At 44.4% G+C, this 72,089-nt stretch overlaps 2 protein-coding genes across 2 annotated transcripts; both read left to right on the top strand.

The window, feature by feature from the left end:
* The first annotated feature begins 42,515 nt into the window (after window positions 1–42,515).
* On the top strand, window positions 42,516–48,144 carry LOC123426965 (protection of telomeres protein 1b-like). The gene is made up of 10 exons (XM_045110889.1): window positions 42,516–42,754; window positions 44,915–45,048; window positions 45,223–45,406; window positions 46,036–46,103; window positions 46,176–46,264; window positions 46,538–46,816; window positions 46,901–46,977; window positions 47,071–47,129; window positions 47,344–47,499; window positions 47,650–48,144. Exons 1-10 carry the CDS (start codon window positions 42,520–42,522, stop codon window positions 47,863–47,865), a joined length of 1,497 nt encoding a protein of 498 aa, XP_044966824.1. The 5' UTR covers window positions 42,516–42,519; the 3' UTR covers window positions 47,866–48,144.
* A 14,448-nt stretch (window positions 48,145–62,592) lies between these two features.
* Window positions 62,593–66,328, top strand: LOC123426964 (indole-3-glycerol phosphate synthase, chloroplastic-like). The gene is made up of 10 exons (XM_045110888.1): window positions 62,593–62,857; window positions 62,942–63,211; window positions 63,319–63,495; window positions 63,763–63,837; window positions 63,935–63,979; window positions 64,085–64,249; window positions 64,410–64,488; window positions 65,109–65,191; window positions 65,844–65,912; window positions 66,008–66,328. Exons 1-10 carry the CDS (start codon window positions 62,684–62,686, stop codon window positions 66,104–66,106), a joined length of 1,236 nt encoding a protein of 411 aa, XP_044966823.1. The 5' UTR covers window positions 62,593–62,683; the 3' UTR covers window positions 66,107–66,328.
* The last annotated feature ends 5,761 nt before the right edge of the window (window positions 66,329–72,089 follow it).

Here is a 72,089-nt window from a genome sequence, read left to right as displayed (position 1 = left end):
GTTTGCTTGAATTATTATTGTTTCCGCGTCAATAGTAAACTATTGTTTTGAATCTAATGGATCTGAACATTCACGTCACATAAGAGGAGTTACAAAGGACATCTATGCTAGGTAGCATGAAAGCATCAAAAATTCATTCTTTATCACTTTCCTACTCGAGGACGAGCAGGAGTTAAGCTTGGGGATGCTTGATACGTCTCAAACGCATCTATAATTTTTGATGGTGTCATGCTGATAACTTGTCATCTTTGATTGTTTTGTGTACCTTTTATATCTTTTTTGGGACTAACTTATTAATTCAGTGCCAAGTGCCAGTTCCCGTTTTTTTTGTGTTTTTGGCTCTTTTCAGATCTGATTTTGGAACAGAGTCCAAATGGAATAAAATACCCGAAATGGTTTTTTCCCGAACGGAAGAAGATCAGGGGCTTGAGGGCCCAGCCAGGAGGGCTACAGGGGGCCCACAAGCCCCCTATCCGCCACTAGGGGGCGGCGGCTAGCAGGCTTGTGGCCTCCCTGGCGCCCCCCTGACCTAACTCCTTCGCCTATATATTCCCTAAAATATAGAAAAAAATCAAGGGATCCACAAAAATACTTTTCCACCGTCGCAAGCTTCCGTTTCCGTGAGATCTCATCTGGAGACCCTTCCCGGTGCCCTGCCGGAGGGGACTTTGGAGTTGGAGGGCTTCTTCATCATCATCATCGCCCCTCCAATGACTCGTGAGTAGTTCACTTCAGACCTACGGGTCCGTAGTTAGTAGCTAGATGGCTTCTTCTCTCTCTTGGATCTTCAATACAAAGTTCTCCATGATCTTCATGGAGATCTATCCGATGTAATCCTCTTTGGAGGTGTGTTTGTCGAGATCCGATGAATTGTGGATTTGTGATCAGATTATCTATGATATATATTTGAGTCTTTGTTGATTTCTTATATGCATGATTGGATATCCTTGTAAGTCTCTCCGAGTCTTGGGTTTTGTTTGGCCAACTAGATCTATGATTCTTGCAATGGGAGAAGTGCTTGGTTTTGGGTTATTACCGTGTGGTGACCTTTCCCAGTGATAGTAGGGGCAGCAAGGCACACATTGTGTAGTTGCCATCAAGGGTAACAAGATGGGCTTTGTCGTTGATATGAGATTGTCCATCTACATCATGTCATCTTGCTTAAGGCGTTACTCTGTTCTTTTGGACTTAATACACTAGATGCATGTTGGATAGCGGTCGACATGTGGAGTAATAGTAGTAGATGTAGAAAGTATCGGTCTACTTGTTTTGGACGTGATGCCTATAGATATAATCATTGACATAGATGACGTCACGACTTTGCGCGGTTCTATCAATTGCTCGACAGTAATTTGTTCACCCACCGTCTACTTGCTTTCATGAGAGAAGCCACTAGTAAACACTACGGCCCCCGGGTCTATTCACGTCTATCGTTTCCACTTTCGCTTTTACTTTGCTTTGTTACTTTGTTGCTTTCAGTTCTCACTTGGCGAACAATCTATAAGGGATTGACAACCCCTTCATAGCGTTGGGAGCGGGTTGTTTGTGTTTGTGCAGGCACTTGTGATACTCCTTCACTGGATCGATACCTTGGTTCTCAAACTGAGGGAAATACTTACCACCGCTGCGCTACATCACCCTTTCCGCTTTGGGGGAACACCAACACAAGGCTCCAAGGCCACGGGGGAAATCCTTTGCATATTTTCCTAGGAAGTCCCTTAAGGCGTAGTCGTAGCAGAAGGATTCCTGGTGCCGTAGCACGTTTCTGGCGCCGTTGGAAGGTCTTTTGTTGCAGTAGCAACGTGCTGCCAAAGTTTGTTGCCAATCTGGCGGGTCCTCCAACGGTCCTATGGCATTTCCCGCCAACGGAAGTCCGAGCAACATTGAGACATCTTCCAGAGTAGGAGCCATCTCACCCCATCGGAAGTCGAACATGTGGGTCTCGGGCCTCCATCGGTCCACTAAGCAAGTGAGCAAACAAGAGTCAATGGTGAGGTGCCTCGATGTCCCAGTGGCCTCAACTAGACGTGTGAACAGTAAAAGCCCGGCCCATTTGAGTCTGCATATCCACCAATGATAAAATTTATGTTACTTACAATGCATATTTAATACAATGATTAAATTTTAAGATAAAAACATTTACCTTTCAACCCACATCGGATGTATACTCCGGTCCACCTTAGCAGTACGAGTGACTAGTGGTACGAGCTTCTGCTCAGTTAATAGCAAAGCACAATGCTTACTATCAACATCCGGATTAAGAAGATACATTCCCTTCATTGCTATACAATACAAAACGAGTGCAACACATAGTATAAAATTAAAACATAGTGTTAATACAAACTAAAAACATAGTGGTAGTCCAAACTTAAACCATAGTGATAGTCCAAACTTAAAACATAGTGATAGTCCAAACTTAAAATATAGTGCTAGTCCAAACTTAAAACATAGTGCTAGTACAAGCTTAAAACATAGTGCTAGTACAAACTTAAATGTAGTGCTATTACATAAATTTTAAACTCTTCCTCCTCCTCTTGACCTCCCTCTTCCTCCTCTTCTTCCTCGGATGCCTCATCCACGCCAAGTGCCCCTTGCAGTGACGAAGGTGGGACAATCAGGATCCCTATGCCGAAATTCATTACATAGAATGCATTGCACGGTGCGCCCGCCGGCCTCAGATTTATCCATGTCCTTCCGGATGCGCTGACTCTGCCACCTCCCTCTACTTGTACGCATATGCGCAGGATGTGGAATGTATCGCCTTTGAGCAGGCTCAACAGTGTCGAAGTTACCCATTGATCGGAAACCCATCAACTCACCTATCCAGGTATTGAGGACAGCCTCTTTCAGAAAATACGGAGACACAAAAGAGATTACGTCAAGACCTATGAGCACGCAAGCAGCAAGTTGCTTAGCAGTCCCCGGCAATGACACTAGAAGAATGTTGTTGACGAGTCCGTGACTTGATGCCTTCGCGACAACAGAGCCAGAACTGCTCCCAGTTGCTCAACAATTAGCAATTGTCTTGCAATGGCCCACCAGCGTGTGGGTTCGCGGCAGTTTTCGAGGGTAGAGTATTCAACCCAAATTTGATGATTCGCCAGGCAGGAGGTGAGAGGATACTCTCAAGTATTAGCAGCTGAATGTATCAGATTCAACCACACCTGAAAGATTAGTATCTGCAATCAAAGTATCAGCAGCAAAGTAGTATGATAACAACGGTGTCAGAAACGATATGTTGACGACAGACTATTCCTAACTGTTGTATCAATGGCGCCAGAAGTTTCCCGTTGACGGAAATTGTCTTTTCCTGTCAACACCGAGCGTACCAGAATTGTAGCGGGTAGCAGCAGTGTAACGAGTAACAGCAGTGGCAAGGAACAGCAGTAGTGACAGCGGTAGCAAGTAGCAACAGTAGCAAGCGGCAGTAGTAGCAGCAGTAGCAAGACAAGTAACAGCAGTAGTGGGACAAACTCGTAGGCAATGGGTCGGTGATCTGTTTGGATGATATTCATCATGCAACAGTTATAACATGGACAGATATGTGGCTAGCTCCCGTTCGTCGATGTGATGTAGGCATGCATTCCGTGTGTAGTCATACGTGCTTAGGGAAAAGAACTAGCATGACATCTATTGTCCATCCCTCCCGTGGCAGCGGGGTCCAAAAGGATACTACGGGATATTAAGGTTCTCCTTTTAATAAAGAACCGGAACAACGCATTAGCACTTGGTGAACACATGAACTCCTCAAACTATGGTCATCACCAGGAGTGGTTCCGGTTATTGTCACTCCGGGGTTGCCGGGTCATAACACATAGTAGGTAACTACAACTTGCAAGATCGGATCTAAAACACACATATATTGGTGACAACATAATAATTTCAGATCTGAAATCATGGCACTCGGGCCCTAGTGACAAGCATTAAGCATGGCATAGTAGTATCAACATCAATCCCAGAACATAGTGGATACTAGGGATCAATCCCCGTCAAAACTAACTCGATTACATGATAGATCTCATCCTACTCATCACCGCCCAGCGAGCCTGCGAATAGATTACTCATGAACAATGAAGAGCTTCGTGGAATTGGAGAGGGAATAAGGTTGATGATGACGATGGCGACGATTTCCCCTCTCTAGAGCCCAAAACGGAGTCCAGATCTGTCCTCGAGATGAAGAACACGATGTGGCGGCGCCTCCGTATTGCAAACGCGACGAAATCTCATCTTATGATTTTTTTTCTGGGCGAAAGTGAATTTATAGAGCTGCGTTTGGGGGCGACAGAGCCACGTGGGCCCCACAAGCTTGGTTGCCGCGGCCAGGGGGTGGCCGCGGCAACAGGGCTTGTGGCCCACTGTCCCATCCCCTCTGGTGGATCTTTGCGCAGGTATTTTTCATATTTTCCAAAAAAATCTCCGTAAATTTTCAGGACGTTCCGAGAACTTTCATTTCTGCACAAAAACAACACCATGGAAATGCTGCTGAAAACAGCATCGGTCCGGGTTAGTTCCATTCAAATCATGCAAATTAGAGTCCAAAACAAGGGCAAAAGAGTTTGGAAAAGTAGATACGACGGAGACGTATCAACTCCCCCAAGCTTAAAACCTTGCTTGTCCTCAAGCAATTCAGTTGACAAACTGAAAGAGAAAGGAAAACTTTGACAAACTCTGTTTGATCTTGTTGTTGCAACTATGTCTAACTCATAACCAGAATTTCAGCAAGATCACAAGTTAACCACATAAGCAAGTGACACAAAGGTCTCACGGTAAACTAATATCAATGGCATAATCAGCTAGCGAGCAAATAATAATGAGTTTCAGATACCAACAATTCAATCAAGACAAGCATGAAGCAATATGAATAGGTGGTATCTCGCTAGCTCTTTCTGAGACCGCAAAACATAAATGCACAGCACTTTCAAAGATCAAGGGTTGACTAAACATTGTAATTCATAGCAACGAAGATCCAGTCATAGTCATACTCAATATCAATCAAAAGCAAAGCATAAAAATGACAGAGGTGCTCTCTAATTGGTGCTTATAAAAGAAGAGGATGACTCAACGGGAAAATAAATAGACAGGCCCTTCGCAGAGGGAAGCATTGATTTGCAGAGGTGCGAGAGCTCAAGCTTTGAAAACAGAGATAATAATTTTGGGTGGCATGCTTTCATTGTCAACGCAATGACCAAGATTTCTCAATATCTTCCATGCTACTCATGCTATAGGCGGTTCCCAAACAGAAAAGTAAAGTTTTAACTCCCCCACCACCAATCAATCACACTCCACGGCTAGTCGAATCCTCGGGTACCGTCGATACTAACATCAATCCAGGGGGAGTCTTGTTTTACAGTTATGTTTTCGATTTAAGCGTGGAACTAGGCATTCCAATTACCGGCCCCTTTCTCGTGAATGACAGTGAATAAACACATGTCAAGGATAACACTCCTAGAAAGGAAGATACCAATAGCCCCCTGTCACCACATGAGCGGTTCGGGCATGCAAAACAGATTATTTCTTGAAGGTTTAGAGAATGGCACATGCAAATTTACTTGGAACGGCAGGTAAATACCGCAAATAGGTAGGTATGGTGGACTCTCATGGAACAACTTTTGGGTTTATGGAAGTGGATGCACAACCAGTATTCCTCTTAGTACAAGTGAAGGCTAGCAAAAGACTGGGAAGCGACCAACTAGAGAGCGACAACAGTCATCAAAGATGCAATGAGTTTGACTAACATGGAGTGCAAGCATGAACAGGATATAAATCACCATGACCACGAACATCATAGAGGCTATGTTGATTTTGTTTCAACTACATGCATGAACATGCGCCAAGTCAAGCCACTTGAATCATTCAAAGGAATATACCATCCTATCATACTACATCATAGTCATCTCAAAATCTATGTTGGCATTCAAGACAAACCATTATAAGATCCTAGCTAAATAAGCATGGCATCAGAAACTATGATCTCTAAGTTGTCATTGCAAACATGGTTCTCTCACAACAAAGTTGTATCTGGGATGAAAAGCTAGTCATATTTACAAAAAAAAAATAGATAGAGTTCATACCAGCTTTTCCAGTCTCAGTCACTTCATCATATATCATCATTATTGCCTTTCACTTGCATGATCGAACGATGTGAACAATAATAAGCGTGCTCGTGCAATGGACTAAGCTGAATCTACATGCAAATACAAAGGAGAAGACAAAGTAATATGGCTCTTTGAAAGCTAAACAGGTATGCATGCAAGAGCCACTAAACATTGTAACCAATATCTTCTACCTTGACTCAAAGAAAAAGAAAACTATTTACACGGGAAAGCTCCCAACAAGCAAAAGAAGAAAGGAAAATCTTTTTGGGTTTTCTCAAAAGGACACAAAACAAGAAAACAAGAAAACGAAAATAGACTAGCATGGATAATACAGTGGCAAAGTGTAAACACCGACGAACAAAGTGAAAGCATAAGCAAGAATGTAAGGTCGATGAAAACACGTACTCCCCCAAGCTTAGGCTTTTGGCCTAGCTTGGTCTACTCCCAAGGATGGTCCTGGCGAAACCCAAAATCATAATCGGGGTTATACGGGAGCGCTGCAGCCACTGCCTGAATAGCTGCCTCACGAAGACGAGCAGCCGTCGCCTCCTTCTCATACTCATGTGCCTCTCCTATAGTTATGTAGTATCTCCGTTTAACCTGAAAGTCAAAGAAAGCAGGAGCAGGAAGGGTAATATAGAAAACACGCTACCGGTTAAATATCAATCGGTATAGGAGGGATTCATCATCCCTCTCAAGAAAATGGTAGCGTGTCAAAGCGACGCGGTCAAGGAAAGCTGTATGGAGCGGGGGATCTCCTGCACGGATGGGTACTCCAAGAAAATTTGCTATGCGAGTGGCATAGATGTCGCCGAAGAAATCTCCCTCAATAGCGTTCTTATTCAGCCTCCTTGCTATAATAGCTCCCATGTTGAAGCTTTTGTCACCTGTAACTGTGCTTTTAAGGATACTAAGGTTGGATGCGCATAGGTGATAATGTTCAACCTTACCGTTAATGCATCTACCTATGAAGAGGGAAAAGTAGTGCAAGGCAGGGAAATGAATGCTTCCTATGGTAGCTTGCGTGATGTCTCTAGTTTCTCCAACAGATATACTAGAGAAAAATTCTCTAACCGAAGATTTAGCAGGATCCTTAAGATTACCCCCATCGGGTATTTTGCAAATCCTATTGAAATCCTCCAAATCCATGGCATAGGATTTATCATACAAGTCAAACAGTATGGATGAGTCACGGCCAACCAAAAATTTAAATCTACGCACGAAAGAGGCAGTGAGCATAGCATACTGTTCACATTTATCTGAGAGGAATTCTTCTAACCCGGCATTGCGGACAAGTGTATCAAACTCATCCTTGAAGCCTACTTCGATCATGAACTCATCAGAAGGCCATTCACATGGTTGTACCGGCGCGTCCCTTAGTTGATAAGGATCGGGCTCCCGGAAAGAAAGACGGGGACCCTTCTTACTTGAGGAACCACCATGAAACTTCCTCGTGAACATAAATTCTCTTTGCTGAAATTTTGAAGTTCAAGAGAAAAGTGAATAAAGACCAACCACACCTTGTAGCGACTACTCCTACTAGTGCCTAGAGACCGTATCACGCGCTAAAACTACTTGGGACCAGCTAAAATCAACATTTCAAGCTCAAGAACAGGGTCACCAAGGTAGCAAGAATACGCGAAGGATAAAGCACTAGAGAAAAAACTAATTGGACCAATGGAGGAGTCACTTACCAAGGAGTAATTTCCCCAAAACGGTTCAGAGAATGATGCTTTGAGCAAGGAGATCGAAAATCACATCCAAATGAGAAAGAACAAGGGTTTGAGCTGCGAAACAATTTTTTCTGGAGGAAGAAGAAGAGGATGGGAGCTGGAATGAGTGGAGGGGGGCCATGTGGGCCCCACAAGCTTGCTTGCCGCGGCTAGGGGGTGGACACGGTGACAGGGCTTGTGGCCCACTGGGGTGGCCCCCAGGCTAGCTCTATGTCCTCGTATTTTTCAAATATTCCAGAAAAAATCATACTAGATTTTCAGGACCATCGGAGAACTTTTATTTTCGAGGTATTTTTCTCTGGGGCGTTAAAACAGAAAACAGGGAAAACTAAACTAAATCTATCATTTTTCTTCTAAGCAAAAGAAAATGAAAGCTTAAAACAGAGGTATGTGACTCTTTGGTTCATCCATTTCATGGTCATTGAAAGAAATCTGTCAATGGGGCTGATCAAATCCTTATGACAAAACTTTCTCGAATCGCAAGAGAGAACGGAGAATTTTCGAATAGCCACTAAGTCACCTCAATGGGGATATGAATCTCCCCAACAAGCAAATCATACTTCATCTTGACACGAGGAATAGGGCATTCAAATCTCCCAATGAGAATCGATGAAGTTTTTTCGATAGCATTGATGCAATGTACTTGATATCGTTTCTTCGGAAGTGCACGGTATGCTCATTACCGTTCACATGGAAAGTGACATTGCTTTTGTTGCAATCTATAACAGCCCCTGAAGTGTCTAAAAAGGGTCTTCCGAGGATGACAGCCATGGCATCATCCTCAGGAATATCCAAGATAACAAAGTCTGTTAAGATAGTGGTGGTAGCAACCACAACAGGCAGATCCTCGCAAATGCCAACAGGGAAAGCAGTTGATTTGTCAGCCATTTGCAAAGAGATTTCAGTGGGTGTCAACTTATCTAGTTCAAGTCTATGATAAAGAGAGAGTGGCATAACACTAACACCGGCTCCAAGGTCACATAAGGCAGTTCTTACGTAGTTTCCTTTAATGGAGCAAGGTATAGTGGGCACTCCGGGATCACCAAGTTTCTTAGGAGTTCCACCCTTGAAAGTGTAATTGGCAAGCATGGTGGAGATCTCAAGATCTGGTATCTTCCGTTTATTAGTCACGATATCTTTCATGTACTTGGCATACGGAGACATTTTGAGCATATCAACTAACCGCATCTGCAGAAAGACGGGTCTTATCATTTCAATAAAGCGCTCAAAATCCTCATCATCCTTTTTCTTGGATGGCTTAGGAGGAAAGGGCATAGGTCTCTGAACCCATGGCTCCCTTTCTTTACCATGCTTCCTAGCAGTGAAGTCATTCTTATCGTATCTCTTAGGTTGTGGGTTATCAGAATTAACCGTAGGTTCAATCTCCACATCCTTATCATTGCTAGGTTCAGCATCATTATGAACATCGCTGTCCATATTGTCACCAGGTTCATGTTCATCACCAGATTGTGTTTCTGCATCAGACGCAGAAATATCATTTGGTTCTTCAGGTGTGACAGTATTTGGTGAACTAACATGCAGGTTTCTATCATCCTTCTTATTCTCCTTAGGATGACTGGGTGCATCTGCATTTATTCCTTGAGAATCTTGATCGATTCTCTTAGGATGACCCTCAGGATACAAAGGTTCCTGAGTCATTTTGCCTCCTCTAGTAACGACTCTAACAGAGTTGTCATTTATTTCATTGAGCACGTCATTCTGAGCTTTAAGTACTTGTTCTACCTGAGTAGTAATCATAGAGGCATGTTTACTCAAAAGCTTCAGATCATTGACATTTCTGTCTACACAAGCACTTAAATGACTGAGCATACGAGTACTTTGTTCCAAATGTCTGCTAACATAATCATTGAAACTCTGTTGTTTGGCAACAAACTTGTCAAATTCATCAAAGCATAGGCTAGCAGGTTTATCAAAAGGAATATCACTCTCATCAAACCTACGCAGAGAATTTACTTCTACTACCTGTATCAGGTTATCGAGACCATGGATCTCTTCGATAGGTGGTAGATTTTTTACATCTTCAGATCTAATGCCTTTCTCTTGCATAGATTTCTTGGCTTCTTGCATATCTTCGGGACTGAGGAATAGAATACCTCTTTTCTTTGGAGTTGGCTTAGGAGGTGGTTCGGGAATAGTCCAAGCATTATCGTTGATCAAGATGTTATTCAGTAGAGTCTCAGCTTGTTCTACAGTTCGTTCCCTAAAACACAACCGGCACAACTATCTAGGTGGTCTCTAGAAGCATCGATAAGTCCGTTATAGAAGATATCAAGTATCTCGTTCTTCTTAAGAGGGTGATCAGGCAAAGCATTTTGTAGCTGGACGAGCCTCCCCAAAGCTTGTGGGAGACTCTCTTCTTTGAGTTGAGCAAAGTTGTATATTTCCTCCAAGGCAGCTTGCTTCTTATGGGCACGGAAATATTTCTCACAGAAGTAATAGACCATATCCTGGGGACTACTCACACATCCAGGAGCAAGAGAAGCGAACCAGGCTTTAGCGTCATACTTTAGAGAGAAAGGAAACAGCTTAATGATATAGTAGTGGCGGATCTTCTCCTCACTAGTGAAAAGGGTAGCTATATCGTGTAGTTTGGTAAGATGGACTACGACCGTCTCAGACTCATAACCGTGGAAAGGATCAGATTCGACTAGAGAGATTATCTCAGGATCGACAGAGAATTCATAATCCTTATCGGTGATAAAGATAGGTGAAGTGGCAAACTTTGGGTCGTATTTCATCCTAGCTTTCAGAGTTTTTTCCTTCCACGTGAGAAGTAATTTCTCAGCGTCATAGGCATCCTTACACGCAAGAAAATCCTCAGCTATCTCTCCCTCCATAACGTAACCCTCAGGTATATCAGGCAATTCATATCTAGGAGAGCTAGATCTAGCAGGAGCAAAAGCAGGTTCTATCTCAATAGTATCGGCAGTTTCAGAAGCATCACGAGCATTGGCAGTAACTCTAGCAATATGAGCATCAAGGAATACCCCTAGTGGCACATCAGGCAAAGTAGTATCTCTAGCAGTATCAAGCATAGCATCATCGGGCAAAATAGCATCTCTAGCATCATCAGGCAAAGCAGTATCAAGCATAGCATCTCTAGCAGTATCATGCATAGCATCTCTAGCAGTATCAGGCATAACATCATAAGCATCATCAAGCACAGGCAACATATCAAGATTTCTAGCAGGAGGTGATGTCACAAACTTACTCATAACTGAAGGTGAATCAAGTGCAGAGCTAGATGGCAGTTCCTTACCTCCCCTCATAGTTGAGGGCAAGACTTTCGTTTTTGGATCCTTTAGATTCTTCATAGTGATCAGCAGATATAAATCCCAAGTGACTCAGAGAATATAGCAATTACCTCCCCGGCAACGGCGCTAGAAAAATGTTGCTTAGCAGTCCTCGGCAACGACACTAGAAGAATGTTGTTGACGAGTCCCTGATTTGATGCCTTCGCGACAACAGAGCCAGAACTGCTCCCAGTTGCTCAACAATTAGCAATTGTCTTGCAATGGCCCACCAGCGCGTGGGTTCACGGCAGTTTTCGAGGGTATAGTATTCGACCCAAATTTGTTGATTCGCCAGGCAGGAGGTGAGAGGATACTCTCGAGTATTAGCAGCTGAATGTATCAGATTCAACCACACCTGAAAGATTAGTATCTGCAATCAAAGTATCAGCAGCAAAGTAGTATGATAACAACGGTGTCAGAAACGATCTGTTGATGGAACACTATTCCTAACTGTTGTATCAATGGCGCCAGAAGTTGCCCGTTGACGGAAATTGTCTTTTCCCGTCAACGCCGAGCGTACCAGAATTGTAGCGGGTAGCAGCAGTGTAACGAGTAACAGCGGTGGCAAGGAATAGCAGTAGTGATAGCGGTAGCAAGTAGCAACAGTAGCAAGCGGCAGTAGTAGCAGCAGTAGCAAGACAAGTAACAGCAGTAGTGGGACAAACTCGTAGGCAATGGGTCGGTGATTTCTTTGGATGATATTCATCATGCAACAATTATAACACGGAGAGATATGTGGCTAGCTCCCGTTCGTTCATGTGATGTAGGCATGCATTCCGTGTGTAGTCATACGTGCTTAAGGAAAGAACTTGCATGACATCTATTGTCCATCCCTCCCGTGGCAGCGGGGTCCAAAAGGATACTACGGGATATTAAGGTTCTCCTTTTAATAAAGAACCGGAACAACGCATTAGCACTTGGTGAACACATGAACTCCTCAAACTATGGTCATCACCGGGAGTGGTTCCGGTTATTGTCACTCCGGGGTTGTCGGGTCATAACACATAGTAGGTAACTACAACTTGCAAGATCAGATCTAAAACACACATATATTGGTGACAACATAATAATTTCAGATTTGTAATCATGGCACTCGAGCCCTAGTGACAAGCATTAAGCATGGCAAAGTAGTAGCAACATCAATCCCAGAACATAGTGGATACTAGGGAACAATCCCCGTCAAAACTAACTCGATTACATGATAGATCTCATCCTACTCATCACCGCCCAGCGAGCCTGCGAATAGATTACTCACGAACGATGAAGAGCTTCATGGAATTGGAGAGGGAAGAAGGTTGATGATGACGATGGCGACGATTTCGCCTCTCCGGAGCCCAAAACGGACTCCAGATTTGTCCTCTAGATGAAGAACAAGATGTGGCGGCGCCTCCATATCGCAAACGTGATGAAATCTTCTCTTCTGATTTTTTTTCTGGGCGAAAGTGAATTTATAGAGCTGAGTTTGGGGGCGGCAGAGCCACGTGGGCCCCACAAGCTTGGTTGTCGCGGCCAGGGGGTGGCCGCGGCAAAAGGGCTTGTGGCCCACTAGCCCATCCCCTCTGGTGGATCTTTGCGCAGGTATTTTTCATATTTTCCACAAAAATTCTCCGTAAATTTTCAGGACATTCCGAGAACTTTCATTTCTGCACAAAAACAACACCATGGCAATTCTGCTGAAAATAGCGTCAGTCCGGGTTAGTTCCATTCAAATCATGCAAATTAGAGTCCAAAACAAGGGCAAAAGAGTTTGGAAAAGTAGATACGACGGAGACGTATCACAAGTACATGCGAGCAAGGTAGGTGAAGCAACTTTGGTTTGTTGCATGTGCATTCGCATGTTGGCCACAATTCATTTCCAATTTTCACCTCGTGTGTTCTCATCTCATGTGCACATCCAAATTTGTTGTTAGCTAAGCGAACCTCAAACCTTCGCTCTAGATTTCCAATGGCGACAACACTGTGTGACCGGGCTTTCTTCATCTTTTCATCCATGTACTTCATAACCCTTTCACTGTAACGTGTGTTCGGATTGTTTGTCATATGCTCCGCAGCAATTTGACGTCTTTCCCTAAAATACTTCACTGTGCCATAGAAAATGTCCTCGACGATCGCTGTAAGTGGCAAAGCTCTATTTCCTCTGAGGACAAAATTATATGTTTCAGCCAGGTTGGTAGTCATGACACCGTACCTGGCTCCATGTGTGTCATGCAACAGAGATCAGCTCTCCAATGGCTCATGCTCTATCCACTAATCAAAGATTTTAATTGTCCTCGCTAGCCTTCTCCTTGTACCAGGAGGGCCAAATACTGGCAAGTCACAAAGCCCAACCGGCTCTTCCTCCACGGTAGCAGATCGAGTTGCTAGTTGTGCAGCTACTGCTTCAACATGTGCCCTGACAGCAGCATCTCTTGCAGCTCTCCTGTCCCTAACATGTCTCTGTGTGCAAACATTTAGTCTGTTACGTATCAGCTCATATTTCCATTGTTGGTTCTGCTTGCAGAGTTTCTTGAATAGATTCATGAGGTTCTTATTTCTAAACTGCGAGAAGAAATTTGCCCCTAGATGGCGCATGCACCAACGACTCTGAATGTCCTGCCAAGGAGTTTGTGCACCGGGAGCAGGGTTTGACAATGTCTTGATCGCGCTGAGTATACCTGCATGCCTATCATGAAGGATGCACACATTCTTCTTATCTTGCACAACAACTATTTTCAACTGCCTGAAGAACCATGTCCAACTCTCGATGTTCTCGCTCTCCACAAAAGCAAATGCAAGTGGGACGACTTGATTTTGCCCATCTTGACCTATGGCTGTGAGGATCTGACCCTTGTACTTTCCAGTGAGAAATGTGCCATCAACACACATCACCGGTCGACAATGTCTGAAAGCTTCGATGCAGGTACCGGAAGATAAGAGCAACCGATGCAACACCCTAACCGTTGGGAACTCTGGCAGGTACAAGTCTTGGGTGTCAACATACGTGCTAGGATTCCGGTTCTGTAGTGTCTGCAGGAGCCGAACAACAGAGTCATATGCATCAAAATACGAACCAAATCTGGTCTCTAGTGCCTTCTGCTTAGCCCTCCAAGCCTTGCCATATGATATGTTGTACTTTAACCTGACGAAGACTTTTTTCTGGATAGCCTTCACTTCCATCGCCTTGCACCCCACAATCTCGCTATAAAGCAAGCGAGCAATCACATTGGAAGTAAGGTTGGGATGATCTTGAGGGATGCATGGAATAATACAATTATGACTAACTAAGTCACTTATGACCCAGCTTGTGTCGTACTTAGGGAGATATCGTAGAATCATGACCGTCGTTCACCAACATTGCAGATGAGAAGTCCTGATTCCATGATGCAGGAATAGGCACTTCATGTGCGTTCTCTTCTCCATCTGATTCTACGGATTCATCGGAAATATCACCCGCTATATCTTCTTCATGCATCTCGTTTTGCATGTGCCCATCTATCTCGTCGGCATCCGCCTCACCACGGAGATAATCATCTGCATCTCCCCCTTCTGCCTGACTACTATGGCCTGCTTCATAAACATCATCCCCAGCATGGGACGCATGAATTGACTATGAATCATGCATCCCTACACTGCTCTCACCATACTCATAGCTATGTTCCACTTCAGGTCCAGTCACCGGCTTTAGCACGGGGAGCAGTAAGGCCACAGGATGACATCCCCTATGCTCGGAAGATTGTAACAAGCGCACCCACTGGTCGTCTCGCTCTATATGCTTCAAATACCAGAAAATATTAGCACTAGACCGGGTCCATAATGCATGAACACCGACGGTGTGTGTTTCAGTATTGAACCCTAAACATCGCGCAAGCCATTCTGTCAATTGACTAACAGACCATGTTTTAGGGGAGGACACCTGCACCTCTGTGTACTGAAATTCACTAAGATCAGCTCCCATCTCATTTGTTTGAACGGTACCAGGACCATAGTGCAAACATAACGTCACTAAATCAGACATCTCAGCTGACCTAACATATTATTCAACAAGGAAATAATTAGAAGAAGGACAAACCGAAATATATTTTCCAAATCTATCGGAGAACCTAAAAATAATTAAACTACTTCATTCACTAAACTAAATTTATACTAATCTACCGGACCACCTAAAACTAGTTCAACAACTAAATTTTCTAAACTAAATATATCCTAATCTAAAGGAGCACCTAAAAGTTTATAAACTACTTAATACACTAATCTACAAAAAAAATACCCTTGAAGCGTGCGCAGAAACGACGAACGACGAACGACTCTTGACGAACACCGAGAATAATCACGAACGAGCAAATGCCACCACCACCTCCAACTCCACCAAAACAACCAACTTCACCCACACCACCACCACCACCACCACTACAACCTCCACCTCAACCTCCACCACCACCACCAAAAAAGCTTCAAAACAAGCACCACAAACTACCCCATCGCGAGTGAGACAGATAGTTTGGCTGCCCTCCTCCTTACACAATAAAAGTACGGTTCAAAACGTGGAAATGGAAGATTTTTTGTGTGGGGGGAGAAGGAAGGAGGAGAAAGAGAGAAAGGAGATAAGGTAGAATGGGAGAAGGGAGAAGGAAGAAAGAGGAAGGAGGAAGAAGGAAAGGAGGAAGGGGCTAGCTCGGGCTAGCTCGGGTGGCCACTAATCGGCCACGCCTAGGCCGATAGCCTTATCGGCTGCGCCCTGGCCGACAAGCAGAGCCGAGAGGCCAATCGATGTGGCTTGGTCACTGGTCGGTCGCCACGTGGCCGACAGCCACTTATCGGCCGGGCCTAGGCCGACTGCCTCCTATCCTCGCGTTTAAAAAGAAGGCTCGCTCCTATCCTCATCTTGAAGGAAAAAAACGTACAGAATCCACATGCCACATGTTAAAAACAAATTCTATGTCTCACTGATTTCTTTTCCTATCCTCGCGTTCAAAGAAGGCTCGGTCCTATCCCCACGTTCAAAAAGAAGACCCGGATAATTAAAAGAGAAAGTCTTTCCCTACTGACTACAACTACATATCATCATTGCCCAGAAATCACCTAATTGAACACAAGAAGAAAAGTATGAATAAAATGTCGCAGATTAAAAAATATCTAAGAACGCAACCTTTTCGAGTTATTTATTTCTTTATTATTCACTTTACACGTGGGTCCCAGTATAGCAATCTATAAGTACGCTAATATATATCAACGCACATGTGAGTCTCAAGGTTTAATCTGCATTTTCCGTACGGATAAGTAATAGAGCATGTATACCTCAAGCATTTGCACATACATGATCCACACATTTATCTGATGAAGTGAACGACTAAGAAGACAAACATGATGATAGAGGCAAAGTTGTCCCTGTCTTTCGATGAGATCGTGGGTATCGTTTTGGTAGAGTCGACTTTGACGATCCGACTACGAACGTGTGAGGACGTCGCGCCTTAGCAATCGCTGAACCAACTCCGAGAGGTTATTGACCACGCCGGAGCACGATCGACCTGACCACAAAGGTCTGTTTCCTGCACGCAAACAAAGAACAAGCAAGAAACTAAGATGCAATCAAGATATTGCGAATATAAGAGGAAAGCTCTATTGGTGAAGGTGGGGTTCTGTGATGCCTTTGTCTCGTCGTAGAACACAAACGAAGAACGTGAAGTTGCAGCTATGGCGAACTTGTAATCTAAACAAAACCCAAGTCTAAACGGTGGCCTAAGGGCTGTATATATGAGGGAACAGAGAGGCAAATTTGTGACCCTTGGAGGAGGGGTCCGAAAACAGCCCTAAACTCGGTTTCCCCACACATACGGACTCTAAAAATAGCCTATATTATGGTATTTCGAAATTACATGGGCCTGGCCCAAAATAAGGTGGTGCAGCACCTATAAGAGCCTATGGATGGCATTAATAAAGTGGCATCTTGAATATTTCGTCCAAGCCCTTCATGCTTTCCTTATGGTGGCTTTAGAGTACGAAAATCACCAGTGGAAACTCCATTGTTCCCTCCCGCTGTGCACCTTCTCCTCCATGCTTGATCCCGCTCCAACGGATATCCTTCTTGTCCATGCTAGGTCCTTCATTCATGAGCACAATAAAAGTATCTAACTTAGGCAGTATCATATGTTCATGAACATTAGAAGTATTCCCAAGAAACGAAAGTACCTGGTAATTCAATTGCCGTGCACGAGCTCTAGTAACTGGTCCAGTATGTATAGCAGCTGGGGTTGTGGGTGTAACAATGGTGTTGATGTCCTCATCATCCTCCCCTTCATGAACTGAAGTCGTCCTTGACGGAAGCTCATCTTCCTCACCCAAATATGGCTTCAAATCTGCAATGTTAAAAGTGGAACTAACCCCAAAATCTGCAGGCAGCTCAAGTCTATATGCATTATCATTTATTTTCTCTAACACTTCGAAAGGACCATCAGCACACGGCATTAGTTTTGACTTGCACAAATCAGGAAACCTATCCTTACGCAAATGCAACCAAACAAGACCTCCAGGTGCAAAGACAACATGTTTTTGTACCCTTATCTCCAGCAAGTTTATATTTAGCATTCATGCACTCAATGTTTTCCATAGTTAACTCATGCATCTTTAATATCAAATCAGCACGTTCTTTAGCATCAAAATTAACCTTCTCCGAACATGGAAGAGGTAACAAATCAATAGGTGCACGAGGTAGGAAACCATACACAACTTCAAAAGGACACATCTTTGTAGTAGAATGCAGCGAACGATTATAAGAAAATTCAATATGAGACAAGCATTCTTCCCACAGTTTTAGATCGTTCTTCAAAATAACACTAAGCATAGTAGACAAAGATCTATTGACTACTTCAGTTTGTCCATCAGTTTGGGGGTGACATGTAGTACTAAAAACCAATTTTGTCCCCAACTTAGCCCATAAACATCGCCAAAAGTGGCTAATAAATTTAGCATCACGATCTGAAACAATCGTATTTGGCACACCATGCAAGCGAATAATTTCACGAAAGAACAAATCAGCCACATTACCAGCATCATCACTTTTATGACATGGTATAAAGTGTGCCATTTTTGAAAATCTGTCCACGACAACAAATATGTTATTCCTCCCCTTCTTTGTTCGAGGTAACCCTAAAACCAAGTCCATAGATATATCCTCCCAAGGAACACTAGGTACAGGCAAAGGCATATATAAACCATGAGGATTGAGTCGTGACTTAGCTTTTTGACATGTCGTGCAGCGAGCAACAAAACGCTCAACATCCCGTCGCATCCTTGGCCAAAAGAAATGTGTAGCAACTACGTCCTCCGTCTTCTTTACGCCAAAGTGTCCCATCAATCCTCCTCCATGCGCCTCGTGTAACAACAAAAGACGAACGGAGCTAGCTGGAATGCATAGCTTGTTAGCATGAAACACAAATCCATTATTAATGATGAACTTATTCCATTTTCTACCTTCTTTACAATTTTCCAACACATTTTTGAAATCAGCATCATGCACATATTGATCTTTGATGGTCTCCAAACCAAATATTTTAAAGTCAAGTTGTGAAAGCATAGTATAACGACGAGACAAAACATCAGCAATAACATTTTCTTTACCCTTCTTCTGTTTAATGACGTATGGGAAAGTCTCAATGAATTCAACCCATTTAGCATGTCTGCGGTTCAGTTTTGCTTGACTTTTAATATGTTTCAAAGATTCATGATCAGAATGTATGACAAATTCTTTGGCCCATAAATAATGTTGCCATGTTTCCAAAGTCCGAACAAGAGCATATAATTCCCTATTATAAGTAGAATAATTCAGACTAGGCCCACTTAATTTTTCAGAAAAGTATGCAACACGTTTACCATCTTGTAATAACACACCTCCTAATCCAATTCCACTAGCATCACATTCAAGCTCGAAGGTCTTATTAAAATCAGGAAGTTGGAGTAAAGGAGCATGTGTTAACTTATCTTTCAAAACCGTGAAGGCTTCTTCCTATGCGGTACCCCAAGAATAAGGCACATCCTTCTTTGTAAGCTCATTGAGAGGTGCAGCAATGGTGCTGAAATCTCTCACAAAACACCTATAAAACCCGGCAAGTCCAAGGAAACTCCTCACTTGTGTGACCGTTTTGGGCTGCGACCAACTCTCAATAGCTTCAATCTTGGATTTATCAACTTTAATTCCATGTGGAGTAACAACATAGCCAAGAAAAGATACTCGGTCTGTGCAAAAGGTGCACTTGCCAAGGTTACCAAATAGACGTGCATCACGTAGAGCAGTAAAAACAACACGCAAATGATCCAAGTGTTCCTTCAAACATCTACTATAAATTAGTATATCATCAAAGTAGACTACCACAAATCGTCCAATGAAAGCACGTAAAACCTCATTCATTAATCTCATGAAAGTGCTAGGTGCATTAGTCAATCCAAAAGGCATAACTAACCACTCATATAAGCCAAACTTAGTTTTAAATGTTGTTTTCCATTCATCTCCCAATTTCATGTGAATTTGATGGTATCCACTACGCAAATCAACTTTAGAGAAAATTGTAGAGCCACCTAATTCATCAAGCATATCATCTAGCCTAGGAATAGGATGACAATAACGAATAGTAATATCATTAATGCCTCTACAATCAACACACATACGCGATGTACCATCCTTTTTCGGCACTAGAATAATAGGAACAGCACAAGGACTAAGAGATTCACGTATATAACCTTTGTCGAGCAGCTCTTGTACTTGACACATAATCTCCTTCGTATCCTCTGGATTGGTACGGTATGGTGCACGGTTGGGTAGCGATGCACCGGGAATTAAGTCAATCTGATGCTCAATCCCTCTAATAGGTGGTAAGCCCGGTGGTACGTCTTGTGGAAAGACATCAGTGAACTCCTACAAAATGTTAATGACAGCATGAGGCAAAGAGGGTGGCATGTCCTCAAATGAAAATAATACCTCTTTGCATATGAAAGCATAGCAAACAGATGTAGTAATATCCAAATCAGTAATATCAGATTTAGTGGCAAGTAAACAACCACTCTTCAGTTTGATTTCAGATGCAACACTAGATGATGATTTAGTAGGCTTATTGTGTTGCTCAAATTCCTTCGCTACAATCTGATTTTCACTCTTATGTTGGTCCTGTTTTGCTTTACTAGCTCTAGCAATGTCATCTTTCATAATATGTTCAGGAGACATAGGAAGCAAAGTTATATTTTGATCCTTATGAATAAGAGTATACTGATTTGTTCTACCATAGTGCACACGAACAGTACGTGTTACCTTAACCTTGCCACTGTTGTTGAACCACTGGATATAATAAGGATGAGGATGTGGTCTGGTGGTGAGAGACAACTTCTCCACCATCTCCATGCTAGCTAAGTTGTTGCAACTCCCTCCATCGATGATGACGCGAACAGAACGTTCCTTTACAACTCCCTTTGTATGGAACAAGTTGTGCCTCTGATTTTGCTCAACCTGTGTTACCTGCACACTTAAATCACGTTGAGCAACTAAGCTTTCATACCTGTCAGCGTAGTCAGCAACCATGTAGTGTGTCTCTTGTTCAGTATCATCGACACCCCGTTCGTCACTTGCAATAAGAGCTAAGGTCTCCTCGTCATAATCACTAGCGGAGTCATACCCACCATCCTTAGTAATAATCATCACGTGCTTGGATGGGCACTCTCTCGCATCATGACCTCCACCCTTGCAACGACGACAAATAACCTCATGTGTTTGACCAGCGGATGCCATGGATGAAGAAGAGCTCTATGCAGGCCCGGAAGGTGTGCTCTTCGCGAAGGTTGGTGCAGAGGCTTGATTCCTGGTATCTCTGGTTGAATTGGCGGTAGAAGGAGGCGGTGCTAATGCAGGAGGACTGTGGAAGTAGATGTGGTTTGTGGCGTCCATGAGGAAGTGCGACCTGCAGAAAAGTTAGTTTTTGCCAATGCATGTCTTCACATTCAGCTTTGCAAGCAAGATGGAATAAATGAGTGATATTGTTATAATCCTTATATTCTAGAATAGTCTGAATATCTCTATTTAATCCACCCATAAAACGCGCAAGCATAGCTTCATTGTCCTCAACAATACCACATCTAATCATGTCAGTTTGTAATTCCTGATAATATTCTTCTATAGACTTTTTTCCTTGTCTTAACCGCTGCAAGTTTTGAAGTAATTCACGTTGATAATATGGTGGAACCCAACGAGTACTCATAGCAGTTTTCAAAGCAGGCCAAGTAGTTGGAATATTAGCATGATGTATTCTACAATATTCAGACCACCAAACACAAGCAAAACCAGTGAAAGAACAAACAGCAACAGCAAAACGTCTATCTTCAGGAAATTGCAAGCATGTAAAACGTTGCTCTATTTCTAACTCCCAAGTAAGATATATATCAGGAACATATCGACCATCAAAAGTAGGAATATTCAATTTAAGTTTAGGGAGATGATCATGATCCCGTACCTGAGGGTGTGGTGCATCCCTATCGTTGCGATTGTATCCATGTGGACAACCGGCGGCTTGTCGGGGTGGTTGTTGTGCTTGGTGCTGAACTGGAGCAACCTCTCCCTCATCATCGTAATCACCATCATAATCATCATCATACTCCTCATTCTGCTCAGCCACAGAAACCTTGATAGTAGCAGCAGGAGGAGCAACAACACCAAAATTCTGCACTTGGCCGACAGGCACGCGTCGCGCTCGTAGCCATTGTTGTGGTTGAAGAGGGACAACAGCTGCAGTTGGTGGTGGTAAATGGGCAAGCACCTCATTGAACTTGGCGTTCATCTTGGTGTCGAATTTCTTGTCCATACCTTCGAGCTTTTTCATTGCCTCTCCAAATGTGGTCACGACATCCTGTACCTGGTCAGACATCATTTGCTGAAATTTATCATGGAGCTCCCAGTTGGTAACGTTCTCCCAGTCGATCTCCTCGTCGTGTGATCCTGGCATGGTTAGCAGCAATAGGAACACAAAGAATATGAACCTACAAACTACTAGGAAGTTGTGGTGGTGGTCTTCGTGTGTCACAAATCCGTCAAGCAAATCTCAATTTCTTACCAATTCTTACCCAGCACCAGGTGGCGATCGGCAACCGGTGTAGTCAAAACTCTCAAAGCTTGGATAGAGCGATTGCAAGTTGGTGTCAAACACATGATGTAGATGTATGTGGAGCTGGGAAGGCTTATAATATGGTAGCAAGAAGGGTCAGCAATAATCAGTTAGAGATGCAAAATTGAAAAGACGCTCAACGACGGTACCGTGCTCGTCCTAGGCTAGACCGTACTAGAGACGCGAGCCTAGAACACCAAAGAAGTCAGACGACACGTACTAATCAAGGGAAGAGCCACTCTGATTTTTTTTCTCTTTTTTTTTGTGCTCGTTTTTTCTGTTTTTCCAGAAAATCACTATAATGGCGAGTGTCTCAAAACTCTTCCCAAGCACCAAAAACAGGATATGTCATTTTTTTTTAATTTCTGGAGCAATTCGGGGTTGCGACGACCAAAAATTGCGACAAAAATCACTATGATGACGAGTGTCTCAAAACTCTCTAAAAATCCTAACAAAACGATAGGGAGAAAAAAATTCACCCCACGAAAATTTGGCCTAAAAAGTGCTCTGGAAAGCGTGCCAGACTCTTTTTTTAAAAACCTACTCAGGTAAGGAAACGCGGAACCGAAATGAAACAGAACTCGAAATTAACCTAAAACAAAAAGAATGCAGACTAGGATAGTGGTGGTATATGACAGCAAGGATAATGGTGGCGTGGTGGTGGTATATGGCAGCAGCGATGATGGTAGCGTGGTGGTGATATATGGCAGCGATGAAAGATGGTGCGGTGGCGGCATGACAAATTGTGAACAGAACACGAAACTTTAAAGGACTAGACACTAAGACCAGCAACTCGACACGACGATGTAACCGCAGTTTCAACTAAGCAAACTACTGAAAAGACTATGCAAAGGCTCAGATTGGTTCGGATATGATGATCTAACCCTAATTTTTTTATGGCTTTTTCGTGGACGATGGGTATGAAGAACAAATGCGATCTAACTATGAAAACCTGGTAGAATCTCACTGAAAAAACCTAGAAATCTGATACCACTTGATAAAGGCAAAGTTGTCCTTGTCTTTCGATGAGATTGTGGGTATCGTTTTGGTAGAGTCGACTTTGACGATCCGACTATGAACGTGTGAGAACGTCGCGACTTAGCAATCGCTAAACCAACTCCGAGAGGTTATTGGCCACGCCGGAGCATGATCAACCTGACCATGAAGGTCTGTTTCCTGCACGCAAACGAAGAACAAGCAAGAAACTAAGATGCAATCAAGATATTGCAAATATAAGAGGAAAGCCTTATTGATGAAGGTGGGGTTCTGTGATGCCTTTGTCTGGTCATAGAACACAAACGAAGAATGCGAAGTTGCAGCTATTGCGAACTTGTAATCTAAACAAAACCCAAGTCTAAACGATGCCCTAAGGGCTGTATATATGAGGGAACAGAGAGGCAAATTCGTGACCCATGGAGGAGGGGTCCGAAAACAGCCCTAAACTCGATTTCCCCACACATACAGACTTTAAAAATAGCCTATATTATGGTATTTAGAAATTACATGGGCCTAGCCCAAAAATAAGATGGTGCAACACCTATAGTAGTCTATGGACAAAGTTTATAAAGTGTCGTCTTGAATATTTCGTCCAAACACTTCATGTTCTCCTTATGGTGGCTTTAGAGTGCGAAAATCACCAGTGGAAGCTCCATTGTTCCCTCCCGCGCGTGCACCTTCTTCTCCATGCTTGATCCCGCTCCAATGGATATCCTTCTTGTCCATGTTAGGTCCTTCATTCATGAGCACAACAAAAGTATCTAACTTAGGCAGCATCATATGTTCATGGACATTAGAAGTATTCCCAAGAAACGAAAGTACCTGGTAATTCAATTGGCGTGCACGAGCTCTAGTAACTGGTCCAGTATGTATAGCAGCTGGGGTTGTAGGTGTAACAATGGTGTTGATGTCCTCATCACATGAAGCCCACAAAAAATGGAAAAAAAATACACGCTCACTCACAAATTATATTATCAACATTGGAATTGCAGAGCTAATTTTGTTGATTCTATTTATTCTAAATAGATGTGATGTTAAATATGTAAGAATAATATATATGGTATTTACGTGGTTATTTAATTATAAATAATAATAACTATTTCCTTATGATATTTAGTATACATACAAAATATCCCATACAATACTTTAAAATGTGCTTGTCGTGTAGGTGCACTCGTCAATGCATTGTGGAAACAAAAGTGGTTTATCTCAAAGGTAATATGATTATACATTTTGCATGTATAAGAGCGTTCACAAAGGAGTCCATGGGATAGGCTTGAAGACTATATTACCGAGAGTGCATTAAACATAGGTTGTGGTGGTGAAATATTAAATGTAAAAGTGCTATTGTTACATTTTTTAACTAATGCGTCTAAAAAATCAGACAAAAGAAATCAGCTTTCATAAAGACATGATAAATATATCAAAATTTAAAGGTCTATATATAGTCTTTTTTCTAATTGTATTCAACACTACTATAAAACTCAATTTGTTATGAAATGAACAAAAGTGATTACCTAAAAGGTGAAACATCTAGAAGTTTTTCCAATCACGGAACTCTCACTGCCCATAATAAGTTTGGTAATTGTATAACTGATTCCATGGAGTATTAGAATGGACTAAATTCATGTCAAAGTCATATGCACGTAGTAATAAGTTCGTTGCAAATGCATCCATGGTGCAGAGGCCGGAGGAAATAAAAGCTTCCATTGTCTAAAAAGAATATGTACTTCATGAATTCTCTAACAAAATAACATCGAAACATATATAGTTTGTATTTAGAACTTATTTGTGTTTCCATATATATTTTTATCTATATAATATTTTCATATATAACAAGCGGTATTTGGTAGTTAAGCTTAAATATATTTTACAATACCTAGGCCGTGCGGTTGCACGGGTTGATGACTAGTTATGTTAATTTGTAATAAAGCTTTATAGACCAAATCTAAATTAATTAACATTACCATAAGTGGCTCAATCACATTTATTAATATTTACATACATCATCAAATTACATTAATTTATAATGAATCTTTAAAGACCATATCTGAATTATTAACCTTACCATAAGTGGATTACTCACATTTATTAATATTTCCATACGTCATCAGATTACATTAATTTCTACTCCTAAAAGGGGAGTGCATATATCCAGGGGCGGACCTAGGATAAAAACTGACCGGGGGCATCGAGATATAGAAAACTCTCTGTTGGAAATATGCCCTAGAGGCAATAATAAAATGGTTATTATCATATTTCCTTGTTCATGATAATCGTCTATTATTCATGCTATAATTGTATTAACAGGAAACAGTAATACATGTGTGAATAAATAGATCACAATGTGTCCCTAGCAAGCCCCTAGTTGTCTAGCTCGTTGGTCAATAGATGATCATAGTTTCCTCGTCATGGGCATTAGATGTCATTGATAACGGGATCGCATCATTGGGAGAATGATGTGATGGACAAGACCCAATCCTAAGCGTAGCACTAGATCGTATTGTTCGTATGCTAAAGCTTTTCTAATGTCAAGTGTCTTTTCCTTCGACCGTGAGATTGTGCAACTCCCGTATACCGTAGGAGTGCTTTGGGTGTATCAAACGTCACAACGCAACTGGGTGACTATAAAGGTGCACTACGGGTACCTCCGAAAGTATCTGTTGGGTTGGCACGAATCGAGATCGGGATTTATCACTCCGTGTGACGGAGAGGTATCTCTCGGCCCACTCGGTAGAACATCATCATGAGCTCAATGTGACTAAGGAGTTAGTCACACGATGACGTGCTACGGAACGAGTAAAGAGACTTACCGGTAACGAGATTGAACAAGGTATAGGTATACCGACGATCGAATCTCGGGCAAGTTCTATACCGACAGACAAAGGGAATTGTATACGGGATTGATTGAATCCTTGACATCGTGGTTCATCCGATGAGATCATCGTGGAGCAAGTGGGAGCCGCCATGGGTATCCAGACCCCGCTGATGGTTATTGGCCGGAGAGGTGTCTCGGTCATGTCTGCCTGTCTCCCGAACCCGTAGGGTCTACACACTTAATGTTCGATGACGCTAGGGTTATAGGGAATTGTTATACAAGGTTATTGAAAGTTGTTAGGAGTCCCGGATGAGATCCCGGACGTCACGAGGAGCTCCGGAATGGTCCGGAGGTAAAGATTGATATATAGGACGGATGGTTTCGGACACCGGAAGTGTTTCGGGCATCACCGGTAACGTACCGGGACCACCCGAGGTGGCCGCGGGGATCCACCGAAGGGGGGCAACGACCCCGGGAGGCTAGGTGGGCCAAGTGGGGGAGGTAAACAGCCCCTAGGTGGGCTGGTGTGACCCTCACTCAGCCCAAGGCGCACGGGAGAGGGAGGGGGCAAACCCTAAGCCAGGTGGGCCTAAGGCCCACCAGGGGTGCGCCACACCCCTCCTCCCCTCTTGGCCGCCACCTCCTGGCGCAGATGGGGGCTGCCGCACCCCTTGGGGGTGGGAACCCTACGGGTTGTGCCCCCTCCCTCTTCCCCTATATATAGTTGAGGTTTGGGGCTGTTTTGAGACAGACTTTTCCCTCTCCCTCGGCGCAGCCCTGCCCTTCTTCCTCCTCCTCTCTGCCGGTGCTTGGCGAAGCCCTGTCGGGAGACCTCGTCTCTCCATCGACACCATGCCGTCGTGCTGCTGGAGTTCTTCCCCAACCTCTCCCTCCTCCTTGCTGGATCAAGGTGTGGGAGACGTCACCAGGCTGCACGTGTGTTGAACACGGAGGTGCCGTAGTTCGGCACTAGATCGGAATCACACCGTGATCTGAATCGCCGCGAGTACGACTCCATCAACCGCATTCTAGTAACGCTTCCGCTTAGCGATCTTCAAAGGTATGAAGATTCACTCACCCCTCTCTCGTTGCTGGTCTCTCCATAGGAAAATCTGAATATGCGTAGGAAAATTTTGAATTTACGCTACGTTACCCAACAGTGGCATTCGAGCCAGGTTTTCTATGCATAGATTCTATGCACGAGTAGAACACAAAAGGTTGTGGGCGATGATTTGTCAATTGCTTGCTGCTACTAGTCTTATTCTTTTCCGGAGGTATTGTGGGATGAAGCGGCCCGGACCGACATTACACGTACGCTTACATGAGACCGGTTCCACCGACAGGCATGCACACCGTGCATAAAGGTGGCTAGCGGGTGTCTGTCTCTCCTACTCTAGTCGGATTGGATTTGATGAAAAGGGTCCTTATGAAGGGTAAATAGCTTTGGCATGTCATCGTTGTGGCTGTCACGTAGGTAAGAAAGCGTTCTTGCTAGAAACACAAATCAGCCACGTAAAACTTGCAACAACAATTAAAGGACGTCTAACTTGTTTTTGCAGGGTTTGACATGTGATGTGATATGGCCAAAGTTGTGATGTTGCATGTATGATGTATGAGATGATCATGTTATTGTAATAGGTTTCACGACTTGCATGTCGATGAGTATGACAACCGACAGGAGCCATAGGAGTTGTCTTAATTTATTGTATGAGATGCAACGCCATGTGCTTACTACTTTTACTTCATTGCTAACGGTTAGCTATAGTAGTAGTGATAGTAGTAGTTGGCGTGACGACTTCACGGAGACACAATGATGGAGGTCATGATAATGGAGATCATGGTGTCACGCCGGTGACAATGATGATTATGCGATGCCTGAAGATGGAGATCGAAAGAGCAAAGATGATAATGGCCATATCATGTCACTATATGATTGCATTGTGATGTTTATCATGTTTTTCATCTTATTGCTTAGAACGACGGTAGCATAATAAGATGATCCCTCTTAAACTTTCGAGAACGTATTCCCCTAAGTGTGCACCGTTGTGAAGGATCGTTGCCTCGAAGCACCACATGATGATCGGGTGTGATAGATTCTAGCGTTCGCATACAACGGGTGTAAGCCAGATTTACACACGCGAAACACCTAGGTTGACTCGACGAGCTTAGCATGTACAGACATGACCTCGAATACAAGAGACCGAAAGATCGAACATGAGTCGTATGGTTGAATACGATCAGCATGAAGTTGCTCACCATGGTGACTAGTCCGTCTCACGTGATGATCGGACACGGGTTAGTCAACATGGATCATGTATCACTTAGATGACTAGAGGGATGTCGATTTAAGTGGGAGTTCATACTTAATTTGATTAAATGAACTTAATTGTCATGAACTTAGTCTAAAAGTTGTCTTTATAAATATTGTAGATGGCCAACGTCAACCTCAATTTCAACGCACTCCTAGAGAAAAACAAGCTGAAAGATGATGGTAGCAACTATGCGGATTGGGTTCGCAACTTGAAGCTCATCCTTGAAGCGGCTAAAAAGGCTTATGTCCTTGATGCGCCGCTAGGTGACATTCCCACTCCCGCAGCAGCCCAGGACATTCTGAACGTCTCACAAACGCGGAGTGATGACTACTCTCTGGTTAGGTGTGGCATGTTATACAGTTTAGAAACGGGGCTCCAAAGGCGTTTTGAGCAACACGGTGCATATGAGATGTTCCAAGAGCTGAAGCTATTTTTTCAAGCTCATGCCCGTGTCGAGAGATATGAAGTCTCCGACAAGTTCTTTACTTGTAAGATGGAGGAGAACAGTACTGTCAGTGAGCACATACTCAAAATGTCTGGGTTACACGGTCGTCTGACTTCACTTGGAGTCGAACTTCCGGATGATGCTATAATTGACAGAATCCTCCAGTCTCTCCCACCAAGCTACAAAGGCTTTGTACTTAACTACAACATGCAATGGATGGAGAAGACCATTCCCGAGTTGTACTCGATGCTCAAGTCTGCAGAAGTAGAAATCAAGAAAGAGCATCAAGTGTTGACGGTCAACAAGACCACTAGTTTCAAGAAGGGCAAGGGTAAGAAGAACTTCAAGAAAGACGGCAAAGCCGTTGCCGCGCCGGGTAAGCCAGATGCCGGGAAGAAGAAAAAGAATGGACCCAAGCCTGAGACTGAGTGCTTCTATTGCAAGGGAAAGGGTCACTTGAAGCGGAACTGCCCCAAATACTTAGCAGACAAGAAGGCCGGCAACGTTAAAGGTATATCTGATATACATGTTATTGATGTGTACCTTACCAGCGCTCGTAGTAGCTCCTGGGTATTTGATACCGGTGTTGTTGCTCACATTTGCAACTCAAAGCAGGAACTGCGGAATAAGCGGAGACTGGCAAAGGACGAGGTGACGGTGCGCGTCGGTAATGGCTCCAAGGTCGATGTGATCGCCGTCGGCACGTTACCTCTACATCTACCGTCGGGATTAGTTTTAAGTCTTAATAATTGTTATTTAGTACCAGCTTTAAGAATGAACATTGTATCAGGGTCTTGCTTAATGCGAGACGGCTACTCATTTAAGTCAGAGAATAATGGTTGTTCAATTTATATGAGTGATATGTTTTATGGTCATGCTCCGCTGGTGAATGGTTTCTTCTTGATGAATCTCGATCGTGATGTTACGCATATTCATAGTGTGAGTATCAAAAGATGTAAAGTTGATAATGATAGTCCCACATACTTGTGGCACTGCCGCCTTGGTCATATCGGCGTTAAGCGCATGAAGAAGCTCCATACTGATGGACTATTAGAGTCTCTTGACTTTGAATCATTTGACACATGCGAACCGTGCCTCATGGGCAAGATGACTAAGACTCCATTCTCAGGAATAATGGAGAGAGCAACCGACTTATTGGAAATAATACATCCTGATGTGTGTGGTCCAATGAACGTTGAAGCTCGTGGTGGCTATCGTTATGTTCTCACTCTCACCGATGATTTGAGTAGGTATGGGTATATCTACTTGATGAAGCACAAATCTGAGACATTTGAAAAGTTCAAGGAATTTCAGAGTGAGGTCGAGAATCAACGTGACAGAAAAATTAAGTGTCTACGATCTGATCGTGGAGGAGAATATTTGAGTCACGAGTTTGGCAAACACCTAAGGAAGTGTGGAATCGTTTCACAACTAACGCCGCCTGGCACACCGCAACGCAACGGAGTGTCCGAACGTCGTAATCGTACTTTATTAGATATGGTACGATCTATGATGTCTCTTACCGACTTACCACTATCATTTTGGGGATACGCATTAGAAACTGCAGCATTCACTTTAAATAGGGCACCGTCTACATCCGTCGAGACGACACCGTATGAACTATGGTTTGGCAAGAAACCTAAGTTGTCGTTTCTTAAAGTTTGGGGCTGCGATGCTTATGTGAAGAAACTTCAACCAGAAAAGCTCGTACCCAAAGCGGAGAAATGTGTATTCATATGATACCCTAAGGAAACTATTGGGTATACCTTCTATCTTAGATCCGAAGGTAAAACCTTTGTTGCCAAGAACGGATCCTTTCTAGAGAAAGAGTTTCTCTCGAAAGAAGTAAGTGGGAGGAAGGTAGAACTTGATGAGGTAATTAACCCCCTCTCGAATAGGATAGTAGCGCAGCGCGGGAAGTTGTTCTTGTGGCGCCTACACCAACTGAAGAGGAAGCTAATGATAATGATCATGAAGCTTCGGATCAAGTTACTACTGAACCGCGAAGGTCCACGAGGGCACGCTCCGCACCAGAGTGGTACGGTAACCCTGTGATGGAAATCATGTTGTTAGACAATGGTGAACCTTCGAACTATGAAGAAGCGATGGCGGGCCCGGATTCCAACAAATGGCTTGAAGCTATGAAATCCGAGATAGGATCCATGGATGAGAACAAAGTATGGACTTTGGTCGACTTGCCCGATGACCGACGAGCCATAGAAAATAAATGGATCTTCAAGAAGAAGACTGATGCAAACGGTAATGTAACCGTTTATAAAGCTCGACTTGTCGCAAAGGGTTTTCGACAAATTTAAGGAGTTGACTACGAAGAGACTTTCTCTCCCGTAGCAAAGCTGAAATCAGTCCGGATCATGTTAGCGATTGCCGCCTTTTATGATTATGAAATTTGGCAAATGGGCGTCAAAACAGCGTTCCTTAACGGGAACCTTAAGGAAGAGTTGTATATGATGCAACCAGAAGGTTTTGTCGACCCTAAGGGTGCTAACAAAGTGTGCAAGCTCCAGCGCTCCATCTATGGGCTGGTGCAAGCATCTCGGAGTTGGAACATTTGCTTTAATGAGGTGATTAAAGCGTTTGGGTTCATACAGGTTTACGGAGAAGCTTGTCTGTACAAGAAAGTGAGTGGGAGCTCTGTAGCTTTCCTCATACTGTATGTGGATGACATATTATTGATGGGGAACAATACAGAAATGTTGGAGAGCATAAAGGCCTATTTGAACAAGAGTTTTTCAATGAAGGACCTTGGAGAAGCTGCATACATATTAGGCATCAAGATCTATAGAGATAGATTGAGACGCCTCATAGGTCTTTCGCAAAGTACATACCTTGACAAGATATTGAAGAAGTTCAATATGGAAAACTCAAAGAAAGGGTTCTTGCCAGTTTTGCAAGGTATGAGATTGAGTAAGACTCAGTCGTCGACCACAGCAGCAGATAGAGAGAAGATGAGTTATGTCCCCTACGCTTCAGCCGTGGGCTCTCTTATGTATGCCATGCTGTGTACCAGACCTGATATAAACCTTGCCCTAAGTTTGGTAGGGAGGTACCAAAGTGATCCCGGTATGGAACACTGGACAGCGGTCAAGAATATCCTTAAGTACCTGAAAAGGACTAAGGAAATGCTTCTCGTTTATGGAGGTGACGAAGAGCTCGTCGTAAAGGGTTACGCCGACGCCATCTTCGACACAAATCCGGATGACTTTAAGTCACAGACCGGATACGTATATGTTTTGAATGGTGGGGCAGTGAGCTGGTGCAGCAGAAAGCAAGAAGTCGTGGCAGCATCTACATGTGAAGCGGAGTACATAGCTGCTTCAGAAGCGGCTCATGAAGGAATTTGGATGAAGGAGCTCATCACCGACCTTGGAGTGGTTCCAAGTGTGTCGGGTCCAATGACACTCTTCTGCGATAACACTGGGGCATTGCCACAGCCAAGGAGCCCAGGTTTCACCGGAAGACGAAGCACATCAAACGCCGCTACAACTCCATCCAGGACCATGTCCAGAGTGGAGTGATAGATATTTGTAAAGTACACACGGATCTGAATATTGCAGACCCGTTGACTAAACCTCTTCCACGAGCAAAACATGATCAACACCATAATGCTATTGGTGTTTGATACATCACAATGTAACTAGATTATTGACTCTAGTGCAAGTGGGAGACTATTGGAAATATGCCCTAGAGGCAATAATAAAATGGTTATTATCATATTTCCTTGTTCATGATAATCGTCTATTGTTCATGCTATAATTGTATTAACAGGAAACGGTAATACATGTGTGAATAAAAAGATCACAATGTGTCCCTAGAAAGCCTCTAGTTGTCTAGCTCGTTGGTCAATAGATGATCAAGGTTTCCTGGTCATGGGCATTAGATGTCATTGATAACGGGATCACATCATTGGTAGAATGATGTGATGGACAAGACCCAATCCTAAGCGTAGCACTAGATCATATTGTTCGTATGCTAAAGCTTTTCTAATGTCAAGTGTCTTTTCCTTCGACCGTGAGATTGTGCAACTCCCGGATACCATAGGAGTGCTTTGGGTGTATCAAATGTCACAACATAACTAGGTGACTATAAAGGTGCACTACGGGTAGCTCTAGAAGTATCTGTTGGGTTGGCACGAATCGAGATCGGGATTTGTCACTCCGTGTGACGGAGAGGTATCTCTGGGCCCACTCGGTAGAACATCATCATGAGCTCAATGTGACTAAGGATTTAGTCACACGATGACGTGCTACGGAACGAGTAAAGAGACTTACCGGTAACGAGATTGAACAAGGTATAGGTATACCGACGATCGAATCTCGGGCAAGTTCTATACCGACAGACAAAGAGAATTGTATACGGGATTAATTGAATCCTTGACATCGTGGTTCATCCGATGAGATCATCATGGAGCAAGTGGGAGCCACCGTGGGTATCCAGACCCTGCTGATGGTTATTGGCCGGAGAGGTGTCTCGGTCATGTCTGCGTGTCTCCCAAACCCGTAGGGTCTACACACTTAAGGTTCGATGACGCTAGGGTTATAGGGAATTGTTATACGAGGTTATCGAAAGTTGTTCGGAGTCCCAGATGAGATCCCGGACATCACGAGGAGCTCCGGAATGGACCGGAGGTAAAGATTGATATATAGGACGGATGGTTTCGGACACCGGAAGTGTTTCGGGCATCACCGGTAACGTACCGGGACCACCGGGACCACCGGAGGGGTCGTACCGGGACCACCGGAGGTGGCCCCGGGGGTCCACCGAAGGGGGGCAACGACCCCGGGAGGCTAGATGGGCCAAGTGGGGAGAGGGAACCAGCCCCTAGGAGGGTTGGTGCGCCTCTCCCCCCCCCCCCACTTAGCCCAAGGCGCACGGGAGAGGGAAGGGGGCAAACCCTAAGCCAGATGGGCCTAAGGCCCACTAGGGGTGCGCCACACCCCTCCTCCCCTCCTGGCCGCCACCTCCTCGCACAGATGGGGGCTGCCGCACCCCTTGGGGGTGGGAACCCTAAGGGCTGCGCCCCCTCCCTCTTCCCTGTATATAGTTGAGGTTTGGGGCTGTTTTGAGACAGACTTTTCCCTCTCCCTCGGCGCAGCCCTGCCCTTTTTCCTCCTCCTCTTTGCCGGTGCTTGGCGAAGCCCTGCCGGGAGACCTCGTCTCTCCATCGACACCACGCCGTCGTGCTGCTGGAGTTCTTCCCCAACCTCTCCCTCCTCCTTGCTGGATCAAGGTTCGGGAGACGTCACCGGGCTGCACGTGTGTTGAACGCGGAGGTGCCGTAGTTCCGCACTAGATCGGAATCACACCGCGATCTGAATCGCCGCGAGTACGACTCCATCAACCGCGTTCTAGTAACGCTTCCGCTTAGCGATCTTCAAAGGTATGAAGATGCACTCACCCCCCTCTCGTTGCTGGTCTCTTCATAGGAAGATCTGAATATGTGTAGGAATTTTTTTAAATTTACGCTACGTTACCCAACACTCTCAACCATATTTACACATAGGCTTATGAATGTTACAGTCCCTATTCCTAATGGAGCAGTTGGTAGCGTATATGGGTTTATTCTGGTACTCTGATTTTATTTTCGTCGCACCTCCCACCACCCCTTTCAATTAGTTTTCTTATCCATCGATTTATTTTATTTCCATTCCTTTCTTTCAAATCAACACTTTCCTAACATACAAAAGATCACATATCTAACTTACCTAAGTGATCTATCTAATTAATGCAAAAGAAAGAAAAGTATCTCTCTCACGATTGCATGTATCACTTTTTATTAAAAAAAAAGTAGAGAATCTCTCCACTCCTTTCTTTCAAATAAACACTTTCCTAATGTACAAAAGACCACATATCTAATTTTCCTAATTGATCTCTCTAATTAATGCAAAAGAAAGTAAATTATCTCTCTCACAATTGCGTGGATCTCTTTTTATAGAAAAATAAGAGAATCTCTATGTCGATTGTGTGTATCTCTTCCTTTATTTTTCCTAATTGTTTTACTTGCCACTAACAAGCAAATTACACAAGGATAATTTTATCCAAAATTACCTATAATGTTGTGCCTTGGTCACCGTGCCAAAAATAATCTCTACTCCTAAAGTCTTAGTACCTAGGTCGTCGTTCGTTTCGTTCGTTTCCACTCCCTACACATCCCCCTCCCACCAATCACTAGTTATTTTCGGTCCCACAAAAAACCGATTGATGAACATAATATCCAAAAAACGTACATTGAAACCTAATGTACTCCTCCCTCTCAATCTCCTACCGCAACCTCTGCAAGCCCCTTTCCTTCCCACCTTCCTACCTCATCGGCTCCTCCCCTGTCGTCGCTATTTCACTCTAGCCTTGACCCTCCACGCGTGCTGCTGGTCCACGCTGTCGCGTACCGGGTCATTTGATTCCTATACGCCACTCCCTACGCCCCAGCCATCTGCTCGGTACGTGAGGGGCATACATCCAAGGCATCAGTGCAGGGAGTGCAATTGGATCGGCTATGTCGTCGTGGACACTAACAAGGGAAAGCCCGCGCTTGGGCGTCGGGACGTGGTCATCGCATGGTGCAGCCCGATCCAGGCTCTAGAGCTTCAGAGATACTTGCTGCAACGCGGCTGGATCTCCATCTACACCCTCGCAGACCTGAATTCCACCAAGAATGAGGACACGACAGAGATGAGGCAATCTTGTGAATACGATGAAGGTACTCTCACGTACATGGTACACACGATTCAGTGTTGAGCTCATTTGCAGCTACATGCTCGTGCAACCATGGGTGTCAGGTGCACGCTGAGGTAATACATTATAAGCAAGGTAACATACAACTCTCCTAGAAGATCTTCGTATTTCTTTTTTTGGAAAGATCGAGCGTCTGAACCCAGGATCGAATATGCAAGGACCAATGAGGGAATTGTGGACCTTCATATTAAATATTCATTACCTTTTTTTCTTCTTCAATTTTCTACAAATTACATTAACTAGGTTTCTTCAAGTATCTACATACTACAAGAAGTAAGTTTCTTACATCGTATTGGAAGTGTCTACTTACCGTGTCATATTGTGTCTTACGTATAGGTGTTCGTGGACGCAGTCATACACAGATCCAGGCATGCTACCTTCTCAAATCAAATGTATTCATTCAAAATGTTAAGAAATTCGTTAACAAAATATGCCCTACAATACTTAATCGTCGTCATCGTCGTTCATAGCAGTCATTCATACGAAAATATTTTAGAAATCAAGCACTATATCAATTTGAAAATCAAACCTTCAATGCAATTTATAAGCTAGAAATTTAATTATATGTGCAATTAATTAGGTCCATTTATATAGGAATGAGAAAGAAGAAGATGGGACGTTGATGGCGTCCACACTAATGTTTATGTGGTGCTCGTTGGCGCCAAATGAAACGGGTTAATGAATAGGCTAGTAGTAGAAGATGTAGGGAAGGATGACTAATAAAAGAATGATAATTATTCCTTCTAGCAGTGAATGATATGTGTGATGGAGGTGAAACTTATTGGTGATTATATGAATACATTCACGTTGCCACTCACTTCCAATGTTGATGTGTGTTTCCAATGCCGGTGATGGTAATTATTTGTTGTTGTCAATATTATGTGTTATTTTAATCCACTATATTATATTGTTAACATGAAAAAATTTAGCGTTATTGCAGTACACGACGAAGATAAGGTGGGCGTCTTTTGATTTTAAAGGAGGTGCCTCTAGCGAAAAAATGCAGGGAAAAAACAAGCGAGAGAGGAAAATTCTGACAAAAAAAAGGATCGCGATAACGCCCACACGTGTGGTGGGAGAAACATTCGTCCACACGCCTATAACATACAGGTTGCGTCATGTCACCGCATGCATGCATGTGGGGATCTTTTTTGATTTCCAGCTTTTAAAATATTTTATCTCTTAAATAAAAAAATTGATTGAAGATCTGATTTTATCATTAAATCCATCGCGACGAGATCTTCGAAACTAGATCTCATATCAATATGTTTTAACGACTTTTTTGGGGGTTAAAAGTTGTCATGTCTATTGCACATGAATTGTCATGGTGTTTAAACTAAAGTTGTCATGATATGTTTTAGGTATTTTTTCTTCTACCTTTAAAAGTAAATTTTGATGGGTTACTAAAAATTAACATGATTCATGCATTTGTCGTAGTTAATTACTAAAAAATGCATGATCAATTAATAAAAAATGTTGTAAGAAGTAGTTGAAATAGATAAAACATGGCATGTCAACTATAGTGTAAACATCATGGCAACTTTTGGGATTTTTTTTTATTGAAATGTATCAACATGGGATCCAGTTTTGAAGATCTCGTCGAGACGGATGATGAAAATAGATTTTTATTTGGATTTTTAATTAGGAGATAAAACATTTTTAAGCCAAAAAACAAAAAAGATTTCCGCTGATGTCATCTGCTTTGACATGGCAAAATGAATGATAATGAAGGTGTTTGGGCGAGTTGCAAAACGCCCACATGTGTGGACGTTAGCTTTTTCAAAAATAATTCCCATTGATGTCATCTGTTTTGACGTGGCAAAATGAATGATAATGAAGACGTTTGGCCGAGTTGCAAAACGCCCACACGCGTGGGCGTTGGCTTTTAAAAAAATATTATGGGTGTAACACCCTGTGTTTAACTTTTCTGACTAATTAACTTATTACAAAAATTAGGACCAATTTTTTTTTGTGAATGCTTGTCATGCCTGAAGTGACTCTTGTTTGATTGCTTGCGGGAAATGCTTGTGTTTGATTTTCAATAATTCCTGTTACTCTCCACACTCAAATCCTTGACCCAAACTCCTGCCTAATTATCATTCCATGTGTTTAGGACCAGAAACTATTTTTACCAAATATTATTTTCACCAAAAGGCATTTCTTTGAATTAAGCTTTCAAAACCCCTAAGATGGGATTTGTACTACAAGTCCTCAAATTAGGGAATTTATTTTGCACCAATTATTTTATTTAAAACCCATTATCAGAATGACTTCCCAAAACCACAATATTATTATTTTAAAAGTTATTTTACTATTTTATTTAAATGCCTTCCCGTGAGCCCAAAAATGGTCTCTTATGAAGGAAAGTTATTTTTATTGCTTTAAAAATATTTGAGAAAATTTAGGGAAATTCAATGGACATATATATTCCATATATATGAGTTTCAGTGCATGGTCATGTTCAAAATATTGGTCAAAACCCTTCAAAACTTTTTCTGCCTATTTCAAGCTTTTGGAATATTTCTATAAGAAATATTCTCAATAAATTCCAGTAAAATTCCAGCATGTCACCTATGCTATGTTTGATGATCTTGCCAAGTTTAATCGCAATCCAAGGTGATTTGTCTCCCTGATTATTTTAAAACCCTATCTGTCAAGATCCAAATTTGAGCAACTCTACATTGCCTAGTGTCTCCAATTGTGCTCAAATTTGATGGGCATGTTCTGATACTCCAATAGTGCATCCACACCAAGTGGTGCATCAAGGAGAATAGAAGAACTTGTCCCAAGCCCCTCAAAACCCTCTTTGGTGTTTTTTGACTTTGGGAAACCTTACATTATAAAGTTCCTCCAATTGACCTGAAACTTTTTGGGCATGTCTTAATGCTCAAATAATGCCCCCACACCAAATATTGGATTTGTGGGAATTGATTTGAATAGATTTATAAGCAGAAAGCCATTTTTGCCCATTTCATGGGTTTTCCAAGTATACATTGGAAACCTTCTCCACCAAATCCCAAATTTAGTGTCCAAGCTTATTTTCATCTATTATTTGATCCTGTTAAGTTTCACCATTGAATTTCATCTGGTTGCTCTGACACTCATCAAACACCTTGTGTGCACTCACTAAAGTGGTTGCTTTGGCCCTTCCACTCTTACCCTTGAGCTCAACCTTCTACCACAGTTACATATAGTTACATTTTACCTCCAGTAGCATTTGCATGACCCCTGGTCAATTATTGGAAAGAGGCTCCATGTAACTACTTCTCATTTTACCCTTGGAATTACCATGTTTACCCCTCCTGCCCCACTTCGGCTTAAGCCAAAGCCCTCACCTCTTTCCAAAGGGTCCCTAGCATCCCTAGGAATCATTTAAAACCAAGATATGGCATGCTCATGTGAGGAAAATGAGCAGCACATATACAAGTTGATTTCTGGCTTAAAAGTAGCTTTGTAGAGCAAGTACTAGCTACCCTCCTTTGCTTGATCTCAAACTTGGCAGTGTTGTAGTCCTTGCATAGATAACATTGCCAAACATAATGTTTCCCCAAGACTCTACATTTGAGACCCAATTTCCTTAACTCTAAGTTTGTTGTTGCAAACTTAACAACAGTCAAGCCCAGTCTAAACTGGTCCTCTTGGGTTCAAACTCCAACAGTACTTCGTGGCACGCATGCCTTGCATTCTTGACACCTTGGCCTGGCCAAGGGGTGGCCTAGGACACCAAGTGGGGTGGTGACCACCTCCCTCGAGTGCAGAAACGGTGCTCTGCACCTTCTTTGTTTCCTTCAGGCCGTTTCTAGCCGAACCAACTTGTCTAAGCATGTCTCAGCATTTTCTTTTGGCCGTTCCAAACACTCCCCATCACCAGCTAGCTTCCAATCTTCCTCAGGCACGCGTGGCCGCCATGCCCAGAGTCCACAGAGAGCTCCCGAATCTTCCTTGAGTCGCCCCTCTCCATTTGACCGTGCCCCGAGCCCTCCTGCACCCCTACCCTTCTCCCCTCCTCCCAGGAGCCCCTGGATGGAGCCATTTGAGCTCTCGAGCTCCCCATGCCTCTCATGACCGCAAGGGTGCTGCCTCAGCCTCGGGCAAAATCCGAGCACCCTGGGCGCTCCTCTCTCCTTTGAGATTTTCTTCAGCCACCCAGGAACCCCCGGTCCTCCCCTGAACCTTCCTCCCTCCTCTTCCTTCCCTCGGCAGAAGGCTGCAGTCAGGGCCACCGTCGGCCGGCCGTTGCGGCCAGGGCCCTGCTCACCCTCGTTCCGCCAGCAGGAATGGGCCCCCAGGCTGACGCGACACTTTCCCCCGAGTGCATCGGTGGCCGGAGCGGCGCCAGCAACGGCCTGAGCCGTCGGAGCTTCGGCCTCGCCCCCGGTCGTCCTCTACCCGTGTGGGAGGTAGGGGATGGACCTCGCAAGGGGGGCCCTCTTGTAAGAGAGACAGGGCCGAGGCCCACCTGTTAAGTGAAGACGAGCTCCTCCGCGTGCGCCTCCCCGCGCTAGAAACGTAAAGGGAGTCGTGCGCCTTCAGCGTGGCCGCTTCGCTGGCAGCCAGCGTAGCTGGGCCGGCCCAGTGGCCATCCATCGCCTTGAGCGCGATATAGCCTCCATGGTAGCCCCTCCTTTTGATTTTCTTTTTCTCTGAAACTTCAAAAATCCATATTAAATTCATTCTTGCTTCAAATCTGATGATTCAAATTTCTACAGGTTCCTAAATTCAAGATCTATACAGAGCAACTTTCTGTGGTGTTTTTATTTAAGTCCAAATCTGGATAATTTAAACCCCACCTTGTGAAATTCCTAGAGGATCCAAATCAACTCCAAATGGAGTGATTCCAATTTCCAGAGACACATTAAATCATTCCCTAATTTCCTAGCCAAGGTGGACATTTTTATCTGCCTTGTTTCTATTGCATTAAATAAATAACACCTATTCCTATTATTTCCATATTGTAAAATCCCCAGAATATTCATTTCAACTTCAAATCCAATGAAACAACTTCCTAAATATTTCTAAAATTAAGCTCTATTAAATGAGTGCCTCCACTCATTTTTATCATGATATTTTCTGTAGGCATCTTTAGAGATCACCTATTCCTCTTCTCATCCATTCAAAAATCCTTGGTGATCCAAACCTCCTATAGTAAGCTTCATGTATTTTTCTTATGACTAGAGAGGTCCAAGAAAACTAAAACTCCTATTTATATAACACTTTTGTTTCTGCTTGTTGTATGGCTTACTGTGTTGTTTCCGACGTTAGTTGACGGAGTACTCGGAGTTGGACCGGAAGACCTCGAAGACCCGAGAACTTACGAGAGAAAAGGCAAGCAGCCCTTTCACCATGTTTGAGCATATGTTACATTGCATGCTAGTAGAGAAAATATTTCCGTTGCATATGATCATAAGTATCGGTAAATCATTGAAGTGATGTTACCGATGGCTCCTCCGGAGCACTTGCATCTTGAGCATGATTCTACCACCTATGAGGGTCACGCTAATATCATGTTGACAAATAGAGCTAAGCATAGTAGAAGCATGAGCATGATGATGGTATATATCAAAGGTTTATGAAAACCCCGTCGGGTGCCACTAATGCCCGAGGATGGTGATGAGTTAAGTGGCCACTTTTGGTGAAGTGGTGCACCAGGTATTTTGTGTGTGTATGGTTTTGAAAATGGGAATAGATTTATGATGTGTCGGCCGTCCCAACCTTACATGTGCGACCATGTTACCCCTTTATGGGACGGGGCTTCATTGATTACTCTGGTAGGTGCTAGCAAAGAGCCACATTACTAGTGGCGGAAGTGATGTGTGGTCACTCTCGTGATGGGGTCGTGCTAGGTAGGGCGACTATGCCATTTTTACGTGTTCCAGGCACACCATTGGTCCCCGCATGGTTGCTACTGTCGAGAGTCGGTGCTCGTAAGACGTACAACATGTGGGCTGGGTACCAATTGAGTGGACCTCTTTGTCTAGTATCATCAGGGGAAAGGCAATGATCGGGTACTTACCTCGGGTATGTTATATACCGCGGGTCGTGGATGACACGGAAGTTTCCTGGATCTCGTGGGTACAACGCACTACCTCTGCAGAGTGTAAAACTATTCGAATAGCCGTGTCCACGGTCAAGGACAGCTCGGTAATCATTCTTAAACTACGTCCAGTCTTTTTCGCATAAACCAAGTATGCGTGTGTTCAATGATGTTATATGAGAGAGAGTTGATATGACCAAGTTTGATGACTTGGCATATCGGGTGAACCCGGAGTGTTCAACCCACAGCAGATATATTGATATATGTAACCTGTTCTTCTAAACACCATCTAGCTTATGTTGCATATCCACATATGATCATGTTTATTCAACTGTTAAGCTGCTATCCATCAGAACTGCATATTACTTGTTATCATACCATATACATTATCCATATCATGGGTTGTTTGCGAGTACATTCAAAGTATTCATTGGCTTGTTACTGATTATTTTATTGACCAGGTATGAGAGAACAGGATATGGTGAAGAGTAACTTGGTGACGTCCCTGCGAGCTAGGACGCTTCCCAGTCAGAGTGCGTGTAGGTTAAGGCTGATGGCATGGGTTCACACTTTCGATCAATATTTCCGCTATTGGTCAAGTTGTTGTGTTGGCCCTCAAGGCCTTATATATGTAAGACTTGACCGCAATGGTCATATATTGTATCAACGGTATGTATGAATGTAAGACTATTATTATTCAGTTTCCATGTGTTTGGTAATCATTGATATCTAGAACCACTGAGCACGTTCATTCAGCGATCTCGACTCGTAAGTCGGGTCCTTATGGGATGGTGATTTTATGTGAACTCGAATAATTGAAATAACAGGACGTATAGCCCGTAGCAACAGGCGGGATAATTCCTAACAGAAGAGGAATTTCGGGCTACAAATGCAAGTCATACTTCTACATGTCCGTTTCGTCGCTCGGTAACGCACAAAACACTATGGAGGCGTCGTCGTCAGCGGCGGCGGTGCGCGAGCAGAAGCGACAGCGCGAGGGAGGCGCGGTTCCATCGATGGCGGCGGGGAAGGCGAAGTACAAGTACCTGTCTATCGCCGACGCTCTTAAGGCCCCCGGATTCCGAGTCTGCATCTTCGCCACCGTCATCGAGATCGGCGCCGCCTTCCGCAGCCGCGGAACCGGTGAGTCTCTCCGCCCCCTTCCCTTCCACTGCGCACCTGCCGTGCGCGTGCTCCTCTAGGGTTTCCATCGCTACCCCGACTGCACTGCTCTGGTGCATTGGGGCTTAGGTTAGAGACTCGGAGTGGTCTTCTGCCGTTGCTTCGTACGCCTTGTAATGCTCAGGCCACCTCTGTCGCACTGGTCAGGATTGTAGAGGGTTGCGAGTCAGTTGATGTAAAATTTCTTCACAAGTGTAACCGCTTGATGCCTAGAGCTCTGCGTCATGCGTCTTCCTAATCTACATTCGATCCACAAACTGTTCTCAGGTCATGCTCTGCAAATTCTGTGGAAGCAGGAAGTCCTGGGGTGATATTTTGTTATTTTTAGCTATGAAATCACAGTACTACATTTGCTTTGATTTGTGAGGTCGTATTGGTTATGATTACTTTAGTTTATTGCTCAATAAAGCTGGTTGCTTTAGCATGAGAAAAACTCGAGCTTTAGCATCTCACACAATGATCATCCCTAAATGAACTCCTTGGTGACATCCCATTAGTGATGGCTTTTGCTGATTTTTTTTCTGTATACGCTACCATGTTTAACTCATGGGTTCCTGAGAATGAACACATGAAAATGCTAAAGCTAACTAGATAGCAGTCGGATTCTGTTCTAAGATCTACATAAAAAGAATGCACAGTACATTCTCCTTTTGCACCGAACTTCCATACTGATATATCTGGTTCCTGGGCTAAGGGGACATCAGTTTCTTGCTGAAGCTGGTGCTGCATCCACATACCCAGAAGCTCCCTATCCAAAATTCTCATAAATCTTACATACCCCATCCTTCATTAAACATACACATTCTTGCCGAATGCTTAAAATCAAAGAAATTTGAAAGCTATATTTTGTATTCCCTTCCCTCCTCCCAGGAACAAGTGGAGTTATCATCCTCCACATCCTTGTGACAGAATGCAAAGAACAGTGGCTTAGGCCCTGTTTGGGATCGCTCCGCTCCATCAAAAGCAGTTCCGCTCCACCAAATCCACTTTGGAGCAGTTTCATACAGGAGTTGTAGCTCTTTCAAAGAGAATGTTTGGCTTTTATCCAGCTCCAGCTTCACGAATGAAAATTTTGGTGGAAAGGATCTACTTGATTGGATGAGAGGGGAGAAACGAAGGGGTATCCACTTACTGGTGGCAGTGGTGGGTAATTTTGCTCCAACTCTAGCTTCTACAATTTTATGGAGCACCTCCTAGAGAGCTTCATAAAAAACAAGAAGTTGGACCCCAGATTCTAGTTTTTTTATGGAGCTATATATTGTGGAGCTACCCCGTTTGGCTTATGTTTTCTAGAGCGGAGCTGAATTTCCTGGAGTAGAGCAGTCCCAAACAGGCCCTTAATCTGCATCAAAATCTGCTAGAAATGCAATTCACGTGATCTAACTTCCATCTGAGAAAGAGTGCCCCCTTGTAAATACTGCTGGCCAGCCAACCAAATGGCATGACAACGTTTCCTGAAGTTGTTAACTTCTTGAGAACTTCCCTTGGAATTCTAGAGAAGTACAACATGTAGGAAGGCGATGCTGCTTGAACAGGAATTATTGGGAGTAAACCCTTCCACGTAAGATAATATTTTTTCTTGCCATCTAGCCAACTCCATTCTACTTTTCCCTCGGTAGTCTTCGACAAAATGGAAAATCTCTCATCTCTCAACTTCATTTCTAAGCAATAGAGCTCACTTCAAATTTCTTTTCAAACCTCAAAGATGTTTAGGCGTAGGATTAGCTTCAAATTTCTAGCCTGCTGTAAATTTTCTGCAAAAAGAATGGTGTCATCTGCATCTTTGAGAATAGACATATCACACAACCGTCTTCCTTTAAATGAGAAACAGTATCCTTTATTAATCCTTCCTGCACTCTTTTTATTGACCAAAATGGCCACACCAACAGATATAATAATATTGCAAAAGGAAGGCAGGATAATGCCCCCCCTATCCCACATCCTTGAAGGCATGGAAGTAAGTTTCTAGCAGGTTAATGCATATATTTTTTTAAAAGGGTGGTTGATGTATATGATAATCTTGTCTTTACATGGCCTAGTGAATTTCATTCTTTTTTATTCCGTTCTGCTTATTGATGAAATCAATGCGATGCCACTGAGTCATGCCTAATGTTTTTGCAGATTTCACTCTTACATTGAGGATAGCTGATCAATCTCGTACATCTGGTATCTCCGTGACTTTCTTTGCTAACAACCCTGGACTACTGCCATGTGTTAGGTCAAGCGGAGATGTCATCAGTCTCCATAATGTTGAGGTATAGGCGAATATTCTTCAAATGTCCACTTCCGTAGTGCCACATTCTATGGCATTTCTGAGAATACAACTTTGTGCTTACATTGTTCCTTTTGTATACTTGTGTGTGCAATTTTCTTCCTTCGTTTTTATTACATATTTGTGGTGACTAGATCATGTCTACTTTTATCTGCAGATAAAATTGCTTCATGGAGAATACTTTGTAACTTTTAACAAAAGGCTTTCTTCGTTTGCACTATTTGGAGGGATGGTATCTACAGAATTCACGCCTTACCAGATTTCTATGAAACATCATGGAAGCGAACTTGACAATCAAATTTTAACCCAGATGAGACTGTGGCTTGTGTATCATCCTCCAGGTGACTCCTAATTTGAACACTACTGTTGTTCATTTCTTTGGTTCACGCATCTACATTATATGTTGTGCAGTGTTACAATCGTGTTGTTTCAAAATTTGCATATCTGTCTCATACCATGGAGGCAAACAGGATTATGAGCTTCCAACTGAGACGAAAACTCTGCTTTTGTCCATCAGACTGGATGGAATCTTGCTGTCACTGTTTTCAAACATTTGCTCCTTCCTTTTAATGTCTATGCACGATCTGATCTAGGCCCCATTCATACACAATGGTTTCATCTCCATAATTATTCTCGTATTTCTACAAGGACAACACTGTTTGGTAAGAATTGATACAGTAGAACTTGCATTCTCGCATTTATCATCTTAGGTAAGGCTGTCTTTGTATGGGTTTCTTTCTAATGTAGTGCCAGTTAAATTTTATATTCACGAATGGTCCCTTTTGTTGGTTTTATCTCCTTGCCATGATGTTGTGTTGTGTAAGTGATTGTCCTAGCATGACTTGCATACAAAATTGTCTAGTGATTTATGTTTTTGTGTTTGCACGGAGATTCTTCAATACAGAATATATTCAGTGTGAGCATCTTTTGTGATATTTGTTGCTGTTTGTAATAGTTTTTTGTACCATAGGTCTGAAAGATCTTGAATTGCAGCTATGGAATATAAAGTCTGATTCTACTTTTGATCTTGTATGCAAGGTAGGTACCTTATTGAATCAAATTCAATTTGATGCTAATTTCAACTGAGGAAATATCTAGTTTTCTTTATAGGTCCTTCATGTCTGTCAAGCTCCCAGTGGCGAATGGATTTTTTATGTCTGGGATGGAACTGATACTCCTGCAACTGAGCTTCAGACACTGTAGGGTTAGAATCTCTTATTATTGTTTAACTTCTATTTTACCAACACACAATAGAAAATATAGTCTGTATAATAATTTTTTTGGATTGCAGTAGTGATTTTGATATATTTATCAGTGCCTTTGTTTGGTTGTTTTGAAGCGAATATAACATCGTTAACTTTGGGTATATGAGCAAGTAGACTTGATTTCTCATAAAGCATATTCTAATCTCGCTGTTCAATTTTTTGAACTAAAATGTGCGCCTCTCTTATTTCTCTTGCTGACTTTTGTAGTTTGGACACGGAAGCAGTTACACCAACCCCTCTGCATCCTGAAGAAGTGCCGCTACCCAGGGAGGTTTTATGCACGCTGCCTTGTGTTGGAACTGTCCTGAGGGTATTCTCAAACAGATTTTCCAAGGAAATACTACACTTGCAAAAGGATATTTACTGGGCCAGGTTCTGCAATATTACTTGCAAACAGGAGTTTGGCATGTGGCAAGGCAGTTTGCTGCCATCTAGTAGAATTCGTCTTTTATCTAATGAAGATGGCAGTGTCGTAGAACGTTTGAAGTAATCTTCTCTTTTCTCATGGATGTTTAGTTCATCTTACATTTCCTTTAGGATTTTTTTTATGAAATGCATTAATAACTCCAGGACGTACGACGGTCGTTTTGCCACCCAAGTTCATCGAGAGCCAATGGCTAGCCTCCACAAGACCTCTAATATTACTGGTATGGATCATAGCCGGATAATTACATGATGCAGATTTGCTGCCATCCATTGTATGCTAAGTCCTGCCATGTGATATTTGCCAATTCTATCAGATGTGGAATTCCAGAGAGCAGGTTACACAACATTAATGGAGTCGCTCACCCATGGAGAGGTAGTACTCATTTCTCAATCACAACATTTTCATCAATTATTCACCAGCTTCACTTGCTCCATTAGTTTAAGTTTATCCCTTGAAGTTTTCAAGAATAGGAGCGCAGTGATGGTGTCTCTTCCAATGCTGCTTTTCATAATCAACACTGACCTAGAAGTGTTGTGAAAAGTGAAAACTAATGCCAGCATCAACATCTCTGTATCTTTTGCGCTAGGTGACGCACAAATTCAAAACCCTGGTCCGTGTGGTGGCGGCGTACCCTTGTCAAGGCAAAGAGCTGCATTCACTATTGACGGGTGATTATTGCCTTCGGCTGACTCTCGAGGATCCTACAGCGAGAATCCATGCATACGTCCACAAGGACGACGCGGTAAGATGTTAATGAGCGGTTTACAATGCACCTCCTCCAGTGTCCACTCTCAGAAGTTACATACACTACATTTTGTGGTAAGAAAGAAGCCACAAGTACCTGAGAAATGGTTGCCTTTTCTGAAACCTGTGTTCATCTTATGAATGTCAGGTGAGCTTTTTCGGCGGTTTCCTCACGCTGGCTGCGCTGACCAGGAAGATGAATAGGCTGCTGGGCGTCCCGGAGCCAGAAGATGCCGAGGAAGGCATCGCTGGGGGCAGGAACCCTCCCTGGATATGGTGCTGCCTGAAGTCGTACCGTCTGGACAAGTACGACCCCTGGGGCAGTAGACGGTATCGGATCTTCGGCACGGAGATCAGGGACTGAGATAGCCGGAAGGTGATCCGTCGATCCGCGACGTGGCGAACCGCCTCGGAGACGGCACTGTGTACAGAGAGAGGTCTGCCTGAATTGACACTAGCCATTCCGGTGCTGCTGCTTGTTCCTAGACTAGAGGAGCCACTTCTGTTGGTGTACTCTTATACTGGATTAGTGCAGTTTTTCTGCAGTCGATGGCATGATGGCACTAGTCACCACTAGTGTGCATCCTGTGTTATCCTGTATGACTTGTGCTCCTACCAAATCGAGAAGTCGATGGCACTAGTAGTTTGCGTGTGTCGTGGGGAAGAGGCGTGAGGAGTTTCCTGGATGGAAGCGCGTTGCAGTTCCCCGCCGGAGGCGTTGGGTTTCGCCGCACGGCACGGCGTTGACGGCCAGGTCGTTCTGTTGACGGTCCGGTCACTTGCTTTCTTAGCGTGCAGGAAAAGGAAATCAAAGCTAGTGGACCGTCCGAGTTTCACACCATCAGTGCGGTTCAGTTTCATGTCATGTTGCTGGATGCCTACTCAACTTTGCGTGCACTGACTAGATCACCCTGCGCTCGACTAGTTCCTCTGTTAGGAGAATAGCTAACTTGCACTAAATTGTAGGTTTACATTAAACTGTACACTTTTTTCTTAGAGGAGGATGATCCCTGGCTTTTGTATCTGGAAGAAAACCACTCTATTAATTATTCACAAAGACCTTAGAGCATCTTCAATAGCTCTATATGAATCCTATACTCGTTTTTCACGGTGTGAGCTCAAAACGGGCGTCCAACGGCTTGTCTGTGTGGTCGTCCAAGCATGCACATCCTCTATATTGACCTCGACAATATCCATGTTTGGACAATGTGAAGATGTCGTCCGATCTCAGCTCTAGACATGATTTCTCCCTCTCCCTAGCGGCGGCCCACCTGTCATGGTCCCTGTAAAACTGAACGTGTATATGAAGGAATCTTTTTAGACCATTGTCTATATAAATATATAGACATTTTAAATATAGACATGTTGTTAGATATGCTCTTACAAAGTAGTATATCAGGAAATATGAAGTCATCATCTTAGCAACATCTCGCTACTCCTATCCACTTGATGAAGGGATGCCGATAGTTCGAACCTAGTACAAAACAAACATCGCACAATGCCTAATATCTAAAGCCGGATGTCCCAACCAAGCCACATACTGGGTTTGGGATGCAAGCCGGTCTGATGCACTCTCATAGGTCGTCGTCGTCATCTTTGACTGATCCATCTTCAGAGCAGGTACCGAGGCATCAACCTTTTCAGGCCTGCCATTGACGCTCCCACGGTGTTGGACAACGCCTCCTCCCCGCGCGGGTCCATCATCACACATCCGCCGTTGAGTCCCTGCCTACCACGTCGCGGAGACTTCATGTCGTCGATGCGTCACATGAAATGCCGCTCCATCGCTGGAACCGTCCACTCCCTCAAGTCAATGCACACCTCCAAGAATAACGCCCCCAAGGAGGGAACGACACAAACTGCGTCGCCGTCATCCGATCAATTGATGACTGATCCTGGGTTTCCCCCAGAGGTAGCGGAAGGAGTTGGGAGCTTCACCTCGATGATGCCTTCAAGAAGGAAACAATGTCGAGGGCGTCATCATCACCGGCTCCGGACACCCGTCGAAGACCAGGTTTTCGTCCGGATCTGTCCCATGAACAACCAACTGACAACATGTGCACAATCGAGACCGCCTTCAAAGCCCCAGATCTGGCCACCCAGATCCGACGACCATCCACTACCGCACTTCCATCATGGGAGCCCTGACACACCGGGCGTTGCCTGCGTGTGCCACCACTGGAGCCTGGGAGGAGGGTCGTCAACCGACCTCGCCAAAGAGCGAGAGCCACCAAGAGGAATCCCGCGTGCTCGTCACCGTCACTGATCGGATCTAATCCGGAGCCAAAGTCACCAGATCGCCAGCCCGGATCCCCCTTGGACAGGGACATCGCCACGCCATGCCCTCATGAGTGACCTGGACTTCACCTGTCATCACCTTCTAGGGACGCCGCCCTCGAGTCGCCACCGCCATGAAGTCCTCCACACTGCTGCATCACCCACGCAAACACCCCCGCCAGCAAGCCGCCGCGTCGCGGTGCCATGTGTTGCGCCCATGTGCCCGAGGAGGCCGATCCGTGCCGCCCCATCACATGATGGGAAGAATACACCCCGCCGCCGGCGACGGCGAGGGAGGGGGAGGCAGGAGGGGGCGATCGGCGGTGGAGATCGAAGGTCCCTCCCCTGTCGCCTCAATGCATCACGCCGCCACACACTGTCACTTTGCCCCCTTCCTTTTTCCGGTTTGACAACAAGAGGAGTGGGGACCATCCCTCTTGTTTTCTTTTTCTTAGTTTTTTTCTTCCCTAGTGACATGTTGAAAAAAGTATCTCTTCGTCTCTTCCTTACCTTGAAAATGTCACATTTGGTGTCGATCAAGGGCCAACAAGAGTTTGTGTCTTCATATCTATTGATTTCCTTTAGATCTTGGCAATTGGTGGGTCTTTGAAGGAGAACCATTGACTGACTATTGGTGCGGCGATTTGGCATATTTTTTCCCGTTGTTCAGCAACATTGTCCAGTTTCTTCACCCCGTGAAGTGGTGGTGATAGATTGCAAGTTTGTACGCATAGGATGATACTATAATCGATGTTGCTTCAGTAGTAGATCTCATCTCAAGGGACAAGTGCTGCGTCATGAATACGGTGAGGACAGTTGCAGGTGTCCCTTTCCTTTAGTGTTGGTTTAATGTAATTTTCAATCTTCGTCGGATGGCATAAAATCAAAGAAAAAAAGGGCTAGGACGATTTTTAATGTAATTTTATTTCTTATTGGTTGTTCTATGTCCAATTGACTGTACTGACTTATTTTTCTTGATATTAATCAGATCTAAAATACTCTTTGTGCATCTATTAAAAAATATTTATATTATGAGAAAATCAAGTCTACAACATAAAATATACATATGATGAAAATATATTATATAAACAATATACTGATACCAAGTTTGTGTTCTTGATTTTGATATACCTTAATATATAAGCTTAACTTAATAAATCGGAAGTCTATCTTCGCTGGAAGAGGGTGACATTTTAAATGGTTTGGCTGACAGTTGGCTGACAGTTTTAGTTGTGTCATTGGTATCAAACTCTTTTATACTTTCCGAAACGATGCAACCTTTCTTTCAAAAAATGTCATGCTGTTCTGAAATACTCACTCCGTTTCTTAATGTAAGTTTTTTCAAATTTTTTACTAAAAGGCTACATATAAATGTAAATAAACATTTTTACCTATGTAGTTTTCTAGTAATTTTTTTTAAAAGATTTATATTTAAAAACATCACAACTAAAACTGCCATCAAAATATTCGCAAACGTCACCCTTTCCGACGAACATGCGCTAGCTAAAGGGGTCCTAATAATTAATTTAATATAATATAATACTTTTTATGTTCTAAAATAATTGTCTCAACTTTGTACTAGCTTTAGTATAAAGTTGTATTAAGGGGAGTTTATCTATACCTGGCGGCAGCGCCTAGGGTTTACTTCCCCTGACGGAAACGTCTAGGGTTCCCGGATTGTAACCGACTCCAACTCCCCTTCGGTGCGGTTGAAGGGCATCCATATAGACGCACCAGTTCGGGTAGATCATACCCTGTGCTAGGGTTGGTTTCGCTCGCTATGGCGACTTCGGGCTCGAAATCATCGGCGAATAGCACAACCATGGAGGACAAGGCGATGGGGGTGGACGATCTGATAGGGAAGCTAAACCTGCAAGAGAGAGAGGAGGACGATCTCAATTTTGACGAGGAATTTCCAGATGAGACAGGAGAAGCGGAGTTCATGGTGATTGCCAAAGTACACACCGATTAACCCTTTTCCAGGGGGGCGTTCTATGAGAGTATGCGCATGGCCTGGAGCTTGGCACAAGGTGCCACTTTCAGCGCGTTAGGAGTAAATCTCTTCTCGATCACGGTAAACTGTTTGGGTGATTGGAAGAGGATTACGGAAGATGGACCTTGGCTCTTCAGGGACCGTGGGGTTTTGATCGAACCATACGATGGCTTTACGAAATTTGATGAGGTGGCTCTGGATAAACTGGCAGTTTGGATCCACATAGTTCATCTCCCTCCAATGTACAGGAAGGAGCAGGTGGTTCGTGTGACAGCCCAGATGCATCTCCCCTCCCCTTTTGTATCTTCCTTGTATGGCAACTTTGGCATGTTGATGTTTTGTGGGGTGAGCCTAACATAGTGTCATCATTTCATGTGCATCATGCCTTCTTGCATTGCATTTTTTTGTTGTGGTTGTGTTGATGTGGGTGTCCTTGTTGTGATGTGCAAGTGTTGTGTGGATGTGCGTTGTGTTTGTTTAGGTGTGGGGGACAACAAGTGCTTGTAAATACCCACAAGTTGCTCCATAGGGAAAAACCATTCTCTCTCTCTATGTTATTTGTGGCAGGTTTAAAAGGCTTTGTTTCTCCCCTTTAAAAAATGTTCATCTTTCCATAAAAAAAATCCTTTTCATATTGTGGAGGCAACCCCTCTGGTTTCTACTTTATTTTCCTTTTGGTTTTATTTAAAAAAATCAGAGCCCATTTAAATTAGATGAATATAGTTTTGGTCTTCTAAAAATGTTCCACTTATTTTTATAAACAGTGGCAACATTTTAAAAGCCCAATTATATTTTTGTTTCCACCAAAACTATTTTCCTTTTAGCCCCTGTGATTTGTTTTTCGCTCTAATGTTTTAATTGGGGTAGGCCTTCACGAAGTGAGAGAGGGATCACCAAGCCCAGGTGAGTGCAATCGGCCCAGGCCTAGCTGGCGGCAGCTTCTTCCTCCTCGATCACGTCAGCACGTACGAACCCCCTGACCACCATAGATTGTTTCTTCCCTCGATCAGACGGCCCCGAGCGGGTGGTGCGAGATACTTAGCACCCCCGGACCCTCTGTAACCCTAATCCTCGCCGTTTTCCCCTCCTCCTCTCCCTCCTAGCGCCGTCGGGGCGAGTTCCCGAGCTCCACCGCACCATGGCCGGCTCGGGCAAGTGCCCGATGCGTGGTAGCCCGACACCCTCTCCTTCCCCCTCCTGGACCAGAAGCTCGCGGGCGTCCATGGGGTTCCGTTCCCGCGAGCAGCAAGCGCCAAGGACGACGGCCCCGACCTTCTCGACGGACGGTGCTTCTTCTTCCTCTCCGGCAAGTTCTCTGCAGCAGGTCGTCGTCGCGCCGACGTGTCTCTCCTCCCGCGAGCCCCTCTCTCTGCACCCTGGGTGAGCGCAGCTCTGCCCCCCCTCCGTTTCCCTCGCTGCAGCAGGTCATCGTTGTTGCGCGTGGTCGCCGCCCTGCCGGAGTTGCACCGGCAGGATGCGCTAATTGTCGCAGCTCTGTGTGCATGTGTCCTTATAGGCTTAGATTCAGTGCCTGCTGTGTAGTGCCGCGAGGGGCGTAGCACGTAGCGTGGATGTGCGCCGTTTGTGCGCATGCAGGTGCATGGCTCTGGCGAGCGTCATCGTCGCCGGCGTCTCCCTGCTCCAGCGACGCCCCATGTTTTCTTTTTGTTTTGTTTTGCTTCCTTCTTAGGCAAGAACCCCCACGGTAGCGCAGTGGCATCGAGCTTATTTTCCTTCGCAGCGTCTTGGGTTCGAGTCCCCATGTCGCCCCGTTTTGCTGTTTTGTATTTCCTGTTGTGGCTCAGTAGTTAGGCATTGTATGTCTGCATATCTTCCCATACTAGTTCAGCTGCATGTGGCTAGCCCACTGGTGGTGACCGTGCACTCCACCAGGGAGATGGTGGGTTCGACTCCCACCTCTCTCATATTTTTCCTTTTATGTGATGTGGGTTGTGTGTGCCACTGACAGGTGGTCCCAGGGCCCACCTGTCATGCACTAGTGGCCCTGGTGACTATGACCAGTAGGCCCCGTGTCAGTTTACATTTTAGTGGTGATATATTTGTGACTTGTGTGATATCTACTTATTTGGAATAATTCCAGAAATGGAATGGCCTGATCTAGTATATCCCAAATTGGGCAGGCTCAGGGACAGTTCCTGTTCTTGACTATGTTGTAGTTTGATCCTGTGTTATTTTTCTTTTACTGTTTGTGGTGTTTTTCTGCATGTAACTTGGGCAGTATGATATATGGATTTGGGGTAGCAGAACCCAAGGAATCCAATGGTTGCACTAGATTCCAGTTTTGAACAGTTCTGTAGAAGTGTCACTTGGTGATGAGGTGGCACTTGTTTACCTTTGTAGGCTGGTGAAAGTGCATAGTTGGGATCGAGCATCCATGCATCATTTTAGTTAGTGCTTCCTGTTGTGCTTGTCGTGTGGTGAATACCGTGTGTTGATTTGCGTTTCTGGTCTGCTTCGTCTCGTTAGAGTTTCGCAAGCGTGTCGGAAAGTGAGGACCCGTTCGACTACGTCGGTTCGTCTGCTTCACGGAGTCATTCTTCTTCCAAGTGGGATCTCACGCAAGATGACCATTTCCCCAGTTGTGTTATGTTCGTCCCCTTAGTTTCGGCTACCGGTGTTATGTTCCATAAACGAGCGCTCCTTACACGATCGGGGTTGTTATGGGGACCCCCTTGATAATTCGTTTTAGATTAAAGCTGGTCCGGCAAGGCCCAACATTGGTACTACATTTGCCCAACATAATAACTTGTTAATACTGAAAGCATAGGGCGTCATGAACCCGAGGAGTAATTTCACATAATACAGGGGGGCCAGTGTTGTTGGTGCTGGTCCAAAAACTAGAGCCGTTTGCGGGGCCAACCCGGGGCAACTCGGGAGATTTCTATCAGGCCACCATACGCTGTGCTTATCCGTCGTGTCGTGAGAACGAGATACGCGGCTCCTATCGGGATCGTCGACACGTCGGGCGGCCTTGCTGGATTAGTTTTACCTTTGACGAGATATCTTGTGCATCGGGATTCCGGTGATGCTTTGGGTAATCTCAGAGTTGAGGTTTTCCACTAGGGAATCCGACGAGATCGCGAACTTCGTGATTGAGGATTTCTATGCGGCTTGTGGTAATTTGTGATGGACTAGTTGGAGTACCCCTGCAGGGTTAAATCTTTCGGAAAGCCGTGCCCGCGGTTATGTGGCAACGTGGAAACTTTGTTTAACACTGGTTCTAGATAACTTGAAGTTAACTTAATTAAAATATGCCAACTGTGTGCGTAACCGTGATTGTCTCTTTCGTGAGTTCCTACTCCGATCGAGGACACGGTGGGGTTATGTCTGACGTAGGTAGGTGTTTAGGATCATTCAGTTGATCATCAGTAGTTCACGTCCGCTATGCGTAGATCTTCCCCCTCTTATTTCTGGTACTCGTAAGCTAGCCACCAAATATATGCTTAGTCGCTGCTGCAACCTCACCACTTAACCTTACCTCACCCATTAAGCTTTGCTAGTCTTGATACCTTTGGAAATGAGATTGCTGAGTCCCCTGTGGCTCACAGATTACTACAACACCAGTTGCAGGTACAGGTAAAGTTTACTTGATGCGAGCGCGTTGATTGTTCAATTGGAGTTGCTTCTTCTTCTTCTTCTTCATCGATCTATGATGGGTTCCAGGCCGGCAGCCTGGGATAGCAAGGATGGACGTCGTTCTTCTTTTGTCGTTTGTTTTTCGTCCGTAGTGGGACCTTGCTCTTACTCTTGATGATTATGTAATGTACTGATGTGACTCTGATGTAGCTTGTGGCGAGTGTAAGCCAATTCTATATATATATCTTCTTTTCAGTACATGTACTGGTAACGATATCCATTCTTGCGACACGGCGAGATGCGCTTTTATCCCTGACGAGGCCTTCGTGCCAAATTGAGGATAGGGTTGCATCTTGGGCATGACAGTTCGATCCCTGACCAGGAAAGTTTTGGAGGTGTCGAGTGTCATGCTAAACCCTAGATGGGGCAATGGTAGGATCGTCAGGGTCCGAGTCAGGTTGGATGTGAATGAACCACTCATGAGGTTTGTCTCTATAACTAGAAATCAGCGGAAATTTACTACTCCATCCTCTATGAGAAGATGCCAGTGTTTTGCTACGTGTGTGGACATATGGGGCATACCTTATTGGAGCATGGTGATGGGAAACATGATAAAGACTCCATGGCATGGGGTGACTGGATTCTTGCCCCCGATCAGGAGGCCAATCTCAAGGGCCCAGACAGAATAATACTGCGGGAAGTAAACCTAATCCTCAGGGTAGAGCTGAGAGTGGGAGGCCCTCGGTGAAGGAGTTACATGATGACGCTAGTAGCCCCCATAAAGCTGGAGATGGGAACAAGTGCGAAGGTGAGAAATCCCGCAAGAGATTAACGTACGAGGAGCCGGCTACATAACCTAGTAGTTCTAAGCTACCTCTTCTCCTGGAGGCCGCGGTTGTGGGAATAATACCAATGGAGGAACTTGGACCTAACCCTGCTGCAGACGGGGAGGAGGAGGACGATGTGTCTTCACAAGACTCAAAGCGATCAAAGATGGGTTGCAATACTGTCATGGATGTTAGTCATCAGATATCGGCGAGCTCCGAGAAGGAGCTCGACCGGACGCAATGAAACTACTATGCTTGAACTGTCGTGGGTTGCGGAAGCCTGCGGCAGTGCGTGCGCTTGTGGGGATCCACGGGCGAGCAAGACCATATGTGCTTTTCTTGTCTGAGGCACATCTGAATAAAGCTAAGGCGGGGAAACTGATGAGACGCCTGGGGTTTGATCAAATGGCTGTCTCGGAGAGCGACATACGAAGTGGTGGTTTAGTGATGCTATGGCATAATAACTTGGGAGTCACGTCGATGGAAGTACATACAAACTTCATCGACATTCGGATCAATGAACATACTCCGGACGGTTGGCGCTTCACGGGTATGTATGGCGAACCCAGTGGAGAAAGAAAACACCTCACTTGTGACTATTTACGACAGCTACATACGATGATAAGTCTCCCCTGGCTCATAGCGGGTGATTTCAATGAAATTCTGCACAATTATGAGAAGGAAGGAGGTACCTCAAGACCGCTTCGATGTCTACGGGGCTTCAGCGATGCATTTACCGATTGCGGGCTGGATGATCTAGGCTATGCGGGTGACATCTTTACCTGGCACCGGGGAAATATACGTGAGCGCCTGGATCGAGCAGTGAGCAATGTGCGGTGGGCAGATATGTTCCCGGACTACGGTGTTTCAAATGAGGATTATGACAAATCGGATCATCGTCCTATTCTCATTAACACGGAATACAACACGATACTACAACAGAGGAAGGGATCTGGTACTCTGAAGTTTGAGGCTCGATGGCTAGCAGAGGAAAGTGTGGAAACCATAGTCCAAGAGGCATGGAATAATAGGAAGAAAGAGGGCCTAGGTCCCTTGGCAGGCATAGTTGTTGGGGTGCACGCTGACCTCCATCGATGGGATAAAGAGACACTAAAGGGACCAAGGGCGAAGCTACGGAAGCTGCAAGCCGAGCTTAATTCTGTACTCTCGGGACCGTTAACTGATGAGGCAATAATCCAACAGCAGAAACTCCATATTGAGATCGAGGAGATGCTCGAGAAAGAGGAGCTTTATTGGATGCAAAGTGGTAGAGCCGACTGGCTTGCAAAAGGTGACCAGAACACGGGTTCCTTTCACCGAGCAGCTAACGGTAGAAAGAAGCGGAACTCGATCATGAAAATCAGAAGTTCTAATGGCGACTGGGTGGAGGACCTCGACGACATACATGAGCACATCTCGACGTATTTCTCCACTCTCTTTACCACTGAATTACAGGGGGATGACGGTAGTCTAATTCAGAAAGTAGTTCCAAGGGTAACGGCAGAGATGAATACTGATCTTAATAAACCCTATACCATGGAAGAAGTGAAGAAAGCCCTGTACAGCATAGGTGACTTCAAAGCCCCGGGACCTGATGGACTCCATGCGGTGTTCTATAAGAGGTTCTGGCACATTATTGGAGAAGACTTGGTGGATGAGGTATTGGTTGCTATACACAACAAGAAAATCCTGAGTGGATGGAACAACACTACTATAGTCCTTATACCCAAGGTGGAAAATCCAGAATATGTCACACAATTCAGACCTATTAGTCTCTGCAATGTCTTATACAAAGTAATATCCAAAGTCCTAGCGGGGAGACTGAAATTGGTATTGTCTGATATCATATCCCCTAATCAGAGCGCCTTTGTTCCTGGACGGCTCATTACCGATAATTTCCTTGTGGCTTTTGAATCCTACCATGCAATCAAGAGGAAAAACTCCGGGTATGGAACATGTGCAGTTAAACTGGATATGCACAAGGCATATGACCGGGTAGAGTGGGCTTTTCTCGAGAAGATGATGATCAAACTGGGGGTTCTCAGTCGACTGGGTGGCCCTCATCATGGAATGCATTTCTTCCGTGTAGTATCAAGTTCGTATCAATAATGAGTTCTCGGAATCTTTCACTCCAACAAGGGGCCTTCGGCAGGGTGATCCACTGTCGCCCTACTTGTTCCTTATTTGTGCAGAAGGTCTGTCAAGCCTGCTAGCGTTCGAGGAGACGGCAGGTAACATCACTGGGATAAAAGTGTGTCGAGATGCTCCCTCAGTATCCCATCTCCTTTTTGCTGACGATTCTCTTATTTTGATGCGTGCAGACCAAGGAAATGCAATAATCCTCCGAAAAGTCTTAGATGAATATTGCATGGCCTCGGGCCAGTTAACCAGTGAGGCTAAATCTGCAATGTTCTTCAGTCCTTGCACACGTGTCCAAGCTAGAGTGGAGATTTGTACCACCCTGAATATCATGGCCGAAGCCCTCTCGGAAAAATACCTTGGGCTGCCTCCAATTGTCGGAGTGGACCGTTCTGATTGCTTCCAACATCTAGTTGAAAGAGTACTGAGCAGAATAAGAGGATGGAAAGAAAAGCTTCTCTCTGTGGGGGGAAGAGAAATACTGCTTAAAGCTGTAATACAAGCTATTCCATCATATGCTATGTCAGTTTTCAAACTACCAAAGGAGATATGCAATGAAATTACTTTGGCAATGTCAAAATACTGGTGGGGTGATGACGAGCATAGGAAACACATGCACTGGCTTGCATGGTGGAATATGTGCGTGCCGAAAGAGAAGGGAGGCATGGGATTCAGGGACATCCATTGTTTTAACCTAGCTCTCCTAGCGAAATAGTCTTGGAGACTCCTAAGCTACCCGGATTCATTGTGTGCAAGGGTGCTTCGCGCTAAATACTACCCTGATGGTGATCTTCTCAACTGTACTTTGAAGAAGGGAAATTCATATACGTGGCAGAGCCTGTGGATGTTGGGGAACGTAGCATAAATTCAAAATTTTCCTACGCTTATTCATATCTTCCTATGGAGAGACCAGCAATGAGAGAGGGGTAAGAGCATCTTCGTATCTTTGAAGATCGCTAAGCGGAAGCGTTTACTAGAACGCGGTTGATGGAGTCGTACTCGCGGCGATTCCGATCTAGTGCCGAACAACGGCACCTCCGCGTTCAACACACGTGCAGCCCGGTGACGTCTCCCGCACCTTGATCCAGCAAGGAGGAGGGAGAGGTTGGGGAAGAAGACCAGCAACACGACGGCGTGGTGTTGGTGGAGAGACGAGGTCTCCCGGCAAGGCTTCGCCAAAGCGCCGGCAGAGAGGAGGAGGGAGAGAAGCAGGGCTGCGAGAGAGAGATTAAACCGTGTCTCAAACAGCCCCGGACCTCATCTATATATAGGGGGAGAGGGAGGGGGCGCAGCCCTTAGGGTTCCCACCCCTAAGGGGTGCGGCAGCCCTCAGATGGGGAAGGGGTGGCGGCCAGGGCAAGGGGGAGGGGTGGCGCACCCCTCTGGTGGGCCTAAGGCCCACCTGAGTTAGGGTTCCCCCCCTCTTTTCCTTTCCCCTGCGCCATGGGCTGAGTGGGGAGGCGCACCAGCCCAACTAGGGGCTGGTTCCCACCCCCACTTAGCCCATCTTACCTCTTGGGGTCGCAGCCCCCCTTCGGTGGTCCTCCGGGACCACCTCCGGTGGTCCCGGTGGTCCCGGTACGTTACTGGTGATGCCCGAAACACTTCCGGTCTCCGAAACCATCCGTCCTATATATCAATCTTTACCTCCGGACCATTCCGGAGCTCCTCGTGACGTCCTGGATCTCATCCGGGACTCCGAACAACTTTCGGTAATCTCGTATAACAATTCCCTATAACCCTAGCGTCATCGAACCTTAAGTGTGTAGACCCTACGGGTTCGGGAGACATGCAGACATGACCGAGACACCTCTCTGGCCAATAACCATCAGCGGGGTCTGGATACCCATGGTGGCTCCCACTAGCTCCACGATGATCTCATCGGATGAACCACGATGTCAAGGATTCAATCAATCCCGTATACGATTCCCTTTGTCTGTCGGTATAGAACTTGCCCGAGATTCGATCGTCGGTATACCTATACCTTGTTCAATCTCGTTACCGGTAAGTCTCTTTACTCGTTCCGTAGCACGTCATCGTGTGACTAACTCCTTAGTCACATTGAGCTCATGATGATGTTCTACCGAGTGGGCCCAGAGATACCTCTCCGTCACACGGAGTGACAAATCCCGATCTCGATTCGCGCCAACCCAACAAACACTTTCGGAGGTACCCGTAGTGCACCTTTATAGTCACCCAGTTACGTTGTGACGTTTGATACACCCAAAGCACTCCTACGGTATCCGGGAGTTGCACAATCTCACGGTCGAAGGAAAAGATACTTGACATTAGAAAAGCATTAGCATACGAACAATACGATCTAGTGCTAGGCTTAGGATTGGGTCTTGTCCACCACATCATTCTCCCAATGATGTGATCCCGTTATCAATGACATCTAATGTCCATGATCAGGAAACCATGATCATCTATTGACTAACGAGCTAGCTAACTAGAGGCTTGCTAGGGACACATTGTGATCTATTCATTCACACATGTATTACTGTTTCCTGTTAATACAATTATAGCATGAACGATAGACGATTATCATGAACAAGGAAATATGATAATAACCATTTTATTATTGCCTCTAGGGCATATTTCCAACAGTGGAGTGGCCTGCAAACGTTCAGAAAAGGCATCATTTGGCGAGTGGGAGATGGAGTATCCATTAACATCTGGGAAGACCCGTGGATACCAAGCAACCCAAGCAAGAATCTTATGACTCCACGGAGTAATATAGTCTTGACCAAAGTCTCTGAACTGATAGATGCGGACAGCAGAACGTGGGATGAGGAGCTTATAAATGATCTTTTCTGGCCGATTTATGCACAACACATTCTAAATATCCCACTCGCTTTGGGGATGATGAACGACTTTGTATCTTGGCATCCTCAGAGGCGCGGCATTTCTCTGTTCGATCGGCATATCATCAAGAATGGGACACCCAACATGAGAGATAGTTGAGGTGGACAAACACAAACCATTCCTCAGGTAATAACCCTATTTGGAGAACCATTTGAAAGCTTCAGCTACCCGCAAAGATAAAAATTCACTTGTGGAAATCCCTACTGGGTGCTATACCATGCTACGGAGTTATGGCGAATCGATACATCATGACTAGTTCCCAATCCCCGTTGTGTACAATGGATTGTGAAAGTATAAAACACGTTTTCTTCCAATGCCCGAGAGTGCAGGAAATCTGGAGGGCTTTGGGACTATCGAGTTTGGTGCAACAAATCTGTGCTCTGGAGCAAGACGGGAGTGGTGCTTTATCTGAAATGATCCTATCTAAGAGCACAATCAAGTCGAACATATCGGACGTCGGCCGCGCTGAACTGATCGCAACGACAGTCTGGTATGTCTGGTGGGAGAGAAGGAGCTTCACTCACGGCGAGCAAATCACTGAACCCCCCAGATCGGCGCATGCAATATCATCACTTGCAAAGAACTTTGTCAGGGCAAGGAATAAGCAACGAGGTGTTATTCGGCATGGGTGGCAACGGCCGTCTGAGGGTCTCTACAAACTCAATGTCGATGCTGCTTTCTCTGGTGACTTGGGGACGGGTAGCACAGGGGCTGTGTTGCGCTCTGATAGAGGAGTTTTCATCGCCGGCTCATGTAGTGCCATTTCCTTTGGTGAAGATGCCAGTTCAGCCGAAGCAAGAGCTCTTAGAGATGGACTTATCCTGGCTAGCGAGGTGGGTGTGCAAAAAATCATTGTTGAGTCTGATTGCCAGGAGGTGATCGACACCATGTTGCTCGACGACAACTCGCTTGGACCGGCAGCTGCAGTTTACGCAGAGTGCTCTTTTCTTGCAAAGAACTTTAGCTTTATTCAGTTTGTCTTCTGCCCCAGGAAAGCAAACATGGTAGCACATACCCTAGCTAGATTTGCTGAACCCACTAGAACTATAAAATAGATGGAGGAGCCTCCTGGCTTTCTCATAGATACGCTAGCGAATGATGTACTCCCTCCGTTCCTAAATATAAGACATTTTAAAGATTATACTATAAACTACATACGGATGTACATAGACATATTTTAGAGTATAGATCCACTCATTTTGATCCATATGTAGTATTCTAGTGAAATATCTAAAATGTCTTATATTTTGGAACGGAGGGAGTAACTATTTTTTTCACATGAAATATAAAGGCCGCTCAAAAAAAAAAAAGTTGGCCTTCCCCGTTAAAAAAAAAAAGTTGTATTAAGGGGAGCAGTAGGATAGTGAGGCCGAGGCCCCGCCACCGCCAGGAAAGCAGCCGCCGTACCCCCGCCAGACGTCTGACGCCCACCTCCATCTTCTCATCTTTCCCCCTTCCCTCCATAAATCCCGACACCTCCTCTAATGGAGGCGCTCGCCACCGCACCCGCGCCATCACGTCCAGGCCTCCCACCTCCGACCCGCCGCTCGCATCTCCGCCGCCCCAAAACCCTAGCCACCTCCAAGCTCCCTCGCCGCGTCACCGCCGCGCTTCCCATGGACCGCGCCGCACCTCTTCGCTGCACTCCCGCCGAGACGGTGAGCCGCAAACCTTAACCTGCTCCCGCGAAGCCCCGTGGAAGGCGGGGCACGTAACTGATTGATTGTCTGGATGCTGCGCAGGATGCGGCGGCGACGACCTCGGACCAGGCCGAGACGGCAGCGGCGGCGGTGGCCGAAGCCACGGAGCAGGGCAACAACGGGGGCCCAGCGGGGAACGCCCCCGCCGCAAGCATCGAGGGGCTCGACGGGATAAAGATCCGGAGGCGCCCGGTCACGGGCCCGTCCGTGCACCACGTGGGCCCCTTCCAGTTCCGCCTCGAGAACGAGGGGAACACGCCGCGCAACATCCTCGAGAAGATTGTATGGAACAAGGACGTTGAGATTTGGCAGGTATGATGTCGTTCCGGGCTTCTGCAGCATTGTGCTGCCCTGTGCAAAGTGATGTTTCATTCATGTGATGCCAAATTTGTGCTCTGGCTGAATTTTGTGTTCGCCAGATGAAGGAGAAAATGCCCTTGTACAGGCTGAAAGGCCCGCTGGACAATGCGCCTCCGGCCAGGGACTTTGTTGCTGCGCTGAAAGCATCGTACAATCGGACTGCTCTGCCCGCTCTGATTGCGGAGGTCAAGAAGGCTTCACCAAGCCGGGGGGTTCTTAGGGAGAATTTCGACCCGGTGAGTTTGTGGGATGAGCAGTGATATGCTAAAATTAGGTGCAGGCAGCCTGTACAGTCTATTGGCCATGTATGTTATCGCCTTATCGGAGTTTACCTGCTCACCGAATGTGATTTATACTGGATCCGTATACTACCATTTCGACGATACTATCTTGTATATGAACGTGTAAACTGAAGGAGACCGCACTGTTGCTCTTCATTTGTTACACCAACTAAGAAGTGCAGATGCACCTAAACTAACTAATGTTTGTTTGGACATAAACAGGTCGAGATCGCTCAAGCATACGAGAAAAATGGAGCAGCATGCTTAAGTGTTCTTACAGATTCAAAATTCTTTCAGGTTAGTAATTTCTTCTCTAGGAGTTTTGGATCCTTATTTTCATATGTTGTGGAGTTTCTGTACTGAAGATGGTTGGCTTCCTTTGGTATGCAACCAGGGAAGTTTCGACTACTTGGAGGCTATACGCAATGCTGGAGTAAAGGTACTGTATATTTGGCCATATGTTGTCCTACTTGCAGAAGTCAATGATTTCATATGTGGTAGTTCGAATGCATGAAAGGCTCATGATCTGATCTTCTGAACGCAGTGTCCTCTTCTGTGCAAAGAGTTCATCATTGATGCTTGGCAGCTTTACTATGCACGGTCTAAGGGAGCAGATGCTGTTCTTCTGATTGCTGCCATCTTACCTGATCGTGATATCAGTTATATGCTGAAAATATGCAAAATACTCGGGATGGCAGCTTTAGTTGAGGTTTGTGAATTATTTTTGCAACATATTTTGTATGCTGAAGGCTTTCTATTCTCCTCTCTTACTGCGCTGGAGTAATTCTGTTTGCTGCTGCGGAATAAATCAAATGCACCTTCAGCAGTTAAAGTCTGATGGAATTAACATGTTAATTGTGTTATTGAAGGTGCATGATGAAAGGGAAATCGACCGTGTTATAGGGATAGATGGCATTCAGCTTATTGGCATCAATAATCGTAATCTTGGTATGACATTGTTCATTTGGTTTAGTTAAGTTTCGTTGCCACATAATATATAACAATCTAACGGTATTTGTTGAGTGCAAGATCCGTCCAGTACAAAAACGAAATGACTCCACGTTGCTCTGCTAGTAATACACACATGCATGACAATCTTTGAACGGTTTGAAGAAACCATATTTGAACATCCCTATCCATGTCACATACATTCTTTACAAGTCATTGTGGTTATTTTATTACCTGGATGCTTGTTGCTTCATACAAACTAATGGATTATTTATTTCTATTTACGATCATATACCATGGAGGTTCTATTACATGGTGTAATTTTTTTGAATTTCCATGGAGTTGCTATGTGCTCAGAACGCACATGCGCAAGCGTGCCCGTGGGAAGGATGTGCTCTCTTTTGGTGGTTAATTATGTATAATCCAGATTATTTGATTCTTAAAATGTAAAAGCTAGAGCTACACTTTAGATCTTGATATTCAGCCTTAAGGACGTAAAACATGATAATACGTTCATTATTGAAAGTAGATGATTAAAGATGAAATCTTGTGATGAATTTGTGGTGCTTCAAATTATGTTATAGGATCAATAATTCACAGGACACATAATTTTATTGCAGAAACTTTCGAAGTTGACATCTCAAACACCAAAAAGCTTCTGGAGGGTGAACGGGGACAACTTATAGCCCAAAAGGACATAATTGTAAGCAACCCCATGTCTCTTGCTACCAATTTTGTACACTTCACAGTTTCCGATTGCTCATGATGCAGCTGTAATGTAAAATTGTTTTGGGGCTTTGGGCAGTCAGACTGTTGCAGTATTTGATTACGACGCATTATCCAAATACTCTACAGTGTAGTTACCTGGCAAGACAAATATTTAAGTATTTTATATTTTGTAAATTTTAGCATCTGCTACCAACATTAGTTGCTTAGTTTTTTCTCGGTTCACATTATCAGCATCTATTGTAACCCCATTACTGGCATTTAGTTAGCACTATGCTGTGAATCGGGCATATGTATCTTTTATTAACAGTGTGACGGTCTACGAGTTTAACTAGGTTAGCTCAAGGGAGACCACTGCCAATGATACCCTTTATGAGTCCATATAAGGCAGTGTAGCTCTTGGCGCACGGAGTAACATTAATTAATTATGTGCAGTTAAAACTCATCTATTTTAGCAGTCTCTTTATCACAGCATGAGAAAATTGTTATTGAACTGCAATTCATCTATGCTACTACTATCACTGACGATATTTGCATCCAGAAGTTCTCAGTACAAAATTCCACCGTATTAGATTATGTACATGACTCCTTGGCATACAGTATTCATGCTTACCTTTGACCTGTTTCAGGTCGTAGGCGAATCTGGACTGTTTACGCCTGACCATGTTTCGTTCGTTCAGGATGCCGGGGTCAAAGCGGTAAGTGAGCCATGAGACACCTGTAAATGAACACTACACTAGGCCCATCTAGTTTTTCTCGCCTTTTGCCATGCTGACTTGATGCCTTGCTGCAGATTCTTGTCGGGGAATCCCTCATCAAGCAGGACGATCCTGGGAAAGCAATCGCTGGGCTTTTTGGTAAAGACATCTCACCCATGAGTAGTGCTGCGTAAATAGAAGAAAGGGTAAGGATCGTGAATTACTGGATCTCTCATATTTTGTATAGAAAAAACAGAGCGGTATGCGCTTTTGGAGAGTTTTGGTCAGCAGTTTTGTTTACCTGGCCAGTATCGGCGTTCTCCCCTCACCACTGTTTCCTGGAAGTTGTAACCGGCCTCTTTATTCAAAGGATGCAATTGAAGAGAGATGATCAAATAAGTTGGCTTTAGTTGTTAGCAGTTTGAGTTTATTTACCTTATATAAGAGCTGTATTCGCTGCTGTGTTTAAGTTTGTATATTGTCGTAACAAAAATGTTGACCATGCTGACAAGTGAGAGTAGGGATGCAAATTTGGAACCTTAAGGGTACCCTCTGACCTTCCTAGTTCAACTAACAGCTCGTTTGGCACCTATGATTTCATTTCATTTGATAGAAATGAAATGAAATGAAATCTAAGACAAAATTTCATTTGCTGAAATCTAGATTCCAAATCGAAATCTCATGTTTTAATACCACTGGGATTTATCAATGGAAATTATATCTATGCCATGTTTGGCTGCCATTTTAGCAAGAACTCATAAAACCACAAACAGTATCACACATGACATCAAACAGCAGTGCTGCACGCTCCATGAGCACACCCATAACAAGAGAAAATTTGCTTGTTCACAGATGACACATGTACATCATGTAATGCAGAAAAGAAAAAACTTTGCTCGCCATATGATGGTTGTACAATGTTAAAGGGTGAAAAATACGATCTGGATAATTGCATAGACACAGAACATTGTCTATATTCAGAGAGCTCCAAGCAAAAGAAATATAACTCTAGTTTCATTCCTCAAAATGTGAAAAGGAACAAACTAAATCTGACTCACCACTAGGGTATGATCAGTCTATCATACATATCAGTCACTATTCCGGTATGTTCACAGATTTAAATCAATAGAGTAATCAAGAAACAATTAGATCAATACACTAATCATGACCTCTTCGGTGCTAATGGTCTGTGGACGGTCCACGACGAGGTAGAGACGAGATTGATGTGGAGTGGTAGAGGTTCCCTTGTATTGGCGCTGGTGATGTATTTCTGATGCAGATGGTCTCCCAGCGACTCGGGTCCTCTGGAGAAGGCGGCGGCCACGTATATGTGGTTCTAGGGTTCCTGCCAGCGGGGAGGGAGCAGAGAAGAGCCACGGAGCGAGATTGAGAAGAGGTCATGGGCGAGCATCGCAGGACGGGGGAGGAGCAGAGGAGTAGATCGCCATGGCGGAGGCGGCCGGTTCAAGGAGACGAGGGCATTGGGGGTGAGGTGAGGGCGATGGGAACGAACGGAATTGTGGAATGATAGCTTCCCTGACGGGATTTGCTTTACATATCGTTTCATTCATATGGAATTGATGAATGAATTCCGACCAGCAATTCCAAGGCAGCCAAACGTGTTGGTGCCGGAATTAGCAAATGAAATCCATGAATTCCCACCCAAATGATGGGTGCCAAACGAGTTGTAAGTGAACTAATTTTTCAGAATTCACACTACTTTTGAAATTTCCATCCCTAACACACCCCCAATTGTTGCTAAAAAAACCCACCCCCGATTCCTTGTAGGAAACCAACACCTCGTCCCACTGGAAGAATTGTTCCTGTCCTTCCCGCGACATGGGTGTTGGTAAAGATAATCCTAAGGGCATCTCCAAAACGGATCCCTTTTTTTAACATAATACACACGCAAGCGTTTTACACGCGCATATACTCACCCCTATGAATGCATACACGCACACCATGTCTCTATGAGCACCTCCGAGAGATTGGGTCGGCATATCATCTTAAGATTTTATGAACAGTACTGACCTAGGAGCCCCCTTGATTGATCGAACTTGGCCGAGTCGAGTCTAGTGAAAAACTATTTTGAGTCTTAGTTATATCGGAGAGTAGGATTCTTTTTTCTCCTCATCTATGCTCTTGTGAGGTTCACGACTTAGGAATTTTAATTCTACTCCTCTTCTCACTCAAATTTTTTTAGGATCACGCGGATATTTTTGGAATCTATATGATGTCGATGCGACGGAGTTCTGTCTTGGTGCCTCCTGTCTGACTTGATTTCTTCCGGGGAGTTGAGCTCCAGGGGATTCTCGAGCACATCGGTATCATTCAGATTTCTTAGTATCTCAGGACGAAGGATGTTCAAAATTGCTTCAATACTAGTAGTGGCGAGAGGAGTCCGGCTTCCAAGTACTGGTGCAGAGAGTTCCGGATGTATCATCATACTTTGTATCGTTGTGATTACGAGGGTTTGTGATAGATGAAGTTCCGAGATTCTGGTTATGTGTTGACGGATGTGATACACTGGACGAGTTAGTATAGGAGTTGAGTGATATATTACTCCTTGTATCCGTGGACCAGATTGCATGACCAGAATTTTCGGGAGTTCTTAGATGGGAATTCAAGTAGTTGCTTATAGGACAATCTTCCAACAAATGCATGATGTTAGGTTGGGGTTCGACATCTAGTGGATTCGTTTGTTCACGGTCGACTTACAGCGATTCTCGTTGTGTCTTAAAGAGTCCTTGTAGCTTGCTACGACTCGGGGACGCTTCGTATGTCGTGTGCACTGCCTTGCACATGATGGCTACTATAAGGATCGAGCCCGTGCGATCCTGTCCACGAAAATATCGAGCGGAATCTCTCTCATGAATTTGTTCTGGCTTTTTCATAAGTCGCATCCTTTGTTTTGTTGGATTATGGTAATTCAAGTTGCTTCAATGTCAAGCGGTGATTTCAGACCTTTCCTAAGTGGTGTTCTCATATTTTTATGAGAGTGCTAATCCTTTTGATTAATCAATTGTCATATCAATTCCTTTTCAAACGGAATCATCGTGTCAATTCTATTCAACCGGTGTGCTTCTCTTCAAGTGAATTCAATCCTCTCCAATTTTGCAAGTTCAATCTCTCAATTCTTACCGGAGTTTCTCTCATCTGTCCCAAGTTGTCTTTGTTTTTCCCACCCTCCCGCCCTTTTCTTTAGTGATTCAATTTTCATCCAAGTGTCTTCTTTTAAGTGTTGCTGCCGCTATCTCTTCTTCCTTTTGTAGCCGGTGATTCGTTGTGAAGATTCTCACGAGTTATAGTTCATCAGTCCTTGTTTTTGTTTTCTTTTTCGAGGAATTCAATTCAGTTATCCGTGTCATCATATCTTTTTCATATTTTAAATTCTTTCCCATCTTGGAAATTCTTATCAAGTCTTCTTGTTGTCATTTCTCTCTTTTCTATCTGGAGTGTCGAAGATGTCTCAGTAGTTTTTTTTTGTTTTCAATCCTTTCAATTATTTCGAGGATCTCACCTCATCTAGTTTTCATTTGTATCGGTGCAATATCTCCCTTCCCGAGTAATCTTTTCAACGGTGGTTTCTTTGAGTGGGCCCATAACCCACATGTTCTTTCCCAAGATCTTATCTGGCTCTTATAATCTTTTCTGGAGATCTCTAAATCTTTTCAAGTGTGACATAAGAATGATTTTCACCAGTCTTATTCCTTCTTCAAGATTGATCTGATTTATTTCATCATTGACTCAACCTTTCATTCTTCATTATTCCGGAGTGTCTCACTTATTCCTGGTGGTGTTCTCTGATACGTCTCAAACGTATCTATAATTTTTGATGGTTTCACGCTGTTATCTTGTCATCTTTGAATGTTTTATGTACCTTTTATATCTTTTTGGGACTAACTTATTAATTCAGTGCCAAGTGCCAGTTCCTGTTTTTTCTGTGTTTTTGGCTCTTTTCAGATCTGATTTTGGAACGGAGTCCAAACGGAATAAAATCCCCGAAATGATTTTTCCCGAACGGAAGAAGATCAGGGGGGCTGTGGGCCAAGCCAGGAGGGCTCCTGGGAGCCCACAAACCCCCACTCCGCCACCAGGGGGAGGCGGCGGTGGCAGGGCTTGTGGCCTCCCTGGCCGCCCCCTGACCTAGATCCTTGGCCTATATATTCCCTAAAATACAGCAAAAAATCAGGGGAGCCTCGAAAATACTTTTCCGTCGTCGCAAGCTTCCGTTTTCGCGAGATCTCATCTGGAGACCCTTCCCGGCGCCCTGCTGGAGGGGACTTTAGAGTTGGAGGGCTTCTTCATCATCATCATTGCCCCTCCAATTACTCGTGAGTAGTTTACTTCAGACCTACGGGTCCGTAGTTAGTAGCTAGATGGCTTCTTCTCTCTCTTGGATCTTCAATACAAAGTTCTCCATGATCTTCATGGAGATCTATCCGATGTAATCTTATTTGGCGGTGTGTTTGTCGAGATCCGATGAATTGCGGATTTGTGATCAGATTATCTATGATATATATTTGAGTCTTTGCTGATTTCTTATATGCATGATTTGATATCCTTGTAAGTCTCTCCGAGTCTTGGGTTTTGTTTGGCCAACTAGATCTATGGTTCTTGTAATGGGAGAAGTGCTTGGTTTTGGGTTCTACCATGTGGTGACCTTTCCCAGTGACAGTAGGGGCAGCAAGGCACACATTAAGTAGTTGCCATCAAGGGTAACAAGATGGGCTCTGTCGTTGATATGAGATTGTCCATCTACATCATGTCATCTTGCTTAAGGCGATACTCTGTTCTTTTGGACTTAATACACTAGATGCATGCTGGATAGCGGTCGACGTGTGGAGTAATAGTAGTAGATGCAGAAAGTATCGGTCTACTTGTTTTGGACGTGATGCCTATAGATATAATCATTGCCATAGATATCGTCACGACTTTGCGCGGTTCTATCAATTGCTCGACAGTAATTTGTTCACCCACCGTCTACTTGCTTTCATGAGAGAAGCCACTAGTAAACACTACGGTCCCCGGGTCTATTCACATCCATCGTTTACACCTCCGCTTTTACTTTGCATTGTTACTTTGTTGCTTTCAGTTCTCACTTGGCGAACAATCTATAAGGGATTGACAACCCCTTCACAGCGTTGGGAGCAAGCTTTTGTGTTTGTGCAGGATCTTGTGATACTCCTCCACTGGATTGATACCTTGGTTCTTAAAGTGAGGGAAATACTTACCATCGCTGTGCTACATCACCCTTTCCGCTTCGAGGGAACACCAATGCAAGGCTCCATAGCCGGAGCAGAAGGATTCCTGGTGCCGTCGACACGACTATTCCTGTCGCCGTTGCCGGGGAAGCACAACTGACATCATTCTCCTCCTCATTTTCAGCTTGTGATGGGGTTATAGTCCCAAGGTAGGGTCATAGGTCTGCCCTATAGGTCCTACCCAAGGACTACCCTTCATAGAAGGCAAGGCCCTTAGACAGTTCCGATTGAACTAAGGGCGCCCCCATCATCCAGTCGGCGACGATCCACTCGGAGCGTATCTAACGTACCGACTGGAATCCACTCTGTACATCATAACCTCCCAGGAGGGCAACGGTCATACGTTTTCATTCACCATTATTAGCATTTAAAGCTTACGTTACCTGTAACGTAAGCATTTACTCGCCACTATTCCACCCCTGTTCACCGGGCCATTATGAAGGACAACGCACTCTATATAAGCCGCCCTTCCCCACCGGTGCAAGGGTTGGCACTTGCTGTAATCCTATAATGCACTCGACACAAAGCTCCCAAGAGCAGTGAGACGTAGGGCTTTTACCTCCACCGTAGAGGGGCCTTGTCGTGGGTATAAGTCTGACAGTAGATGTGTAGGGTACGAAAGGATGGGCAGAGCCTTAGCTACGGCGAGGTTGTATGAGTTCAGGCGCCTCTACGGTGGAGGTAAAAGCCCTACGTCTCAGTGCTCTTGGAGCTTGATGTCGAGTGTAATATGGATTACAATGAATTGCTAACCCCTGCACCAGTGGGGAAGGGCGGCTTATATAGAGTGCGCTACCCTTCATAACGGTTCGGTGCACAGGGGTGGAGTAGTGGCGAATAACTGCATACGTTACAGGTAACGTATGTCTTAAATGCTAATAAAGGTACATGGAAACGTGTGACCGTTGCCCTC

Source organism: Hordeum vulgare, chromosome 2H (assembly GCF_904849725.1).
Source record: "Hordeum vulgare subsp. vulgare chromosome 2H, MorexV3_pseudomolecules_assembly, whole genome shotgun sequence".
Lineage (NCBI taxonomy): Eukaryota > Viridiplantae > Streptophyta > Magnoliopsida > Poales > Poaceae > Hordeum > Hordeum vulgare.
Note: the sequence above shows the minus strand (reverse complement) of the source record. Positions and strands in the feature narration are given on the sequence as shown.

Excerpts from the sequence above, each read along its gene's own strand:
- LOC123426965 (XM_045110889.1), top strand. The coding sequence starts at position 42,520 with ATGTCCGTTTCGTCGCTCGGTAACGCACAAAACACTATGGAGGCGTCG. Across the intron at positions 45,407-46,035 it reads GCTTGTGTATCATCCTCCAG|GTCTGAAAGATCTTGAATTG; the intron begins GTGACTCCTAAT and ends TTTGTACCATAG. Across the intron at positions 47,130-47,343 it reads AGTCGCTCACCCATGGAGAG|GTGACGCACAAATTCAAAAC; the intron begins GTAGTACTCATT and ends CTTTTGCGCTAG.
- LOC123426964 (XM_045110888.1), top strand. The coding sequence starts at position 62,684 with ATGGAGGCGCTCGCCACCGCACCCGCGCCATCACGTCCAGGCCTCCCA. Across the intron at positions 62,858-62,941 it reads GCTGCACTCCCGCCGAGACG|GATGCGGCGGCGACGACCTC; the intron begins GTGAGCCGCAAA and ends GATGCTGCGCAG. Across the intron at positions 65,913-66,007 it reads AGGATGCCGGGGTCAAAGCG|ATTCTTGTCGGGGAATCCCT; the intron begins GTAAGTGAGCCA and ends GCCTTGCTGCAG.